General features: G+C 43.9%; 3 long non-coding RNA genes across 4 annotated transcripts; 2 read left to right on the top strand and 1 right to left on the bottom strand.

The window, feature by feature from the left end:
- The first annotated feature begins 16,564 nt into the window (after positions 1–16,564).
- On the top strand, positions 16,565–21,529 carry LOC118888998. The gene is made up of 2 exons (XR_005018397.1): positions 16,565–16,837; positions 20,850–21,529. It is a non-coding gene; the product is annotated as an uncharacterized LOC118888998 (long non-coding RNA).
- Positions 21,530–23,247: 1,718 nt separating this feature from the next.
- Positions 23,248–34,785, bottom strand: LOC118889244. 2 transcript variants are annotated; one of them, XR_005018446.1, is made up of 5 exons: positions 34,203–34,785; positions 33,695–33,905; positions 28,667–28,932; positions 25,727–25,926; positions 23,248–23,949 (listed from the first exon to the last, which is right to left on the bottom strand). It is a non-coding gene; the product is annotated as an uncharacterized LOC118889244 (long non-coding RNA). The 2 variants fall into 2 exon arrangements; XR_005018447.1 differs by lacking the exon at positions 25,727–25,926.
- A 1,576-nt stretch (positions 34,786–36,361) lies between these two features.
- Positions 36,362–38,353, top strand: LOC118888859. The gene is made up of 3 exons (XR_005018376.1): positions 36,362–36,416; positions 36,792–36,973; positions 38,073–38,353. It is a non-coding gene; the product is annotated as an uncharacterized LOC118888859 (long non-coding RNA).
- The last annotated feature ends 28,551 nt before the right edge of the window (positions 38,354–66,904 follow it).

Raw genomic sequence — 66,904 nt, 5'->3', positions numbered from 1 at the left:
CCCTGGGTATCAGGAAGACCGCGGCCCTCATGGTGTATAGCATTCCTCCCTCTCATCACCCCCAACACGACGTCCTGTCCTCCAGCTCCCTCGCTCTAGTGCTCCTGCGTTGATAGCCCCAACCTCCTGGAAACCGCCAGCTCACCGACCACACATCCTTCCACACCATCCGCCAGGCCCCTCCTTACTCCGCTGACCCAGGGCTGGAAACTGTCCCCCACAAACACACCTCCTGTGCTCCTTGCACCCTCCTCCCCACTCACCCCCTGCCTGTATCTGAGCACCTCAGCATTGAGGACGAAACTTTGAAACTTCACGGAATTGTTTTATCTTAAATCCATGACCAGGGGAGAATTGCTTTTCATTTTCACTCTCACCTACAATACTACATTACACACTGGCAACCCTCCCCCATGCTAATGACCACCAGTCTCCCCCCCGCCCCCACCCCCAATGATTCGTGGAGAAGACTGAAGCAATCCCGTGGGATTTCTCAAACTTCCCAAACTGCCTGTTTCTGCCCTGTCACTCTGCTGCCCCTCGGCACACGTGCTCCTTGACTGCACACAGCCCCTCACCTCTGCCCAGGATCCCATGCCTTGCACCTTCTCAGGGACTTTGCGCCTGCAATTACCACCCCTCTCTCCTGAATCAGCACCTGCTCCCTCTACATCGGGGCATTCCACAGCAAAGGGGGAAACCCGCCCTCTGCCACCACCCCATTCTGCAGCTACTGGCACATTACTGGTTGCCCTTCAAAGCAAAACTGCTTCAAATTCTGCTGAGATATTCTCTCCTCACCCCCTTCAATGGAGCTTTTGTCCCAACCACTCCACTGTAATTGGCCTTGTCAAGACCACCATTAATATCCATACTTCCTGATCCCACAGACACTCTTCAGTGCTCATCCTAGACAACATCTCAGGCACCTTTGGCATATCTGACCCTTGTCTTCTTTATCACTCTTTTTATATTTGCCGGGGGGGGGGGAGAGGGCTTCTGTGACAACATATTCTCCTAATTGTACTCGACAAGGTACACATTCTACAGTATGCCTCTTTTGACCTGTATATTGTATGGGAAGTCTTGGGTCAAATGAAAGACAAGCCAAAGAAAAGAGTGTCCCAGTCACAGGGGGGGAACAGCCCACAGAGGCAGTGGCAGGCAGAGGTAAGACAGCTCAGACAAGGGAGGTGTGTCAAGAAATGAAGAGGAGCAGCGAGGACAGGAGGATTTCACCCCATTCACACTTGGAACTCACAGGGGCACACTCTGTACAATGACCCAACAGTGTCTTTGGGCAGAGGGGTAGCTGGAGTTTAGGAGTTTAATTTTCTGGAGCTGATCTTGGTTCCTGCTGTGGTGCAGGTGAGATCCAAGGGAGGGATCTGCATCCCCTGAGGGAAGAAGGTAGAAAGTGAGTGAATCCAGAGGAAGCCTAAGCAGGCAATGGGCTAGGTGACCTTGCAGCTGAGGCTGTGGAGGGGACAGCCCTGCCCAGGGGTGGGATGGAGGATGAGACCCAGATTCAGAGGGGTCTGCAGATGCCAGCAGAGTGAGCTGAGGCTGAGTCAGCCAGGGAGCACCGGCTCCCCACCAAGAAGAGAGAGACAAAAATGCAAGTTTCACCAGCCCCACCCATGGGCGGTGCAGGTCAGCATCGCCAGCTGGACCTGGGAGAGGAGAGCCGTCCTTCCCTCAGGGACCACCCAGGCCACTGTGAGCAACACAGGTGTGTCCTGTCGTAGATACCCTTCCCACATTACTGCCAGATGTACGACAAACATACCCTTTCCCCATCTTGGAAAGAAGAGAGGTGGGGTGGAAATGGTGAGACTGAGCATTTTCACCAAAACAGACTGAGCGTTTGTATATGGGGACCATTCACTTCATTGCATCCAACCACACTTTCCAGATTAGAAGTAAATTCAGTCAGTGGGTTTCCCCTCCCACCCCCTTACTAACCAGTTTGGAGGGTGGACACTCGTGATGAAGATCAGATCAGCCAGGGAGAATAAATACACCAAAGCGCCCGTGGAGTCTGAGGAGCATGAATGAGTCTGTGATCTCAGCAACCCCTCCCCACCAGCTCCTCTTGTGACCATGGGTCGCAGAGGCAAGAGTGGGGCCTGGAGGGGGAGGATGGAAGTCTTCCTGCAACTCCACTGCTGCTTTGAGACCACCACTCCCCGCTCCTCGACTTGAAGAATCACCTGTGAGGATCATCCCAATTCTCGACTCTGTCATCTATTCAACAGTCCTGATGATTCTTAGGAATTTTTGGAACCTGCATCCTGGTCTTCTTGGTTTGGGGAACAGAAAATTACATACCTTGCAAGCACACAGCCCTCTGCTTCTACTACCCTGCGTCTTTGATTCCTTTCAAGCCAAGCTTCTTGAAAGTGTAGGCTCCAGGAGCATCCTTATCTGGTTACCTCTCGATGATTCCTCCTCCATGTGCCCCATCCACGGGACATCCCCTTGCTAACATCTCCCAGGAGCTCCATGTGCCAAACCGTAGTACCCGGTGCTGTATTGGCCACAGAGACATTCCGTTTTTAAAAACGCTTTCCTGTGTCAGAGTCTGTGACAGCAGCTCGTCCTGGCTTTCCTCCTACCTCTCAGTCCGTTACTTCTGAGTCTCATTGTCTGTCCATTTACTTTGATCCCCTCCTAAATCTTGGTTTTCTTTTCCTCTGGTTTCCAACCTCTGCCCCATGCTCCTCCATTCTATACATGATCTTTGGGTGACCACATCACCCCCCCACCCAGAGCTTTTACCCATCTGACTTGTTTTCATCTGTATCCCCCTGTATGCTGATGGCTTTGCCCATCGCCAAGTCTACCTAAGGAATCTCAGCTGGGCCCCAGAGTCCCCACAGGCCGAGACCTACGGGACATCTGCACTCAGACCTCCCACAAGCCCTGCAAATCTGCTGCTGGCCCCAAACCAATGTTCCCCATCTCATGGATGGGCACTGCCATCTACCCAATTCCTTAAACCAAAATCCCGGGGACGCTGCTGGGTGTGATCTCCACCGCGCCATGACTCCCCTGGACCTGCTTTGGAAAAGGCTAACCCGTGACCTTCATGTTGCCACAGATGTGGATTGTTTCCTCTGTGAGGCCTCGTTCTTGGCAGACACACTCTGAGCGGGTCCTGAGCACAGGCCTACGCCCTGTTTTGGATCTCCGAGGAGAACCTGGGCACTGTAACACGCCTAATAGATTGAAAGCCTTGTCTTTAGCAAGACGATGAGTCAGGACATAGCAGTGTAAGCCCATCATTTGGGAATGTGCAGATAAATATCCAGAAGAGATCCCTGAAAGAGAACGTTTGTGCAGGTGGGTGTTCATGGGTGTGCATGGAACAAGGGATTGCTCAGTTGTGCTTTTCACAATAAACATCCTGGTCCTATTTGGTCTTTATCTGAGCACGGGAGTTAATTTGATAACATAAATTATACTAAAAAGTTTAAAAATGCAACTCAGCACACTCAGCAGATAAGCCGACAGCTGATCCTTCTGCATCAACGGCTACAATTCTCAGCCATCTTTAATTTTCAAAGAACTATTCTGATCTGTCGCATGAAGTTAGCTCCACAATGTTTCAGAAATGTTTTCAAGTAACTAAGCACAAGGGATCCTGACAAGAACTAAAAGGTACTAAGTTTCATTAGCAAAAGCAGGATTTTAACTGTAAAATTTTGGATTCAGGAACATGGAGCAGAGCAAGTACAAGGTCAGTTTTAAAACAAGCGTTGGGCGTGTTGTCCCTTTCCTCAGCCTAAGATATCTGCGAAGCATAGCGGGTCATGGTGAAAACCTGCTTTCCTTGTAGAGAGGAGTCTCAAATTTCAAATCTAAAATGATTTCCTCCTGTAAGGATGGTTCTGTTCCCACAGCTGCAATCTCGGCTTTCATAAGAGAAGTTTTCAGATAATGCTCATGCTGGGGCCACGTTCCAGACCTACTACTTAAGACTCTCTGGGGATGTCCTGCTTTTAAAGCCTCTCCAGGGGAGATCTGATGCACAACTTAGGTTGAGAAGCATAATTGCATGATGCTTCACCTGTCCTGGTTTTAAATAGAATCTTGAGCTTCAGAGCCATGTTTGTTATTAATGAAATTTAAAAAAAATTTTATAATGTGTCTTATGAGATCTATTATTTTTAATGTTTGTTTATTTATTTGGCCGCGTCGGGTCTTAGTTGCGGCACGTGGGATCTTCGTTGCCGCACACGGGATCTTTTGTTGCGGCGTGCGGGCTCTTTGTTGTGGCGCGCCGGCTTAGTTGTCCCGCGGCATGTGGGATCTTAGTTCCACGACCAGGGATCAAACCCACGTCCCCTGCATTGGAAGGCGGATTCTTAACCACCGGGCCACCACGGACGTCCCCTGAGAGCTATTTTTGACATATTTATTTCACAGCCATATTTAGAACAATTTCAATGACTCGGTTGTGTGTCATGCCCCCAAGTCCCCTTCCTTATCAGACACTCAGGCAGGTGGAGGGGAGGGAACGGACCTCAGTCCTGGGGGCAGAAGGAGGCTGGATGGGGTTCCGTTGTCTTGGTTACCACTCTGCTGAGCATCCCCCCTGGGTTGCTGAGCTCAGGCAGGGGGCCTCATGCCCAGGCTACAGGTATTCCTGTGACCCGAAGTTGGAGCTAAGGGCTGAGATCTGTTACCAGAGAAACGCAAGCTGGGTCCATGGGATTCGAGAAGAATGGAAAAACAGCTAAGTAGAATTTCAGACGCAGGATGGATTATGGGAGCCTGCCCAGAGCCATTGACTTGTGGTCACACAAAGGGTGCCTGTGCATGAACACACAGAGGCACGCTAGACATGTGTGCTCACTAGCAATTCTGTCCTGACGTGCACAGTGGCTGTTTCTGGAGGGAGCATCTAGCACATATGGAGGAGGCCGGACCCAGAACATGGAAGGGGGGGATTCCTCACTGTGACAAAAGCAGTGGCATATCTTTTCCCGCATGACTTACTTGGACGTCTGCATTACATTTCCTAAACTGCTTTATTGAGGTATAATATACATACCACAAATCACACCCATTTAATGCACCCAATGCAGTGACTTTTAGTGAATTTACGCAGTTGTGCAACCATCACCATAATCCAGTTGTGGCACATTGCCAGAACCACAAAGAGATTCCGTGTACCCATCAGCAGTCAATCCCCAATAGTACCTCCAGGCCCAGGCATCCTCTAATCTAATTTCTATCTCTGTAGATTTGCCCTTTCTGAGCATTTCATATAAACTGACTCCTGCAGGAAGGGGCCGTTTGTGTCTGAGTTCTTTCACTTAGCATAATGCTTTGGAGGCTCACCCATGCTGTAGCAGAAAGCAGAAGTTCATGTTTTGCACGATGCACGGGCTAGAACCTTCAGTCAGTGTGGGAGAGAAGTGGCTGAAGCAGACATCCTTGCCTTGGTCTGGATCTCAAGAGGAAAGCATTCATTCTAACACCACTAAATATGACAGGACGAGAGCTGGATGTTTCTCGGGGATGTCCTTCAGCACAATGAGGACGATCCCTTGTATCCCGAGTTGGTTGACCGTTTTTTATCATGAATGGGTCTTGAATTGTGTCAAATGCTTTTTCTTTGTCTACCAAGATGACAGGTGGTTTCTGTCCTTCATTATATTAACATGGTGCTTGCCTTAACTGAAGTTGAATGTTAAACCAATATTGCAATCCTGGGATAAATCCTGCATAGCCCTTTGCAAATGTTGCTGGATTTGGTTTGCTAATATTTTGTTGAGGATGTATGTATCACTATTCATGATAGATGTTGGTCTATAGCTTTCTTGTGATGTCAAGTCTGGCTTTGGTAGTGGGGTAATACTGTTCTCACAGGATGAGTTAGGAAATGCTCCCTCCTCCCTCCTGTCTATTCAGGAAGAGTCTGTGAAGGATGGATATTATTTCTTCTTTAAACATTTGATAGAATTCACCAATGAAACCAGGAGGCCCAGGGCTTCCCTTTGTGGGAAGGTTTTTAAATTAATGATGCGATATCTTTACTTGCTATAGGTACATACATTCCAATCTGTTATTTGGCCATTGCGGCTTGTTTTTTCTTTTTTTAAATAGACCTTTATTGGAGTATAATTGCTTCACAATACTGTGTTAGTTTCTGTTGTACACCAAAGTGAATCAGCCATATGCATACATATGTCCCCATATCCCCTCCCTCTTGAGCCTCCCTCCCACCCTCCCTATCCCGCCCCTCTAGGTCATCGCAAAGCACCGGCCATTGCGTTTTAAGCCAACTCCCATCCAATATTTTCTGGCCTCTTGGTGCCTGTGGCTCGGTCTCTGGCCTAGAATTTGACATGCTGGACACCTCTGGACATCACGGGATTCTGGCTCCTACTCTGTAACTTGGGAGAGTATGCTGTCTCAGATGGGACCCCCAGACCACGTACACCCAATACACAGGTTGGGGATACAGACACTTTGAGGTGGGGATGGGGTGGCGCTGCTGATTCCCTCATTTACACCCGCCCATCCATCCTCCAGGCGCCCTCATGCAGGCTGTGGGTAATTCTGCAGTTGGGACTGGCCTCGGCAAGTACCCAGCATACCCTGCTCCGCTCCCCCCACCCCCGCCGCCATGTCCACTTCATCCCACCCTGATCCTTGTCACTCCTCTCGTCTCCTAGCAACCCAGCCTCACAGGGGATCAATGATGCACTTGCCACCACATCTATGGGTGTCAGATCTCTCTCTGATTAATGACTCAACTCCCGAGGGCAGGGACTGGCTCTGCAATTCCTCCTCACCTCCCCGTCTCAACAGCCAGCCTGGCGTGGAGTGGGGGGATGTAACGGATACAGTGAAAACCTTCATGATTGGCTAAATGGTTGATTGTGGTTGGCAGGATTGACCTGGGTTGGCTGCTGGAGTGAGCCCGTGACATCACCACCCTGGTGAACTCGTGCCAGGTGGGGATGGTTATCCCCGCCCCAGTGCATTGTGGGCAGGATCAATGATGTATCTTACCCAGACTTGGTGCCACCAGCTGTGAACGGACACTGAAGTCACCAGCTCTTCCCACTTCTCCCCAGCCTTTACGGAGGGTACGGTTGGGGATGCTTAAGAGTGTGGGCTCTGACAGAAATAAACCCCTATGACAAAGGAGCCAAGAATATACATTAGGGAAAAGGCTGCCTCTTCAATAAATGGTTCTGGGAAAACTGGGCCACCTTCTTACACAACATACAAAAATAAACAAAAAATGGATTAAAGCCTAAATTGTAAGACCTAAAACCATAAAACTCCTAGAAGAAAACGTAGCCAAGTATGCTCTTTGACACTGGTCTTGGCAGTAATTTTTTGGATATGTCTCCTCAGGCAAGGGCAACAAAAGCAAAAATGGACAAATGGGAGTACATCAAACTAAAAAGCTTTTACACAGCAAGGGAAACCGTCAACAAAACAAAAAGGCAACCTGCTGAATGGGAGAAGATATTAGCAAGTGATATATCCGAAAAGAGGTAGATATCCAAAACATCTAAAGGACTCATAGAGCTCATTATCAAAACAAAACAAAACAAAAAACAAACCAGGAGCCCGATTAAAAAGTGGGGCAAAACACTGAATAGACATTTTTCCAAAGAAGATAATGCAGATGGCCAACAGGCATATGAAAAGATGCTCAACATCACTAATCATCAGGGATTACAAATTCAAGACCACAGTGAGGTGCTTCCTCATACCTGTCAAGTGGCTATTATCAAAAAGACAACAACAAGTAAGAAATGCGGGCGAGGATGTGGAGAAAAGGAAACCCTCATGCACTGTTGGTGGGAATGTAAATTGGTGCAGCCACTATGGAAACAGTGAGGGTTTCCTCAAAAACCTAAAACTAGGGGCTTCCCTGGTGGCGCAGTGGTTAAGAATCCGCCTGCCAAAGCAGGGGACACGGGTTCGAACCCTGGTCCGGGAAGATCCCACATGCTGCGGAGCAACTGAGCCCGTGCGCCACAGCTACTGAGCCTGCGCTCTTAGAGCCTGCGAGCCACAACTACTAAGACCGCGAGCCTAGAGCCCATGCTCTGCAACAAGAGAAGGCACTGCAATGAGAAGCCCACGCACTGCAATGAAGAGTAGCCCCCGCTCGCCACAACTAGAGAAAGCACCCGCACAGCAATGAAGACCAAACGCAGCCAAAAATAAATAAATAAAATAAATTAAAAAAAAACAAACCCCAGAACTAGAACTACCATATGATCCAGCAATTCCACTTTTTGGTATTTATCTGAAGAAAACAAAAAACACTAATCACAGAAGCTGTATGTACCCCTCTGTTCACTGCAGCATTATTTACCCTAGCCAAGATATGGAAGTGCCCATCGATAGATGGATCAATAAAGAAGAAGTGGTATACATATACACAATGGAATATTACTCAGCAATAAAAAAGAATGAAATCTTGCCATTTTCGACAACATGGATGGACCTAGAGGGTATTATGCTAACTGAAATAAGGCAGACAGGGAAAGACAAATACCACATGGTTTTATTTGTATGTGGAGCCTCAAAAAGAAAACAAGTGAGCACAGGGAACAGAACAGAAACAGAGTTAGAGACACAGAGAACAAACTGGTGGTTGCCAGAGGGGGAGCAGGTGGGGAGTTGTGTAAAAGAGGTGAAGGGATTAGGAGATACACACTTCCAGTTATAAAATAAATAAGTCACGGGGATGGAATGTACATATACGGAATATAGTCAATAATATTGTAATAAGTCTGTATGGTGACAGATGGTAACCAAACTTATCGTGGTATTCATTTCCTAATGTTTAAAAATGTGGAATCACTTTGTTGTGCGCCTGAAACTAATACAATATGGTATGTCGATTTTAATTAAAAAAATAAAGAGTGTGGGCTCTGAATCGAGTATGCCTAGGTTTGTGGGTCACTCCTCCTCTGACGGCCTGTGTGACCCTGAGCAGCTCCCCTAACTTCTCTGTAGTCTGCTTTCCCACCTCATCAACTAGGATTTTTTTTTAATTTATTTATTTTATTTATTTATTTTTGGCTGCGCTGGGTCTTCGTTGCTGCGCACGGGCTTTCTCTAGTTGCAGCGAGCGGGGGCTACTCCTCGTTGCGCGCTTCTCATTGCGGTGGCTTCTCTTGTTGCGGAGCCCGGGCTCTAGGCACGCGGGCTTCAGTAGTTGTGGCGTGCGGGCTCAGCAGTTGTGGCTCACGGGCTCTAGAGCGCAGGCTCAGTAGTTGTGGCGCACGGGCTTAGCTGCTCCACGGCATGTGGGATCTTCCCGGACCGGGGCTCGAACCCGTGTCCCCTGCATTGGCAGGCGGATTCTTAACCACTGCGCCACCAGGGAAGTCCCATCATCAATTAGGATTGATATCTTGCAAAATGATGGGTCTGCGAGAGATTAAATGAGGTGATAGAAATACACTGAATATTGTCTGATACCTGGGAAAGGATCAACAAACGTGAAATGCCATTTTACCCGTGCTAAACACACCCCCAGTGACTGTCTGAATTCAGGCCTTTGAGTTTCAAGAAGAAAAGCCCTGCTTGACTTACCTTCTCCCTTGGAGCTGGGAGACAAGCCTGGCAGGATGGTTGAGCTCCCAAGCTCTCTGATGAGATCACGAGTTCAGAATCCAATCAACTTACCTGCTCTCAAGCGCCTCTGTCTGCAGAAGACTCGTAGATTTCTGCAGAAATACAGCTCAGAGGACTAGCTAAAAGCACAGACTGACAGGGAGCAGAATTCATTTTCAGTTCAGAAGAATCTCATGGGCACTCGCGTGGTATACAACATTGGACTCCGGGTGTGGGGAGAAAAAGTAGATTTCATCGCTCATGCCTCCTGAATGAAAAGGGAAGCTATTTATTAGGAGAAAAATGTTTGCGAATCACAGATCTGACAAAGGGCTTATATTCAGGATATGTAAGGAATTTTTAAAAGTCAACAGTAAGAAAACAAACAACCCAATTAGGAAGTGGGATAGGGACTCAACATAAGCGCGTAATACAGTGTTGAACATCATAAACCTTTAGGGAACTTCAAATTAATACCAAGATGAGATACCGAATCTCGTATTGGAAAGGCTAAAATCAAAAGTCCTGGCAACACCCGGCGCTGGTGAGGGTGGAACTCTCACACTTTTAGCAGGTGGGAATGCAAAACAGCACAGTCACTTTGAAAAACAGTTTGGTAGTTTCTTAGAAACTTAGACATACATTTACTTATGACCCAGCAATCCCACTCCTGGGTATCTACCCTAGAGAAAGGAAAAGCCTGAACATGCATGCTTAGAGCTGTTCTATTCACAACTTCCCCAAAATGGAGACAGTGCAAATGTCCTTGTGTGGATGAATGGATAAACAAATGGTATCCCATGCAATGGCCACCTGCTCTGCACTGAAAAAGCACAGACTGTCGATAGGTGCCTGTCAGCTTCATGCAAGATGGTGCACTGTGCTACATGCGAGAAGCCCATCTCAGAAGGCTACAGGCTGCGTCTTTCCCTTTACAGGACACCCTGCCAAGGACAAACTACAGTGAAGGAGGACAGATCCTTTCTGTCAGGGATTGGGAAACATCCCAAAGGAAGGGGAAACAACAAAGGGGCAGCACCTGGGCGTTTTCGGGGGTGATGGACTTGGCCTGTGCCCTGGTCACGGTGGTGGTCACCTGAATCTCTCCATGTGTTAGAGCTCATAGAACTGTACACCAAAAGAAAACCAGGCTGGGGGCTTCCCTGGTGGCACAGTGGTTAAGAATCCGCCAGCCAATGCAGGGGACACAGGTTCGAGCCCCGGTCCGGGAAGATCCCACATGCCGCGGAGCAGCTAAGCCCGTGCGCCACAACTACTGAGCCTGCGCTCTAGAGCCAGTGAGACACAACTGCTGAGCCCACGTGCCACAACTACTGAAGCCCGCGCGCCTAGAGCCCGTGCTCCGCAACAAGAGAAGCCACCGCAATGAGAAGCCCGCGCACCGCAACAAAGAGTAGCCCCCGCTCGCTGCAACTAGAGAGAGCTCGTGCGTAGCGACAAAGACCCAACGCAGCCAAAATTAAATAAATAAAATAAATACATTTATAAGAAACAACAACAACAACAACAACAAAAAGAAAACCAGGCTGATCTTACTGTATGCTAATTTGAATAATCCAGTGGTAGATTTTGAAGTAGGTGCATCTCTCTATATTCTTTGAATAAATATATCTTGGGTGAAGCTAACAAAAATTACATCAAATGCTATATTAGAACTTTAGATCAGCTGCTCAGGCACTGCTCTTTTCTAGAGAGCTAGTTTTCTCAGAGAACTGTTACTTACGAACTTTAGTAACCAAACAGCGGCTCCCAGCACATTCAAGGGCAGGAAACAAAAGGACACTACTGAGACATGGTCAGAATCCTATGACTTGCCTGTGTACACAGGCTAAGATGATCACACCTCCCAGAAAGAGTCTCTTCACATTTCAGTCACTGAGATCTGTATTTCAACCAGTTAGTTCAGTTCTTCTGGGCCATCGCCATCCTGTTACACAAACATTTGGTGTCAAACATTTGGAAAATGATCTTAACCCAGTTAACTCCCAGCCAATTTCCACGTGTCACAAGGAGTCTCTCAAGATGATATTTCTTCACGTAGAAAGTCAATTCTCAAATAAAGAAAAGATTTCACACACACACACACACACACACACACACACACACACACACCCCTTGTAAAAAAATACTGAGACTTTAGAAACTGACTCACAACTAACCCACGTTTGATCATTCTTTTCTCTCTTCTTCTCCCTCCATCCACTCTGTGAAATGAATATTTGGCCATGCTATCTGTACGTGCCCCACGAGCTTCTCAAACCACACACATGACGTGACTCGTGAGCCTCTACACAAGGCATTAACCCCAGCCAGCCCTGTTGAAGTCGGCTACCTGGGGGCAGGGGGGTGGCTGGGGCAATGAATTCATCATCTCACCCCATTTCATTCCTTCCACAGTCACTTGCCCCACATGAATAAGGATCTTGCACCAACTCTCTGCTTAAATCACCGCTGCCTCGAGTCTCCATCATCATCTCACGTGGCTTCTGAGGACAGGGAACAGATTTTAGTTGAGATGAGTGAAGCCAGAGAGACAGCCCACTGGTCAGAGCTTCAGTTTGGGAGGTGATGTCTCTCGATGTACTGCTTCCCCACTACGATGAATAATTTAAAAGTCAGCTTGGCTTGGCTCTGGTGCCCCGTTGTTCAGATGTTAGCAACTAGATGGTGCTGTATGAAGGTATCTGTGGCTGTGATCGACACTGCGACAATCAGTAGACTTTAAGTGAAGCAGGTTACCCTCCATAATGGGGCGGGGGGGGGGGACGACGCTTCTTCCAATCAGCTGAAAACCTTAAGGGCAGGGATTGAGGCTTCCTGAGGATGAAACAATTTAGCCTCAAGACTGCAGCCGAGAAACCCTGCGTGAGACTCAAAGTTGCTGGCCTGCCCTGCGGATTTCGGACTCCAGACTGCAACCTGATTTCCAGCCAGCCGACCTGCCCTATAGATATCAGAACTGCCAGCACCCACAATCCCATGATCCAGTTCCCTAAAATAAATCTCTATCGGTTGTGTTTCTCTGGAGACGCCTGACTAATACGCCCCCAATATGTCACATCTTTCTCAGTCCAACCCAAAGACATTGCCTGAGTCACCATATTATCCCGCGCCAGGTGCTGTGGATTAAAGAAGTGTGATGGGGGATGCTGCTGCTTTTTTAGTGCCTTCCACGTGTCCGCTCATGGGCGCTATAGGTGTTTTACATCCGTTATCTCCCTCAGGTCTCCCAACAAACCTCACCAGCAGGCAGAGTTATTGCCATTTTACAGATGAGGAATCTGAGGCTGAAGGAGAGTGACTGGGCTGGCAGGGGCTGCACTGGAACCCAGCTTGAGTGTAAACTGTGAATTCTGGGGTGGAGGGAGATGACTTTGGGGAGAGGAGTTTGGGAACAGGTCCCAGAGAGTTTCCAGTGCCACGGGGGAGCAGCAAAACATCACACCCTTTGCTACCAGCCCTGGGCACCCTCCCGCAATGGAAGCAGCCCCAACCCATCTGAGGACAGAACTGGCATGAACTGAAGGACGCACACAACAGAAGATGATGTCCGTCTGTGGCTTCCAGTTGGGAAGACGCCCCAAGGAAGAGCCAGGCTTCTGGTGAGGGGTCATCCAGGTGTGAGGGAAAAGCTCGAGGAGCGTGGCAGAGAAAGAAAGAGCCTCTAGGGCTGGACACAGATGTCTAATGTGATCTTGAAGTTCTTCCTGGAGCTCCTGCAGGGCAAGGCCTGACCTACAACCTGCCCCGTGGCAGCGTCAGTAGTTGTTATGACAGGGAACGTGCCAGCACATTTCTACGCGTGCCTCATTCCATACTCACAAGTACAACCCTCCTCAGTTCGTATCGTTATTAAGAATAATTAACCCATTTTCAGGTGGGGACAGTAAGGCACAGGGGGCCAAGTAAATTTCTCAAGATGATATGATAGCAAGTGGCAGAACTGGGCTGAAAGGAAGGTTGTCTAGAATCAGAGCTAGTGCCCTTACCCACGACACCATACTGTTCCCTCAGAAAAGGAAAAAAGGAAGGAAAAAGAAAAAAGGAAACCCACGATGCTCACTATATCAGGAAGTCTGCTTTGGGCTGTGAGTAAAGAGAAAACTCCTCAAACCGGCCTAATCGGAAAGGTAACGCACAACCACGCGGCATGAAGCCAGGAGACAGGGCAAGCTCAGGCGCAGTGTACATATACACAGAGAGCAGTGGGAGCACAAAGGAGGGCACGGGGGGAGGATAAGGCGCAGGAGTGGCTACAGAAGCAAGGGGAAGACGAGCAGAGCAGAGGGACAGAGCTCCCGGGGACCTGCCCCAGGACACCGGTCAGCGGGTTCACACCGTCCCTCCTGCTGATGGGAGCCCGAGTGACAGCTACACCTCTCACCCACGAAACAAAGCAGCCTGGCTGTCCGGGCTGTATTCATCCAACAAATACTCACCCAGGGCCCACCTGGTCATCAATGCCCTCAGCAAAGTGCCCAAAGCAGCCACAACCTAGGACAGACCTCAGTCTCAGGAGGCTCAAGATTATCCAAGATACCAAATCAAGGGGAAGCAAAGTGGGGAAGAGACGACACCAGACAATCCCAACAGAGTCGGGATAGAAGACGGGATGCTCCTCACCCGCTCCAAGGAACAGAAATTTGAGCCGAGGATTTTCAGTGTTCGCTCATTGACAGTACGCGTTTTCAGCTGAGAAACGGCTGCTATAATAGTTATGCACCAGGAAGGGGAAACGTGGGTGTTACTCCGGTACAATAGGGTTCTGGACAATGTGGGGATAAAAGACACAAACAGCCCCTGGACCAACGGAAAACTGAGCAGAGAGATTTGCTCTAGCCCCTCATTTCGGATATACTGTTTGCAACAAACAAATTGACAGCATAACAACAGCTAACACTGCTCTGGGCGTGTACCTCACGTCATCATCACTCGCAAGACGGTAAACATGTTCTGAGCACCTGCGGGGCACCAGGCTCCAGGACCTGTGCTTTCGCAGACTTTGTGCCCACGGGAACATTTCACGCAGGAAAACGGTCCTCAAGGAGCTCACAGTGTGGCGGGCAGGGAGCCAGACTGAAGACAGTGGCGAAACAAGCGTGAGGAGAGCCTTGGCCGCCGGAGCCACAGGATGCTGGGATCAGGTGGTGAGGAATGGCTTCGCCCGGGGGTGGGATAATATATAATAGTATTGTCCCCATTTGCAGATGAGGGAACTGAGGATCAGAGAGGGTAAGCATCTCGCTCAAGGTCACACTGCTAGGTAGTGGTCCTGACCGGTTTTCACCTACGTCTGTTAACATGCAAAGGTCTCTGCACTATTCATTATACCAATCTCTCTCTCTCTCTGAATGTTGTCACCTATTTTAATTCACCATCACCACCTTAAACAGTCCCTTGGCTCTACTTACTCCTTTAATACATAAATAATCTGCTGAACAAAGTACAGATTTCCTTTGAGCACATCCAGCCTCTCTCCACTTTATAAACAAAATTTCCTTGCCGGGCACGTCGGCCCCGCCCAAACCGGAGGTTTACATTGAGTCTGTATCGCACTCACAAGCTGGGTAAAGAAAATGGGTCACTGAGATCTGCAGTTTTACTCACCTATTTCACACAGTCTCAAGTACAATTTTAAATGTAGCCAATATTCAAGGAAAAACAGTAGAACCACTGCTTCCCTAAAACAGCCACTCACAAAACATTTCATTGAATGCCAACGCCTTCTAGGTAGGAGACCCAGCCCCTCTCATAAGGAGTTGTGGAAATTCTTTTCCTTAAAATATGGAAATCCTTTCTTTTTATCCATTTTCTCTGTTGCTGGTGCCCTGAGAGACTCAGGCAAGCAAAGCCACTTCACTTTTCTATTTCTGACAAAACAAACAAGCAAAACAACCCTAACCCACAGGCACACAGACACATCTAAGACACCCAATAGAGGTATGTCAAATATAAGGAAATGGCTATTGGAAATACAAACGGAGACCCCCTAACTAATCATAGATCCAACTTTCTGACCACAGTAGAGGTCTACTGCCCAGGATCAGCTGTACTCCAGAAAACCAGACCACCAAAGACACCTTCCTTTTCTAATTATTATACACTGCTGCTTGTCGATTCATGTGGTAAAAGTTTTCAAAATCATTCCACACCAACACAGGAATCAAAGAGCCTGTTAAGAGTATGTGCCTATTCCTAGTCGTGTCACATCACGACCCAATTCTCTCACACACTCTCGAGGAAGAATTCCTCTGATGCGTTCAATACAGGAAACGCATTTGCCTTGAAAACACTTCAATTATTTTGTCTCATTTTGTGAGGTGGGACATGAGGTGGGGAGGGAGGTGATGCCAAGGAAACAGACAAACTATTTCTGAACCTGTTGAACACTGATTCTAGCCCAGTTATCCCGGGGGTCGACCAAGGCCCACTGGAAGTTTCAACATCGTCTCTTTTGGCTTAAAAAATGGCAATCCCCAACCAGAGAAAGAGAAATAAGCCATACACAGACTGTCCAACAGGAATTCTGATACTCAAGAGGTAGGGCATCTGCGGAAAGCAACTGTTCTCTCAGAGAGAGCACCGATCCCAACTGGCTAAAGAGAAGGATTCTGGTCCTGTGACACCAACGCACACCTGGTCGGTCCTAGGGAGACGTCTCCCTCTGTCTGCGTGTCTGTCCCTGTCTCCATCCCTCACTCTCGCACCTTCTTTCCCGGGATCAGGTTTCCGCCATCAGGACGCCAGTGCACCGCCTCCCATCCTCAGACCTGGCGGGAAGGCGGGAGTGGCGGGGGTGCGGGCCGCGCCGGGAATAGAAGGGTTAAGACCACCGAGGGGAGGAGTCCTCCGGCGTCCTATAGAGGCTACCCGCCCTCCACGGGAGGAGGAGTCTGCGGGTCTGCGTCTGAAGTCATAGGGATGCGACATTCCCCGCCCCTTATAGAAGTAGGGTCCCCTTAGGCCTTCCCTGGGTTTTAGTGGGCCGGGAGGGAGCCGGGAGTGGCCTGAAGGAGAGTAGGTTCCTCCCCGGGGACGGCGGCAGTAGGGCTGGGGGATTCGGAGAAGAGAAGGCAGTGCCCGCCCCTCCCGGCCGCGCACCGGAGCGCCTCTCCCAGGAGCTTGGAGAGTAGAAGGGGCGATCGCTTCTGGAGTCGCAGGAAGAGTTTCCGGCCGCTGGAGATGACCTCGCAGACGACGCATGGTCGTGGTGGGCTATTGGGGTTGGAAGGGGGGTGGGGGCGGGCTTCTCCCTGACTGCCTGGTAATTTGTGTTGTTGCGTGCCTGCGTGAGAAGCAGCTCCTGTTACTTGATCTTTTTCTTACCTAGTTCTTACCAGTCACACCCCGTGTGATACATCACACTGGGAAAGACAAAACACAAACTAATAAAGAGACTGACTTTATTCTACCAATTGCAATTGGGAGAGCACCCCAGATCTGAAGATCAGACTGTCAGCAGGGTGGTTTTGCACTGTACTTCATTTCATAGAGAGTAGTAGACAAGTTACAGTGGGGACGTTTGCAGGTGGGAAAACCGTTCAGGGGAAGTCTCAGTCAACTGAACAGGAAATGATTATCTTTGTGACTAGCTACTTTCAGGAGGACTGACTTTTAATCTCAGTTACTAGTCATGAGACAAAAAACAAGGAGCTGGAGGGTCTGTATCTGCCCTTTAAGGAAAAGGAGGAAGGTCTGTATTTGGCCTTGTAGCAGGTAAACCCAGGAGTCACCTGAGACTTATGAGAAGCCTTATCTTGAGTCATAAGGGGAAGGGTGGTCCTTTGCAGTAAGCCATTTCGGGAACACAAAAGTCTGCGGAGATTTCTTTACTGTGGCTTTTTTCAGGGCTCAGGTGAAGTTCAACCTTGTCAACACGGTAAACATGAGCCAGGCATCTTTCATGCCTGTCCAAGTAGATAAGTCTATAAGCAGAGAGCTTCCCTTTTTGCCCTGGAAGTAATCGCCGCTCGAACAGCACTGTATAGTTATCAAAAGGTTATATGTTTGTGATCTACATGAAGGAAGCAAAAAGGAGTTATTATCCCAGAGTAGGACCATCATCCTCTTCTTACAGTTGAGGAAACTGAGCCACGGAGAGGTTAAGTAACCTGCCCAAAGTCACAGAAGGAGTAAGTGGTGGGGCCTCGATTCAAATCTAGGTATCTGTGGCTTCATCACCTCCCTGCTAGGCAGCCACACACCGATGGTTTCCAGTTCCACCTATCAGGCTCAATCCTCTCTCCTAAACTACAGACTTCCCTGGTCAACTGACAGGTCCACAGGGAGACTGCACTCAACAAGTGCTAGGCAACTTCTGGGACACTGGAGATGACTTCACAGCGAAGAGAAGTGTTAGACAAACTTGGTCCCAAAGGCCCTGTGCCCACTCCCTGGAGGGAGTGAGGGGCTAGAGGAGGAAGAATTGGAGGGTCTGAAGGGGGGGCTATTTCTCTGAGAGACAGGCTGATGGACTGCCATTCTGCATGCATGTGACAAACACTTGTTACTTTGAATGGATTTATTTTTCTTTTACAGTTGGCAATGCATGGTACATGGTGAAAATACACCAAGCAGATATGTAAAACCAAGCAGATATATGGAGGGAAGATACATTCCCATTGTACCTAGGGAGTACCTGACAGTAAAACAGCGTGCTGCTGTGTAAAAGGAGGACACTCTCATAGACTACATAAATGAAACGCCAGCCCCTGTAGGCCAGCTGTTGTACCGTACTACTGTACTTTTCAAGGCACTGTGCTGTAAGATTAAAAAACGTTTTCTTTAATAAATAAATAAATGAAACAGAAATTAGTCTTTTTCTTAATTATTAGTCTCATTCCCCTATCACTGTTGAGGCATCTTGGGCACAGAGTGGTTAGGTCAGCTCCCCCAAGTCATTCAGGTAATACGTGTTTGAGCCCCAAAGGCAAGGAATACTCAACAAGTCCAAACTGAACCCATCCACAACCCCTCCCCACATAGCTGCACCTCCTCCACTGTTGCCTAACTCAGGGCAAGGCAGCCTTCTCCCCAGCTGCTTAGGCCAGAGATCCTTAAAGCCATCCTTGCCTGCTGCCTCTCAATCATCAAGCCCCACCTTTCTGCCTCCTAAGTCTTTCTAAGTAAGATCCTGACACTTCTCTCCATCGGCACAGTGAGTTCCCTAGTCCACGTCACCCTCATCTCTCTCCCTGACCACCACCAGCAATCCTGATGCTTTCCAACGCTTTGTCTATCCTACTGCCTGAGGAAGCTTTCTTAAGTCCTAACCTGGGCATGACACCCCTGCTCAAAACTCTGCAGGGGCTGCCCGCTGCTCTTAGGATAATGTCCAGCCTCCTGGACTAAGCACAGCAGGCCTTGCCTGCCCCCAAACGCCTGATCTTCACCAGAACCCCTCCTTCTGCTCCAAGCCCCACTTGATATTCCAGCGCACCGAGACCTCTTTCTGTTCATCAGATGGCCGGTGTGCTCACACTCGTCCTCCCTCGCCACCCCTGCTCGCCGCCCCCCCCGGCCCCCACCACCCACAGATTTCACAACCTCACACGTGCAGTTCCCTCCATCTTACATGCCCTCCCTCCCTCCTCATCTATCTGATTCCTTCTTAGGTTCAGCTGTCGGGCTGGGTAGAGCAATTTCCATTTTTCCTGGGGAGTACCTGGATGAAAAGCCACAGTTACCAGATTTGATATTTTTACCGAATGGAAGGTGATGGAGATTTCATTATGAATTCCCCACATGGACACACGTTTTCCTGTGGTTCACAACGAGCTGATTTGAAATGCAATCTGATGGCTGAGTTTTTCTGGGAAAGGCTTCCTTGCTAAGAACAGGATACAGACAGAAAAGCTCTCGCCTTATGTTATACGGGCCCACTGTTGCCTTTGAATATGACCTTTGGAATTTGGCCACAGTTTTGGAAGCATAGAGGGATCCAGGGTGACCACCTGCTTCACAGTGAGGAGGGATAAGCTGAACAATGGGGAAAAAATCTGTCACTTTATAGTATCTGTGACCCAGTAAATTGAACAGGCTTTGAACTGCCCTACCCATGGACTTTGTTTTGATGAGATTTTCACTATAGTTTATAGTCCGAGTTTCTGTTAGGACAGGAGAAAGTATATATATATATATATATATTTTTTTTAATTTATTTATTTATTTTTGACTGTGTTGGGTCTTCGTTTCTGTGCGAGGGCTTTCTCTAGTTGCGGCAAGCGGGGGCCACTCTTCATCGCGGTGCGCGGGCCTCTCACTCTCGCGGCCTCTCTTGTTGTGGAGCACGGGCTCCAGACGCGCAGGCTCAGTAGTTGTGGCTCACGGGCCTAGTTGCTCCGCGGCATGTGGGATCTTCCCGGACCAGGGCTCGAACCCGTGTCCCCTGCATTAGCAGGCAGATTCTCAACCACTGCGCCACCAGGGAAGCCCCAGGAGAAAGTATATTAACGGGTCCTCCCTGTGCAAGGTTTGATTTACTAGTCCCCTGTGGTCATCAGGGAGGCAAGGATCAGCTGCGCGCTCAGTATGGGGACCCTCTTAGGGAATCTGACAGCACCTTCCTGCAACTCCTTAGGTGTCCCCACTGCTGGTTCTGCCTGCTACAGACCCAACTGTGAGGACTGACTTCATTCAGTACAACTCCTCTGAGCAGAGCACACCTAAGTATGAAATGAAGTGTGTGCCTTTGATATGTAAAGACAATTAAAGAGATGGAAATGGCACCAGTTCCACCACCACTACCCCAACCCCCACCCCAGCCAGAGGGTGGAGTAGATGCCCAGAGGTCCCCGGCATGCTTACCTCCACACTGATGTGTCCCTAACACAGGGCGCAGTGTAAAATGGTTCACCCGGAGCCTAGTTACTGAGCTAATAATGGGAGCCAGGCATATGCGGTTTTATTTCCCATAGATCCAGAGAAGTATCAACCCCTGCCTTCCACAGACAAGGAAACAAGCTCAAAGAGGTTAGGTCACTGATACAGTAAAGGCTGGATCTGGGAGTCAAGCCCCAGTTCTGCCCGACTGCAAAGCCCGTCTTCTTTGCGGTCACGACAACCCACTTGGCTTGTGATTCAGGTGCCGAGATGCAGATGTTGTTCCGTGACAGGAAAGTCATGACTGTCCCAGTACCATGTCCACCTGTGAAATGCAGGCACCCAGTAGGGCAAAGCCACCCTGAAAGGTTCTAAGACCCTCTCTGTGTTTGCCTTCGCAGGAGCTGCCTTGCAGCCAAGAAACTGGAGTCCACCGGCACAAAAGGACTGCCTCAGAGCCAACGGCCGGGCAGGACTTCAGCCTCCCCTGTGGGGAGGCACTCTGCCATATCAGAGAGGCTTTGCAATCAACCCTCCCCCAGTTATGTCTCCACCAGTCTCACTCTATTTGTCAGATGTAAGGAACTGAGAGGCAAGCAGAGGCAGAGGAAGTGTTTTTAGTGGCTGCATGACAGCTCTGGAGCTGACCCAGCTGCCATGGTGGTCTGGAGCCAACAGACTGAGAATGGAAATCTGGCTCCACCCGTGTTCATGTCTCTGCTCTTCAGCTTGTGTCTGTCAACTGTGGATGATCCAAGTGCCACCTGAAGAACCTCCCCACCCCGAGAAGTGTGTCCTGACCAAACACCCACACACCACACACCCCCGCACACTATGGCAGGGGTCAGAGGCTCTCTTCTGTGTTCCTAGGGTTCTATGATTTAAATCCTGCCATGGCTTTTCTCACACAACAGGGGGCAGTCATCTGCTTGCAGGTTGCAGCCTCCATCATCCCTGCATCCCCAAAACTGACCCCAGTAGCGGAGACCTAGTGTCTGGTCGGTGCTTCGAACTTGTTTCCTCAATGAATGAAGGACCTCGACTCAATGTACTTGGTCAATAAAGGGTAGCTCTTCCTGGACCAGTTATTTCTGTGTTAAAACTGACACAGGAGAATGGAGTAAACAGGGCATATCTCGAGTCAGATTCTCTTCCCTTTGGTGGGGGGAGGAGCATTGCATCTTTCATACGATCCCTAATTCCGGAAACTCCTAATCAAAGAGGCTGCAACGTTCATTACACACGTGTGGGTCACTCTGTTGCCCCATCAGCCACAGTTCTGGCCTCACAGCGGAACCTGGGTCAAGATCCTTAGAGCACCGAATGTTCACTGAATGTCTCCCAAGTACCAAGTGGCTGGTGCCCAGTGTAGGCCCCGCAACTACGCGTCCAATCGATGGACTGTTGAATGAACGCAGGCTGCTAGTGGAGTCTGTGACGCTGTGCCCAGAGCACAGGTGTCCATGGAGTCAGGGACATGAGCACAGTTAGGAAGGGCATGTCAAGTCCAGGTGAGGCCATCAGCCTCACTCGGAGCTGCCCCTCACGCGGTCCTCCTAGTTCCTTGCTTGCTCCACCTCGACTCTCTCTGCTGTTCCCCCACGTCCTGCCTCTCACTCCTTCTAAGGCCTGGCACAGGCTTGTCATTCAGTATCTGTGATCCCTCCTTGTCCTTGTCAGTCAGCTGACTGAGCAGATACCCAGCTGACCAATTTATGTATCCCCAGCCATCCAGCACAGTGCCTTGACCACAGTTGGAGCTTGGTGAACGATTCAATGAATAGTCACTGTCACACACACACACCACACACACACACACACACACACACACACACACACACACGCACACACACGCACACACAGTTACCATCAGACTTATCCAGGTCAGTGCACAGTGCCTGGGCAGCCACCCTGACCTGGATTAGGACATAAGGAGCACTGGTAGTTTTGCTAGAGGGCAACTTTGAGCTTCCCTCAGGTGCCACAGCACCACTCTCAGCAGGGCTAAGAAGCTGTCTGTGTCTGTTAGGGGTAAAGACTGAGACTTCCTGCCTTCACACACTCAGCGCCCCCTGGTTAGGGTTGATGGCGGTTCCTCAGGACGCTCATCACTAAAGTGCCGTGACGCCCTCCCAGAGCTCAGACCAGGAAGCCTTCTCCCAACAATAATGGAGTACCCTACCCTGTTACAGAAATGGGAATTATAGCTGTTTACCCCTCTTAATGTGGTTTCTCCCCTTTGCATTCACGTCCACATTTCTTCCCTGAGTCACCCAATCCAACTCTCCTAATTCCCAACGGGTTACTGCACCAAGCTGCACCTGCATCTCACTTGCTGTGCACAGCTCTATCTGGGAGGGTCGGATCTACCTACTGAGCTATGTATTTTCTGTCTCCCTTCCCTTCTGAATCTGGAGGCTCCCAGGCATCAAGAAAAGTGCTCCAGTTGGCCCACAAAAGGGGCGGTGCTGCAGGGGAGGCTGCGACTCTCATCCACAGCCTGGGTCAAAGCAGGACTGCGTTATAAGCGCCACACGCTGCCCCACTGCGCCACGGAAGCCAAAAGAGCAAAGGTCTAAGAAGTCCTAGTACAGACACTTATGTGGATAGAACACCAGCCTCTTCCTAGGGACCTGTGAGCTGTTGTTTGGTTTGGGCTTATATCGTCCATGGCCTTTTTCACAACGCTTGCAGACTTAGCTAACCTTCCATCAGGACCTCTCTGCTCCCCCCAACCCCCCCCCCACCCCCACCACTGTACCAAAGATCATACTCCTCACTTAAGTGTGCTGACTGGGTTTTCACTTTGCAAGGATACCAAAACAATTTTTTTTAATCCTGAAACGTCAAGATACCTAAGAGAACAGGTCTTCAGAAAAACTATTTTAAAATTATAATAGAAAAACTGGCTATGTAACAATGAAGATACAGCACATTAAAAGGTTATTTGGGCATTATCTAGAATTTCACACTCAAGAGAAAAACACTTAATACGTGGTCTACTGCCTTCCAGTTCTTTTTCTCTGCAGTTTTAAAAATTAGGACATGGGGGGAGGTAATGTCTTCATACTTTTCTATCTGTTGTTCTGTTTATCATTATAGTATGGTTATGCTACTTCCCGTAATGATGAGGATGAGGATGCTGATACTGACGTCGGTAGGAGCAAACACATGTATAGAGCTTGATATGGACCAGGAACTGTTCTCTGTGACGTGTGCATATTGACACGACACCCCGTGGTCTTTCATGCACTTTGGAGACATCATGTTCAATCCATACACAGATCCCTGGTAATCTGATTCATGCCGATGGACATGCTCACTTGCCTTTTGATCCAGAGGACGCTGGGCACTGCAGTGTATTCCAGATTCGGGGGTCAGATACCACACCTCTCTGTTTCTTTCAGGCCTGGGTAGCAATCTGACTCAGCTCTTGCCGGCCAGGTGACTTTGGGCAAGGTCCTTCACCCGTTAACCTCTATGTGTCTCAAGCTTCCTCATCTGCAAAAAGGGACGATAACGTTAAAAATGCTTACCTCATAATGTTGCTGTGAGTACTCAGAGACCTTATTATACTTATACACATAGAGAGCTAAACACGGTCCAGAAGGGTGAGCTTTTATTCTTGTGTCTCTTCACTTCGGTTTCTGCTTGTAGCCATATCCCTCTCTCCCTGCCCCCATGCTTTCTCCTCCCCCACTGCTGCTGCACTCTCTCTCCCCCTTGCCCCCTCCCTCAGACTCTCTATCCAAAAACACTGTTTACCATCTCCTCAGGATGTAACTCAGAAAATATTCATACCATCACCCTTTGGTTAAAAAAACGTGAATATTAGTGGAAGAAATAAGAAACACCATAAAACCGGCAATGTGAAAACTTCACAAGAAATAAAGTCCTACTGATGAAAGTTTGAGTATTAATACTTTTGTATCTTCATCAGATTCAGATATTCAGAATTTGATACAGGAGAATTAGACTTGATAAAAATAATGGCCCCCCAGAAGGGCTATATGATGAGGTTCTTGGGCCTTTAAATTTCCCTCTGGAATGCTTTTGAAAATGTATATACGCGTGTTCTACAATCGTCCAGCGATCACTTACTTTCCCGTCATTATACAAATCATACGAAGAGGTCATTAGACTTCTAATTTCCTAGAGAATAGGCACTAAACTTTTCCATACGAGCGCCTGATGAAACCCCAGCATTGCATTTAGGCTTCACAATATCCCCATAAGGAGAGTTAAATACTCATCATGCTAAAAAAAAAATATACCCACACCCATGCCCCATACATTCAGTTCTTGAGTCCCTGAGGGGCTGAAGTGATAGTGCAAAGTCCATGTGGTGAGTCAAAGGTGGTCTTGACATTGTCTCTCTGGAACACTCTCCAGGGAAATGTGGGAACGGTAACAATATTAACAACAGTAATGGCAACAGCTAGAATTCACCAGGAACTTGTCACATGCCGAGCACTGTCCTGACAACTTCCCATGTCTTAACACGGTCAGTGCTCTAAACTGCCCCAAGAAGTAGTTACATTTACTCCTAACTAGTGTTTCCACGTTACTAATGGAAGAATTGAGGCACAGAGACGCTAAGTAGCCTGCTCAGGGTCACCCAGCATAAGGGCTGGAGCCACAGGTCTGTGGAGGCATTGTGGAAAACTCAGTGTGTTCTGTATTTACTCAGTCAAGGGCAAGATCCGATATGGCTACTGCAAAATATGTAGAAAAGCAGCTAACACATAACACAAATTGACCTTACAGCATGGAGCTGCACACTAAATAGAAATCTGGTTTCTTCAGAAATCTTTTAGATGGAGGCTTGACAGGATTGGAATCAGGATGTTTTGTGGAAACAATGATCTGAGAGCCTCCTTAGAACAGCAGACAGCATGTCAGCCTCCTAGCCTGAAGGTCTTGGGTTTGTGCATCAGAGAAGGCAGCAAACCTCTGTCACCTCCACACGCTCCCGATGGAGAGAGAAACCTGGCAGTAGGGAAAATAAGACCGTTCCTCTGCTCTGGTAGTGCCCAGACAAGTTGTCCATGTCAGTCAGAACTGAGGAATTATGAAAAAACAAACAAACAAAAAGTGCAGATTCCATGATCCGCACTCAGTGAATCTCATTTAGTGTGGCTACAACGGTGCCCTAGAATCTTTGATTTTTCACTCTGCCTGGGAAACTCTCAGGAACGTTATTAAACTCCTTTGGTAGCGAGACTGTCTCCAATGTACTGACTCTTCCCAGGACAAACACACAGTTGGGAAGACCAACCTGAGAGCACAGGAGACAGAAGGCAAAGGACACAGCGTGAGAGTCAAACCAAGGGCAGGGCAGTGGATCTTCTGAGAAGACATCACCACCCCACTGGCCTGTCTCTCTGAGGCTTCAGTTTATCTCAGATCCATTCTCTTCATGGCCAGTGGGTGGAGGTGGTGAGAGGAGATGACCTTTGAGATCCCACATGGCCTGGGCTTTTCTCGGGGGCCATGGGACACAGACAATATGAGGTTATATGACCTATTCTCCCCACCTCCAGTCAGCCTCTGCTTCTCTCTTGCACCCTCACCCCCTCCATGCCACACAAGCCCAGAGCAACCAGAATTTAGGAAAAATGTCTTCCCTTCACCCATCAGACACCTGCCCCTGACCTGAGGAGATCTTCTCCCCTCTTCTCCTCTCAGCTCTCCTCCTCTGACCTCATCTGCCGTGCCAAAGCAGACAGCCTTCCCTAGTAGCTTAAAGTCCTCGCCTGGCCCGTGACTCTGGTGACCTAGCCTGGAGAGGGCTCGTCCTCTCTGAGAAGGACCCCAGACCTGGGAGCCAAGAGCCATGACGACCACAGAACCATCCTAAACATTGATGCCTACGGCAGTGATTGACCTTGGAAACGAAGCCTTACCTCACACCCCATCTGTCCCTGAACCGTTATCTTGTCACAGAAAGCAAGACAGACGAGGAAGGTGCCTGGAATCCTTCCTGGGGAGTCCTGTGTCCTACTCCATGCTGCCATGCTATTTCCCCAGACCAGACCCTGACATGGACCATAACATTCCTATCCTTTGGATGTGAATAAGAGGTCTGGGGATACCTTCATAAAATCCTATTCTTGTGGTTGATAACCAGTATGTTATGTGGTTTACTACCACAGTGATGCATCTGGTAAGTAAGTGGAAGCTGACACGAAGTTTCAGAGGGTAGGCTTGGGTGTTGAAATGATTGGGAGGAGCTACCAGCATCTGTGGGCTGAGGGTTACAGGGAGGCAAACACTTTCTAGCAGAGAGTTAAATAAAGTGGATTTTCCATAATTGTAATTTCCCTGTGAATTAAGGGAAGCTTAAATGTTGCTTTCTCTGGAAACTTACAAAGAATCCTTGAGTGTTTTAGAGAACACATACTGAAGGCCATCCTGTTACTGGCTTTGAGCTTGACGCAACACACCAGTATCGCTTGATAGCTGAGGTTGCACACGCCTAGAGGAATGAGGGGAATCCAACTGTGCTGACTAGACGGATCTTCAGGATATGCTGTCAATGGACGGGAAAAATTACGTGGGAAATGTTCATAGTGTGATCTGCCATGAGTTGCTGAACAAAGCCAGATAAGCCCATTGTCTTTGAGGCACTGAGGTCTTGTTTCCATGTCTGTCTCCCTCACCAGACTTTTAACTCCTTCTCAGAAGGCTGGAAACACACCCCGTTCATCCTGGTGTCCTCGGGGCAGAGGACCTGACACACGGTAGAAAGTCAGTCCACACTTGTGGAGCTGACGTAACGGGTGAAGGACTGGACCCAGTGTCTTAATGACGAGAGAGAAGGATGTCAGTCTGCAGAGGGAGGGAGGGGAATGCCACAGGTCTTAGGACCCAGGCAGCACAGTGACACCAGCCTACACTGCAGTACTGACGTCAGTTACATCCCTTAGGGTTCCAGGACTCAGCCATTTAAATACAGATGTCATTAACCATGAAGGTCTAACTTAGAAAGCCAGGAACCTTACGGCTTAGTTTTTTGTATGAACCTTTTCTAGCTGAGGCACCTGAGGCACCAATTCAGGCACAGCATACTCTGGTCACTACTCGTCCAGGCTGAGGCCGTGTAGGGATATTCAGGGCTCACACACAAGGAGGGTAATTCCGAGGCATACATGTATCCCTAGAAACAAAGGGTTCACGACTGCTAGGTTGCCCCGAGCAGGACATACATCAGGCAGGCAGGACAGCTCCCTGGGGCCCCAGTGTGGCCTCCCACCCAGGAACCTGCCCCCCTAGGACTCCCTGTCCAGTTTGAATAATCCATCGGAGGGAGGTCTTAGTTTCAGAGGCACTGCCTGGAGGCAGCCCGTTCCAAACAGTTCTGTCTGTCCAGGACCCCAGCGCATCCTCTTTCCAAGGGTGAGTGACACCTGGAGGTGCTCTGCATGCAACGTCCAGGGGCTGGGGCCACTCCCGCGGTCCCACAGTCAGAGCTCCCTCAGGTGTGACTGGAGCCTCAGCAGACAGTTTGCATTCAAAGTGCTCACTGGATTGGGATTGACATATATACACTAATATGTATAAAATAGATAACTAATAAGAACCTGCTGTATAAAAAAATAAATAAAATAAAATTCAAAAAAAAAAAAAGTGCTCACAGCAGCTCTGAAGGCTGCACGGGGAGTATTCCTTTAGGAAACACAGAAAATTCCCAGGAACAGTTTGGACAGACAAGATCATTAATGCCCTCGCTCCCTCGCTACGCTTCCCCGTCAGGTGCCAGGGGTGGTGTGTTCTCCATTGTTATACAATCACTGTGTACAATCCTGAAATCAAAACTTTACATTTCTTTCATTATCTCCTAATGTCCCCCAAGCCTTTTGTATGGAAGGGCTGTAGGCAAGAAAGGCAAAAGTACTTTCATAGCAAAACATGTTTTATAATCTAACTGTAAAGACATTATGTTTCGCAACTGGCCAGGACAAAATCCTGAATGTTAAAAAATTTTCAAAATGGGTTGACACAACCTCCTGTCCTTTTGTCTCTCTCACTGATCCCGTGAGGAGGCTGGAAAAGCTCATTCTCTTGCACTGAAGAGTCATATGCCTAACGTCTCGTCTCAGTTGTCTCAAACATCCGGATGCAACAGCCACAACGTACAAAGCCATTTTTAAAATTCCCCCTTTTCCCTCTCTCAGGGACGCTTTACTCACACCCCTAGCAGTAAACTGACACTCACCAGGGTACCGCACAGCGGCCGGGGAGCTCGGGCGCGAGTGCCGGGAGGGGCTGGGGCTGCAGCAGCAGCAGCAGCCGCCAAGTTGAAGAAAAGCCTGCAGAGCTTTTTCCCCTTCTTGCCTCTAGTTTATCTGAAGCTTTCTCCAGCCCAGAACCTGATTGTATTTGCTTTCTTCCGCTTGTAGGAGAGAGCAAGTCAAACTTTCAACATTTTTTGGCCGACCCAGAGTCCACCTTTTGTAAGGTTCGCATCCTTTTGCCCCAGGCCTGGAGGAAATAACAAACACCAAAGTCAGGAGCTGCCTGCACTCTCCCCGCCCCACCCCACCCCCAACATCGGGCAGCACAGCAGAAGCAGCCGAGGATGCAGTGCGCTAACTCTCCTGGATCTGGATCTTTTGTTTTCAAATTCTGTAAGTAACACCTATCACAACAGTCAGTGGCTCAGCTGCTGTTTCATAGCACGGGTACATCCACAGTCACCAAGCACAAAAGGATCGTCATCCCTACTGCTTCATCCTCCCTTTACTCAAACAAGGCTTTCACCGTATTTCAGCGAGTCACAGTCTCGCTAGTGAATCCACAGCTGCCACCACTGTTTCAGATGCCCCAAGACCACCCTTGCTTTTGATGAGTTCCTAGGAGGACTCCAAGGACCTAGCACATAGTCATCCTCATGGCTAAGATTTACTGCAGCAAAAGGATACAAAGCCAAATCATCCAGGGGGAGAGGTGCACTGGGCAACATCCGGAGGAAACCAGCGCAAGCTTCCAAGAGTCCTTTCCTAGTAGAATCACGCAATTTGTCCCTCCGGCAACGGATCATGACAACGCGTGTGAAATGCTGTCCACCAGGGAAGCTCCTGAGAAACCCGGGGCCTAGCACATATCAAGATTTCAGGTTCCCAGGAGGAAAGCAGGTGTTTAGCATAAAACATACTGTTTGGACAGATGGAGGAGTAACCTACACTTCTGAAGGAGGCAACGGTGGGAAACCTCTTGAAATCCAAGTTCTCAGATGCGACGTGAGGGCCCACAAGCCAGCCCTTCTAAGGATTATAGTCCCAGGCCTGCTATGTTAACTCTATTCTGCACAGTACTCAAGAGCAAAGCTTCAAAATACATGACCAAGTCAGAACTGGAAGAACTGAAACAAACAAATCTACAAGAACAGCTGGAGAGTTCAACAATCTCAGTAATACACAGAACGGAGAGAAAGCAAATTAGAATGCATGGGTGAACCGAATGTTCTCACAGGTATAGAACCCTCCACATAACAACAGCCGAATATACCACATTCTTTTCAAGTGCATACGGAAGTTTCACCAAGGTAGACTATATCCTGGGTTATAAAACAAATATGACCAATTGCAAGATAATTGCAATCATACAAAGAATGTTATCTGACCAAAAGAGAGAAACCCGCAATAAGTAAGCCAAAGTTAGGAGGAAAATCTCCAAACACAATGAAATTAAATCACATACTTCTAAGTAATCCATGGACCAAAGAGCAAGGATCAAGGAACGTTACAAATTAATTTAAACAAAATGAAAATGAAAAAACAACCTACCAAAATCTGCAGGATGCAGGTACAGCAGTGCTTAGCCGTAAATGTACAGCATCAAATGCTTGTATTAGAAAGAAAAAAGAACCCAAATCAATAATGAAAGCTTCCACCTTAAGAAACTAGAAAAAGAAAATCCAAATAAATTCAAAGCAAGCAAATAAGGGAAATAGAGATTGGAACAGTTATCAGAAAAATAATAGAGTTAATCAACGAAACCCAAAGCTGGTTCTTTCAAAAGGTCAATACAAATGAATAAACTTCTACCCAGACAGACAAAAAAAAAAAAAAAAAAAAGCAAGATAACTGAAGACACAACTTACCAACATCAGGAATGAAACAGGTTACAGATCCCACAGAAATTAAAAGGAGTCTATGAATAATTCTACATAACTACTTTTGGCAATTTAGGCGAAATGGAACACACTATCAAAGCTCAGCCGAAAAGAAACAGATCACCTATTTTTAAAATCGAGTCTGTAGTTGAAAAACTTACAGAAAAGGCATCTCCAGGGCCAGATGGTATCCCTGGAAAATCCTACCAAACATTTAAGAAGTAATAACAGCAATTCTACGCAATCTCTTCAAGGAAACAGAAGAGAGGGAACACTTGTTGAATTATTTTTTCAGATTAGCATTACCCTGATACCAAAGTCAAACAAAGACAGTAGTAGCAAATCAAATTCAATATATAAAAAGAATAATACACCATGACCAAGTGACGTTTATCCCCGAACTGCAAAGCTGGTGCAGCATTAAAAAAATCAATCAATCAAGCCACCATAGTAGCATACCAAAGATAAAGAACCACATGATCGTTACCTGTTGACGCAGAAAAAGTATCTGACAAAATTCAACAGTCGTTCATGATGAAAAACATTCAGCTAACCAGAAGGAGAAGGGAGCTTTCTTAACCTGATACGGAGCATCTACAAAAATACCTGCCCCTCCATCCTACTTGATGGAGAAAGACTAAACGCTTTCTCCCTAAGATCAGGAACCAGGCCAGGAGGATAGCCAGTCTTACTCCTGCTATAAGTCAACATTGTACTGGAAGTCCTAGCCACTCCAGTAAGAAAAGAAAAAGGAATAAATGGTTTAGAGATTGGGAAGGAGGAAATCAAACTGCTCCCACCCACTGATGACATGATTATCTACCTAGAAAATCCCATGAAATCTATTAACAAAAACTCCTATAACTAAGAAGGGAGTTTAACAATGTCGCAGGATACAAGCTCAACACAAAAAAAAATCAGGCATATTTGCCTGTACTAGCAATGAACAATTAGGAAATTTAAAAAAAAAAAAGACTTGTGCATACCATTTATAATAGCTTCCCCCAAAACCTAGCGAAACATAAGCAGGATCTGTATGCTCAAAACTACAAAATGCTGAGGAAAGAAATATAAGAAGACCTAACAAAATGGAGACACATACTGCGTTCATGTGTTGAGAAATTCAATATAATTAGGATGTCAATAGTCCCCAAATAGATCCATCAATTTCATACAATTCCAATCACAAATCCAGGCAAGGATTTTTTTGTACATATAGACTAACTGATGGTAAAATTTCTGGGGTAAGGCAAAGGAACTAGAATAGCCAAATAATTTTGAAAAACAAAGTTGGAGGACTAACACCGACGTTACAATTTACAATGCAGCTTCAACCAAGATATGTAAGCAACTAAGTGGCTATGGAGGGGATGAATGGACATAGAAAATGTGGTGACATATACAACGGAATATTATTCAGCCACAGAAACGAAGAAAATCCTGCCTTTCGCAACAACATGAATGAACCTGGAAGGCTTTATGCTAAGTGAAGTAAGTGAAAGAGAGAAAGACATATTGTATGTTCTACTTATATGTAGAATCTAAAAAAGTCAAACTCACAGAAACAGAGTTTAGAATGGTGGTTGCCAGGGGCTGGGGGAAATGTTGGTCAAACGGTACAAACTTCCAGCTATAAGATGAATAAGTTATGGGGATCTAATGTACAGCACGCTGAGTATAATGAACAAAACTGTATCATATATTGAAAGCTAAGAGGGTAGATCTGAAATGTTATCACCACAATTTTTAAAAAGGTAATTCTGTGAGGGGATAGAGTGCTAACTAACCTTATTGTGGTAATCGTTTTACCCTATCTACGTGTATCAAATCATCACACTGTGCACCTTACACTTACATGCTATATGTCAATAATACCTCAAAGAAGCTGGAAAAGATAAAAGAGTCCCCAGTTTTTCCAGTGGGAGAGCCCTCCAGCTATATTCTGTGTCCCCCTGACATCTCCCCACCATTCTTTAACTTTCCCTTATTACTGACATGACAAGTTGAGCCTGGCTCATTAATCCTATCTCTCCTCAGCCTGGGAACCCATCATTTAGTGGAGAATGGTATTCAGAAGCTAGGATCTAGCGGTAGGTGTACTTATTGTCATTGGGATGTTGCTGTTTTCAGGAAGTTTGGAATATATGTGTGAACACAATCACACACACACACACACACACACACACATATATTTCCATATTTCTATATCAGTCTATCCACATATGCACACATATCTATTGAAAACCAGGAGTTCTCACGGAGACCTTTAGTTCCAGTAGAACTCCTCAGAAGTTGTTCCAGTTTACCTCCTTTCCATATTGGAAATTCCCTCTTCCAAAAGTGACAGACGTGGCTCCCACCATCCTTATATATTCACTGAGTTGACAAATCCCAATGCATATAAGCCATCCCTCCTCCACAAAGAGGTCCTCCCCACGTGCTATGCTGAACCATCCCCTGCCCTTGACTTCCACACCTCACTCAAGCCTGAATCCCTGAGCCAGTTAGCCTCCTCCCCACAGAACCCCCAGGGACATCCTCCTTACCGCCTTGGGCTCTGACCTCCCAAATTGGGATGCCCCTACGCGCATATACTTGCCTTGCCCAGCAACACCTAATGGCTTTAGGACTGAACTGCTCAGGCACAAAAGAGAAGAGCAGGGAAGGGAAAGAAAGGGTAGGGACAGGGGAAAAGTGAATATATCTTAGTACAATCAGTTAATCAAGGTGAACTGGGCCAAATCCAAGCAATATGATGAAGCCAGTGGGTTTTTTTCTCACTGTCCTCCAGCTTCCCCTTCCTGCCTCTCTCCTTTGCCCCAGTTCCTTTCTCATTCTTAAGTCCTGCCCTCCATCAAGAGTAGCAATGTTATGAGGGGCATGATTCCCACATTATAACTGATCTCCGCTGGTTGGCTGACATTCAGTGTGGATGGTGTCCTCCCCGCAGCTCTTACACTCAAGCCCTCTGTCTCTCATGATGGACTAGAAGGTTTCACCCCTCTTCAGTAATTTCAGGTGTAAGCAGGAGAGAAGGTGCAGGGCACATCTTGGAGCCTCGGGTCCTTCATCTGTGAAATGGGGATGACCACAGATTGTGGGACAAACACAGAGAGCAGCACCGGACACCTTTCAATGAGTGCGACGTGCCAAACCCAGTGCAACACAGGACTCCTTGATATCCAGGAGCACGCCAAGTAAACGGCCCTGCCAGGACCGTGGCACCTGCTGTTCCTTCTGCCTGGAATGCTCTTCCTTCAGGTAATCCCATGGCGTGCTCCCTCACTTCCTCCAGGTCTCTGCTCATTCGTCATCCTTCAGGGAGACTTTCCCTGATTACCTTGAATAAAATAATAACATCATCTCCACATACCCTTTCCCCTGATCCAGCCCTATCTTTCTTCATACATAGCACCTGCCACCCTTGATGTATTTATTGACCAACTCCATGAAATGAGAGACTTTGTCAGTTTTGTCCTGTCACAAACTCCTCGAATAGTACTCAGGTACATGGCAGGTGCTCAGAAAACATTTTCTGAACCATAGCTGGGAGCCAGGCCCTTTACACACACTGCTAACATGCACAGGTACCCTCCAAGGTGGGCACTGGCCCCATTTTATTAATTATGATACGTACTGAGACTCCAGGAGACAAGTGACACCCTCAAAAACACACCATCAGCACGTCGGGTTCCAGGCTTCGGAATCATATCTGCCGGGTTTCCAACTCCCTCAGTTCCTGGACAGAGACCTCACAGCCAAAATGGTAAGAGATTTTACTACTGACACACAGACCCCAAACAGCTCAGATACTTTACACCTTTAGACAAACCCCTTCCTAAAGCAGCTCAGAGGCATCACACCTTGGGACCCAGAATCACAACAGTTCAGAGGCCTCACACTCTGGGGTTCAGACTTCTACATTAGGGTCTAACACCCAGTGACTCTAATGCCCAAAAGCTCAGAAAATGCACACCCAGGTCTACAAGGACACAAAGCCCTACAGACTTTGTACCATGGCTCACAAAATCCACTCAGATAAAATATCCCATTCACCAAAATCTCCCCAAAATGCTCAGAGACGTCAAATGTACTCAAACAGCACCTGGCATGTCAGACGTAGCGATACACATCTCCAAACTGCATGACACATGTTACTTCCCAGGGAGAGACACCAAAAAAGTTTAGTGACCTCTCCTTGGGCTTAATTATATGAATCTGCGCGACTGACCCTGCGGTACCACACGCCCCAGACTGAGTGAAGGCTAAACAAGACTGTAAGAGCTCGCGGAAAGACACCACCATCGTCACCCTGCACAGCCAGCGACTGCGCCGAACCTCGCCACCGACCCGGGCAGCTAATCAGCCCCTTACGGATAGCCAGTCTTGGAGTAGTCAAACTCGGAGAAAAATGTAGACTCTGAAAATGCCCGCGCGCACACACGCACACGCACACGCACACGCACACCTTTCACCCTGAGCGCCAACTCGGCGACCACTGTGCCTGTCCCAGACAGACAGCCAATGGGAACTGGGCAGGTGAGGAGGGCGGGGCAGGAATAGCGGGATTTCCGGCGCCGCTTGACGCCCCGGAAGAGTTTATTCCGGCAATCTCGCGGCGACCAATCACCGCCCAGAACGCCTTCTCGATTTCGACCCCGCCCCCCACACGCATCCCGGAGCCAATCTCTGGCTCCGTTGCTGTCCCCACCTGGATGTGACCATGCAGAAACGAAGGGGTGAACCTGGAGTAGATAGAGAAGAAGGCTGCAGGCTGAGACCCGGTGTCCAATCGGCCTCGAATGTGCCGGGAAGATGGAGCCGTTACAATGGGGATGGACCCAGCGGCGCCCTGAGTGCCTCCGCTGGGACCCATGGTTGATGCCCGACGCGGTGTAAGGGGACCCTCAGTGTTGTCACAGCGCTCAGTGGATTATTCCAGAACGGACGCCCCCTCCCCAATGGTTCCTTCCCGACTCGAAGGTCTTCCCTCTGCCCCTCAGTGGTACGTTCCACGACAGAACCGTTTCATCTCGCGCGCCCCTTGGTGGTGGGATCGGGGAACAAAGGATGTAGATGCCCGCGGACCATTGCTGGCCGGTTCCCAAAGGGAGGGAGGGCACAGTTAGGATGAAACCCTCGCAATTCTCTGGAGTCTTGGATCTGGGAAAAAGTCTTCGTACGTGGAAAGTTACCTCCCTGCAGTGACACCACTATAACAGGGAGCATTACAAGAAGTTTTCTCTGTGCTGGGCCTTGTGATTGCTTGTGCCTCCCTGGGTAATACAGAATAGGCCTAGTGGGGCAAGCCAGCCACAGCCCCCCAACGGGCAGGAGGGATAAAGCTCCAGACTGGGATCAGAAGGCCTGGTGAGGGGCAGGCCTCTGTCCTTGACTGTAATCGGTGGAAAGGACAACCGTGCCGTCGGTTCCGTTAGGAAAGGGGACATCTCCCAGGGGTCCCAAAGACACTGACTACATGAGATAAAGACCATGGGCTCTGTCACCATTCTGTTACCCCGTACATGTACCCTAGCGGAATCCTCGCCCTTTCTAGCTATGCCTGTCGGGACAGCCAGTTCTGGAGTAGTACAACTCAGAAAAATGTACATTCTGAAAATGCCCGCGCGCACACGAACACGCTCTCGCCCTGAACTCCAACTCGGCTACCACCTTGCGCGGGGAGGGGGAGGGGGAGGGAATAGCGGGATTTCCGGCTCCGCTTTCCGTACCGGAAGAGCTTATTCCGGCAATCTCGCGGCGACCAATCACCGCCCAGAACGCTTTCCGGCCCCCGCAATCCCGGAGCCAATCCCTCGCCCCGTTGCCATCTCCACCTGAATGTGACCAGGTAGAAACGAAGGGGTGAACCGGACACCCCCAGGAGGTGATACGCAGGGCGGTGGGGGGGGGTGCTGTCTCTCACTTCAGTCCTATCCTCCCACTTTATTCTGTGGGTCTAATGTGAATGTGAAACTTTAGCATGCATCGCAGTCACCTGGAGGGCTTGTTAAAACACTGATTGCTGCCCCCCATCCCCGAGTTTCTAATTCAGTGGGTCCTTGGTGGGGCCCGAGAATTTGCATTTGTAACCAGGCTCAGCGTCCCTCCTACACAACTAAGTGGTGGACTCTAGTATTCCTACCTCCCTCCACCACGTTATTTGTGAACTGTTCCTTCCCTTCTCTCCCCCCCTCCTTACCCCCCAACACATCCAAACGTACAGTCTCATCGCCAGACCCTGAAGATCTTGAAGGGAGCAAAGGTCTAAGCATCCTGTTCACTGCAGCAGAGCGTCTGCCCCAAGAATGATGTGAGGAGCCCATAAACAAGCTTTACTTCTCCTGCACCACCGATGGACAGCATCGTGGCAGCATGTACCAAAGTGAAAAATCCTTACAATGCTAGGTCGGTGAGGGTAGAGACTTTTTTTTTGTCTAGTACGGCCAGTCTCCCCAGTGCCCAGCACATAGTAGGCGCTCAGTGGATGATTGGTGAATGACTGAGTTTTGACCCAGCAGCTCCACTTTAAAACTGTATAATCAACATACACATTCACAGAGTTGTGTGTAGAAGGAAGGTAGTAGCAAACAATTGTGTAAAACCTCTTTATGTCCATTAAGAGTCGATGATGGTTGGATTGTAAACAAACGGTGAGGGGTTCATGTTATACCATGGAGCACACACTGGCCATGGAACAGCATGAGGGGACCAGTGTGTACTGATCAGAGGGATCTTCTTCAGGACATGCTGTTAATATTAGGTGGGAGGGGAAGCAAATGGGAGATGCTCATAGTGGGGCCTGCTCTGTGTGTGTGTGTGTGTGTGTGTGTGTGTGTGTGTGTGTGTGTGTGGTTTAAATACAGGGAAATATTTTTGAAAGGAACAAGGAAGCACCTATAAGTAGCCCCACTGTTTGGCCCAGGAAGTAGAGAATGTGGAGGAATGTGATGACCTGTGTAGTCCATGTACTGATGTACTAATGGAATCTTTCACAGCAGCCACTTATTCACGTATTATTTGAATAACTCTGTCTAAAGCAAAGTCATGTGGTGAAAGCAATACCTGTACCACAGAGCATTTGTGTGTGAGGGTATCTGGAGGGTCTCCAGCAACAGGGTTCTCAAACTTACATGCCCCAGGGCCAGGCAGTTATTGTGCATTAGGGAACGCAGCTCATGTGAGGGTAGGGAAGGGCAGCACATGGGTATGGTAAATGTTCCCTGCCAACCTGCTTCCGGTGTGGGTACAATAGAGAAGATGGGGCTGACACAGACCCCAGACCCTCACAACAACCTCCTCAGCATCATAAATAGTGGTAATTGTCAGGATAGCAACAGTTGTTACATCTTTACACTGATGTAAACTCCTTGGGAGCATCCCTCAACCTCTTCATCACAGGACACACACACGTCAGATGAGTAAGATAACCGATCCTCTGAACACAGCATTCAAGGACTAATTAAGACTGACTTAGGAATTGGTTCTGCCCATGTTGAATTAACAGGTTTGGATTATCCTCCCACTTTAAGTAACTAAAAATTTGCAAGTGATGGTCTTCAGATGCACTACAACAGGCATGCAGGATGCTGATACCTGAGAGAAGGGGGAAAATGAGGTGAGCACTACAGTTTCCCCCAGCTTACTTCCTGGAGAGGATTTCCAGGCATCAGTGCAGGGAGCGGGATCCCAGACAGAGGCCAGCGTGTGGGTACGATAGAGAAGATTGGGCTGGCGCAGACCCCAGACCCTCACCCTGTCTGAGGGGGCATCCACAATGCTGCTATCGCCTACTATCTTTGTGCAGGAATGAGACCCCTGCATGGGCAGGGCTTGTGATTTTCCCAGAGAAGCTGGAGGTCTGGGTTCTTGTCATATTCTGCTTTTTTTTTTTAAATGATAGAAATTAAAGTGAAAAAAATTGTGGTTCAATCTATCTCTGTGTAAGTCATGTAGAACAATATGTCTGGGAGCAGGATTGAGTCTGAGCGCTCCTTTTTGGAGCCCTTTCAGAAGACAGCAGGAGCTCAGGAAATGGTTTGTGAAGTAATGAATGAGTGAATGAATGAACGAACAAATTCAGGAGTTAACATTAACATCCAGAAGGGTCCTTGTTCTCAGCCAGTGATGTTCCCTCTGATTCCCATACAGTCCTCTTTCTCCTCCGTTCCTAGGGTCCTCAGTCGACACTGCAATCCTCCGCATCGGTAGGCATCATCACTGCCCTTCAACCCCTTCGTCCACTCGGTGTATCTTCCCAGTACTCACTGCCCACAGCAGCCCACTCTGATTCCTTCTTCCACTTTTCAGCCCCAGCAGAGCCCCATCTGGAATAGATGTCTCCACGGCCTAGCCCGAACACTGGCACTGGTTCTGGCATTGGGTTCTGACATTTCCCTGAGTGTTGATCTCAGCTTGTCCTCTTCATATCAGCTGTGTGACTGGTTCATTCCCTTTCTCTCCCTGTTCCTCCGTCTTCTCCACTGTGAAATAGTATCAATCCTCACAAGCTTTTACGAAGTGTAAATGAGATGATCCCAATAAGAGTTTTCGCAGGGCCTGGCACAGAATAAATGTGAGATAAATATTAGCCAGTATTGTTAATGTTTTTGTCATTATTATTGTTTCCAGAGATGCTCTATTTTAACCATCAGTTATCTCCTTCTAACATCCTTGGGAGGTGGTTATTATTATTAATCACTATTTTACAGATGAGTAAACTGATGTACTGTGCATCAGCTCACTAACTTACTCAAGCTCACCAGAGGGGGAAACACCATACTCATACCCAGGTCTGTCTGGTCACAGAGCTCCTGCCCATTACCCCTGTCTGTGCCTTATTCCACATCAATATCAGTGACAGCAGTAGCCACTGATATCAGAAAGACAGTCAAAGCCAATCAAGACCGCACCTGCATAATCCCGGAAAGAAATGTGGTCCCCACCACATGAATTGGAAAGACCAGATATTCGGAGTACTCTCAGTCTCCGTGACCACTCCTCTCTGTGCATGTCCTGTGGGCTGGAGAATCCATCCTGTGGGTCTTGTCCTCCAGAGACCTCTTAGTCACCTGCAGGATCATGTCCAATGCTGAACCCACCTCTCCCTGTTGCTGGGCAAGGCATTCTGAGGCCCCACGTTCTAGGAACCCTCTGCCCCTTGCCCCAGCTGACCCTTCACAACCTCCTTCCTGGCACTCCCTCCTTTGAGTGGCTGCAACAGGCCACATTCACCCCTGATTCTGCTAATAGACCAATGGGCAAGGAGACTGAGGTATCAAAGAGTTAGACAGCTTGCCCAGGGTCTCTCCACTAGTTCATGGCAAAGCCTGGATTCACACACTGCACTCTCTGACTCTGTGTCCTGACATAAAACAACATTCTCTTCTGCCTCTAGTATAGCAGGTGCTCTTTAAATCGTGCTCAGCTGCCACATGCTTTACACATGATGCCTTCTCATCATCATCAACAGTGGTAATTGTCAGGATAGCAACAGCAGTTACATCTTTACACTGACAGAACCTCAGGAGTTTCCCTCAACCTCTTCATCACAGCACGCACACACGTCATATGAGGAAGATAACTGATCCTCTGAACAGAGCATTCAAGGGCTAATTAAGACTGAACTAGGAATTGGTTTTGGCCATGATGGAGTAACAGGGTCTGGATTTATCCTCCCACTTTAAATAACTAAAAAATTGGAAGTGACAGTTTTCGGATGTGGTACAACAGGCATGCAGGATGTTGATACCTGAGAGATGGGGAAAAATGAGGTGAGCACTACAATTTCCCCCAGCTTACTTCCTGGAGAGGCTTTCCAGGCTTCGGTTCAGAAAGAGGGAACCCAGACAGGGGCCAGCATTCTATCAGAGCTGAGGAAACAGAGTTCAGCACTCAGGGAGGCCAAGGCATCTAGAATTCCTAGAGCACAGGACCAGATAAAAGGGAGTTGCATGGAGGGGGAGGACTGCAGCGAGAGAGAGAGAGAGAAAGAGAGCGCTCTCTGGAGATCTGCACAGGGTTCCCTGGGTGTCTCCTGCTGAATTCTGATCAGCACGTGTGTGTGAAGAAACTACCTATGGCTGGGAAAAGAACCACCAAAAAGGAGTGGGCGGAACAACCCCAGAGATCACAGAGGGATGGAAATAGCTCATCTTTGCCTACCAGAGGGAAGAAAAGTCTCATATTATGTAGATATGTATTATGTAGATTACTTAGCAAGATATTACCTCAGTAGTGGGGCAAATTAGCACTAGATTAGTGACTGCTCTTGTCCCATCTAACAGTGCTTGAAAGCAAGCCTGAAAATGGTAAAGTTGTTTCTATTAAAATAGAAATTAGCTGTGGCAAGATAGCTGGAAAATCACAAGCTATTTGTAAATTAAACAACACTTCAAATTAATACAAGGAGAAATAGAAAATAACAACATATCAAAATTTATGAGGTGATGCCAAAGCTTCATAGAGGGAAATTTATAGCATTAAATGTTTGTATTAGAAAAGGTAAAAGGCCAATGATCATTCAAAGATCAATAATCTTCCTTAAGAAACTAGAAAAATAAAATCAAATTTAACCCAAAGCCAGGAGAAGAAAAGGATAGCAAACATATGAGCTGGAATCAATTAAATAGAATCCAGAAAATCAGTACCAAAAAAATAAACGAAACCAATGGTTGATACTTTGAATAGATTAATAAAATAATAAACCTTTAGCCAGATTGATAAAAAAAGAGAAAAAGAAGGAGTGACACAAATTACCAAGTTCAGTAATGCCATAGGGCAGGGGTCCCCAACCTTTGGGCCACGGAACTGTACCGCACAGCAGGAGGTGAGCAGGCGGGCGAGCGAACGAAGCTTCATCTGCCGCTCCCCATCACTCCCCATCACTCACGTTACCGCCTGAACCATCACTCGCATTACTGCCTGATCTATCACTTGCATTACTGCCTGAACCATCCTTCCCCCCTCCCCCCCATCCGTGGAAAAATGGTCTTCCACAAAACCAGTCCCTGGTGCCAAAAAGATTGGGGACCACTGCCATAGGGGACATCAATACAGAGCTTTCAGATATTAAATGCACAATAAGGGAAGATTTAAAAAATATTTTTCAAAATTTGTTGAGAGTATATCTAACGTTAAGTGCTCTCACTACACACACACAACCTAACAAAAAACAAAAATAAAGGGACACAAGGAAATTTTAGGAGGTGTTGAATATGTCTATTACCTTGATAGTGGTGATGGTATTATCAGTGTTTGCATATGTCCAAACTCATCAAATTGTACACATTAAATATAAACAATTTGTTGTATATCAATTATACCTCGATAAAGCTGTTTAAAAAAGGACAGTAGAAAGAACGTTATCTAAAAAAATTTGATACTTAAATAAAATGAGAACATTCCTTGATAAATGCTGAGTAGCAAAGGCCACTCAAAAAGAAATAAAGATGAATAACACTATATCTATTAAGGAATTTAATTCCTTTGCCTAATTTTATGAGGCCATTGTTACCCTGATACCAAACTAGACAAAGACAACACAAGAAAAGAAAACCATAGACCAATATTTTTATGAATATAGACACAAAAATCCTTAATAAAATACTAGCAAACCAAATTATACAGCATGAGCAAGTGGGTTTTATTCCAGAAATGCAACATTGATTTAATATTAGGACTCAATTAAGTTAAATATACCACATCAATAGAATAAAGGACAAAAACCACATTATCATCTCAGTAGCTGCATAAAAAGCATTGGGCAAAATTCAGCATCCCTTCATGATAAAAACACTCAAACTAGAAATAGAAAGAGACATCTTCAACCTGATATAAGACATCTACGAAAAACCCACAGCTAACACAATACTTAATGGTGAAAGACAGAAATGCTTCCCCCTAAAATCAGGAACAATGCAAGGATGTCATCTCTCACCACTTCTATTCTACATTGTTCTGGAGGTTCTGGACAGGACTATTAGGCAAGGGAAAGAAATAAAATGAATCTACATTGGAAAAGAAGTAAAACTTTTCTATTTGCAGATGACATAATCCTGTGTGTAGAAAATCCTAAAGAACCCCACCCCCCTGCACAAAACTATTAGACCTAATACAGGGGCTCAACAAGGTTACAATACAAGATCATATACAAAAATCAATTGTATTTCTATACACTTACAATGAATAATTCAAAAATGAAATTAAGAAAACAGTTCCATTTACAATAGCATCAGAAGGATAATATACTTAGGAATAAATTTAACAAATGACATACAAGACTTGTACACTGAAAACTACACAAAACATTGTTGAGTGAAATTAAAGAAGATCTAAATAAGTGGAAAGGCACCTCACATTCACGGATTGGAAGACTTAGTGTTAAGATGGCAATACTCCCCTAGTAGACCTACTGATTCAATAAAATCCCTATCAAAATTTGAACTGCTCTTTCCCCCCAGAAATTAACAATCTGATCCTAGAATTCTAACAATAGCAAATAAAAGGGTCCCTGAATGGATGAAACAGTCTTGAAAAAGAAGAACAAAGTTCAAGTACTTACACTTCCCAGTTTCAAAACCCACTACAAAGCTACTATAATCAAGACAGTATTGTACTGACATAAGGATAGTATATAGACAGATAATGGAATGGAATGGAGAGTCCAGAAACAAACCCATATCTCTGTGGTCAATTGATTATTGTCAGGGGTGCCAAGGCCATTCAATGGCAAAGAATAATGTTTCAACAAATGGTCTTGGGATAACTGGATGTTCACATGCAAAAGAATGAATTTAGACCTATACCTCACACTGTATACAACAATTAACTAAAAATTGATCAAAAAGCTAAATGTAAGAGCTAAAACTATAAAACACTCAGAAGAAAACGTAGATGTAAATGTTAATAATCTTGGATTAGGCAATGATTTCCTAGGTATGATACAAAAAGAACGAGCAAGAGAATAAACAAAAATAGGTAATTTGGAATCATCAAAATTAAAACTTTTATCCTTTAAAGGACACTATCAAGAAAGTGAAAAGACAACCCATAGTATGGGAGAAATTGCTTGCAAATCATATACATTATATGGGACTTGTACCCAGAATATACAAAGAAATCTTACAACTCAATACAAAAGACAAACCACACAGTTAAAAAATGGGCAAAGGATTTGAATAGAAATTTCTCCAAAGAAGATATACAAATAGCCCATGAGCACATGAGAAGGTGCTCAACATCATTAGCTTCAGGAAAACAAAAATCAAAGGCACAATGAGATACCACTTCACACGCACTGGGATAGCTACAATAAAACAGACAGATAATAAGTGTGAAGAAATTGGAAGCCTCATACAGTGCTGGTTGAAGTGTAAAATGGTACAGCTGCTTTGGAAAACAATATGGCAGGTCCTCAAAAGTTAAATATAGAGTTACCATATGACCCAGCAATTCCTCTCCTAGGTATATACCACAAAGAAATAAAAACTTATGTATACTCAAAAAAACTTGTATATGATGTTCATAGTAGCATTATTCATAATTGCCAAAAAGTACAAACAATAGAAATATCCATGAACTGACAACTGGATAAATAAATATGGTACACTTTTACAATGGAATGTTATTCAAAAATAATAAGAAATGAAGTACATGATGGATGAGCCTTAAAAACATTTTGTTAAATCACAAGAAGCCAGTCATAAAGAACAATATATTGTATGCTTCCATTTATGTGAAATGCTCAGAACAGGCAGACAGACAAAAAGTACATTGGTAGATGCCTAGGGTTAGCGTTTCTCGTTGGGGTGATTAAAATGTTCTTAAGTTGTGGTGATGGTTGCACAATTTTGTGAACATACTAGATATCACTGACTTGTTCACATTAAAGGAATACTTTGTGTGATATGTGAATTATATTCCAATAAAGCTGTTAAAATTGATATAAGTAAATAAATTAATTAAATAACACTTCAGTCCATGTCAGATATTCCAATAATCCCAAAGCTTCTCTGGAAATGACTGAGTCCTGCAATTGCTGGCATGTCATGTGGTGGATGATAACTGTATTACTTGTTGTGTGATAACAAAGGAAAGCAAGTCAAAGTTCTATTCCTGCAACAACTTGCAGCTCAGTACAGGAGGTTGTCCAACACTTGGTACACACAAGTTATAGATTAGTGACTTCACAGATATCTCCTCCGTACTGACTCAAGGATTGAGGGAGTGTTCTTCCAGTCAGGAGCATAAAGACTATTCAAGTCAATAAATATTCAGTAAGTTCACAATGTTTCAGGCAGTATCTTGAATCAACATCCCACATTGTATGTTCCAGCCAATCTGAACCTGTTTCTGTTCATCACATTCCCCATGCTGTCTCTGATTTCCACAACCTCATACATGCTGTTGTAAACAACTTCATACATCCTCTGTCAGGGATGGTTTCCTCCATCTTCATCTGGTCAATTCCTGCTTACCTTCAGCTCTCAGGTTACACTTATCTTTCTCTAGGGGGCTTTATCTGTCCCTCTGAAATTAGGTTATTTCCTGCTATGTGCAGACAAATCCATATAATTACCTTCTCTCTGATAGAAAGCACTTATCCCAGTTCCTTGTCAGTGCTTGTTTTATCGAATGTCTCCCAACAGACTAGGAGTCCTTGAGGGTAGAGATTGTACATGTCTTTTCCTCCCTTGAACCCCAGAACCTACCATAATCTGGGAGACACAGTGTTACATATTCATTGCTTACACAGCATCCAGGCTTCAGAAGGCACTGATATACTTCATCTTACAAAACAGATTGGAAGGAAATATACCAAAATATTGAATAATCTCTAGATCATGGGGTTATAAGTGATTTTAATTTTCTTATTTATCCTTTTGTTTTCAAATTATCCATAAAAACCAAGTCTAGTTTTTATAATGAGAAATAAAAAAATCAAATTTATTAACTGAAGTCTTCCATTCAGATTTAACCTTTGTTGGATGAACAGGAATTTGATGTATGATTTCATATTTGATTATTTCCCCATTCTAACATCTGATATTGAACTAAAACAATGAATATGTAACACCGTGTCTCTCAGATTATGTTAGGTTCTGGGGTTCAAGGGAGGAAAAGACATGTACAATCTCTACCCTCAAGGACTCCTAGTCTGTTGGGAGACATTCGATAAAACAAGCACTGACAAGGAACTGGGATAAGTGCTTTCTATCAGAGAGAAGGTAATTATATGGATTTGTCTGCACATAGCAGGAAATAACCTAATTTCAGAGGGACAGATAAAGCCCCCTAGAGAAAGATAAGTGTAACCTGAGAGCTGAAGGTAAGCAGGAATTGACCAGATGAAGATGGAGGGAACCATCCCTGACAGAGGATGTATGAGGCAGCTGCATGAATAGCCCAGGAATTCAAATTATCTTGACTTTTCTTGACTATCAGGGTTTGATCAGGAGACAGAAGTCACACTAGTGATTTGAACAGAAAGAATTTAATATAAAGAATTGTTACCTACATATAAAGTTATTCACTAGTAACTAAACATGTAAAAAAAGGGATCACAGAGGTAGCAACTGCAGGAAGCAGCTTCCCATTCCTAGGATGAAAGGAACCAATGGAAGAGGTTTAATTATTAAAACTTAGAAGATAAGAGGATATTCAGCCATAAAAAGGAATGAAGCACAGATACATGCTACAACTTCGATGAACTGTGAAAACATTGCTCTAAGTGAAAGAAATCAGTCACACTAGACCACATATTGCATGATTCCATTCATGTCAAAGTCCAAAACAGAGAAATCTACAGAGACAGAAGATAGTTTAGAGGCTGCCAGTGGCTGGGAGGGTGGGGATAGGGAGTATAGGAAATATGGGGGGGGGATGTGATAGCTACAGGGTACAGGTTTTTTTTTTAAATTGTGGTAAAATATGCATAACATAAAATATACTATTTTAACCATTTTTAAGTACACAGTTTAGTGACATTAAGTACATTTGCACTGATGTGCAACCATCACCACCACCCATCTCCAGAACATTATTCATCTTTCCAAATTGAATCTCTCTACCCAGTCAACTCCCCACTCCCCTCCCCCCATCCCTGGCAGCCACCATTCCCTGCTTTCTTCCTTTTTTAAAAAAATATATTATTTTATTTATTTTTTTATACAGCAGGTTCTTATTAGTCATCAATTTTATACACATCAGTGTATACATGTGAATCCCAATCGCCCAATTCAGCACACCACCATCCCCACCCCCCCGCGGTTTTCCCCCCTTGGTGTCCATACGTTTGTTCTCTACATCTGTGTCTCAACTTCTGCCCTGCAAACCGGTTCATCTGTACCATTTTTCTAGGTTCCGCATACATGCGTTAATATACGATATTTGTTTTTCTCTTTCTGACTTACTTCACTCTGTATGACAGTCTCTAGATCCATCCACGTCTCAACAAATGACTCAATTTCGTTCCTTTTTATGGCTGAGTAATATTCCATTGTATATATGTACTACAACTTCTTTATCCATTCGTCTGTTGATGGGCATTTAAGTTGCTTCCATGACCTGGCTAGTGTAAATAGTGCTGCAATGAACACTGGGGTGCATGTGTCTTTTTGAATTATGGTTTTCGCAGGGTATATGCCCAGTAGTGGGATTGCTGGGTCGTATGGTAGTTCTATTTTTAGTTTTTTTTTTTTTTTTTTTAATTAATTAATTTATTTATTATTTATTTTTGGCTGTGTTGGGTCTTCGTTTCTGTGCGAGGGCTTTCTCCAGTTGCGGCGAGTGGGGGCCACTCTTCATCGCGGTGCGCGGGCCTCTCACTGTCGCGGCCTCTCTTGTTGCGGAGCACAGGCTCCAGACGCGCAGGCTCAGTAGTTGTGGCTCACGGGCCCAGTTGCTCCGCGGCATGTGGGATCCTCCCAGACCAGGGCTCGAACCCGTGTCCCCTGCATTAGCAGGCAGATTCTCAACCACTGTGCCACCAGGGAAGCCCCTATTTTTAGTTTTTTAAGGAACCTCCACACTATTCTCCATAGTGGCTGTATCAATTTACATTCCCACCAACAGTGCAAGAGGGTTCCCTTTTCTTCACACCCTCTCCAGCATTTGTTGTTTGTAGATTTTCTCATGATGCCCATTCTAACTGGTGTGAGGTAATACCTCATTGTAGTTTTGATTTGCATTCCTCTAATAATTAGTGATGTTGAGCAGCTTTTCATGTGCTTCTTGGCCATCTGTATGTCTTCTTTGGAGAAATGTCTATTTAGGTCTTCTGCCCATTTTTGGATTGGGTTGTTTGTTTCTTTAATATTGAGCTGCATGAGCTGTTTATATATTTTGGAGATTAATCCTTTGTCCATTGATTCATTTGCAAATATTATCTCCCATTCTGAAGGTTGTCTTTTCGTCTTGTTTATGGTTTCCTTTGCTGTGCAAAAGCTTTTAAGTTTCATTAGGTCCCATTGGTTTATTTTTGTTTTTATTTCCATTACTCTAAGAGGTGGATCAAAAAAGATCTTGCTGTGATTTATGTCAAAGAGTGTTTTTCCTATGTTTTCCTCTAAGAGTTTGATAGTGTCCAGTCTTAAATTTAGGTCTCAAATCCATTTTGAGTTTATTTTTGTGTATGGTGTTAGGGAGTGTTCTAATTTCATTCTTTTACATGTAGCTGTCCAGTTTTCCCAGCACCACTTATTGAAGAGACTGTCTTTTCTCCACTGTATATCCTTGCCTCCTTTGTCATAGATTAGTTGACCATAGGTGCGTGGGTTTATCTCTGGGCTTTGTATCCTGTTCCATTGATCTATATTTATGTTTTTGTGCCAGTACTATATTGTCTTGATTACTGTAGCTTTGTAGTATAGTCTGAAGTCAAGGAGTCTGATTCCTCCAGCTCCGTTTTTTTCCCTCAAGACTGCTTTGGCTATTCAGGGTCTTTTGTGTCTGCATATAAATTTTAAGATTTTTTGCTCTATTTCTGCAAAAAATGCCATTGGTAATTTGATAGGGATTGCATTGAATCTGTAGATTGCTTTGGGTAGTATAGTCATTTTCACAATGTTGATTCTTCCAATCCAAGAACATGGTACATCTCTCTATCTGTTGGTATCATCTTTAATTTCTTTCATCAGTGTTTTATAGTTTTCTGCATACAGGTCTTTTGTCTCCCTAGGTAAGTTTATTCCTAGGTATTTTATTCTTTTTGTTGCAATGGTAAACGGGAGCAAATTTAATCAGAGAAGTGAGAAAATGCAGAAACAGAGGAAAACAGTCAAAGAAGACAAAATACTATTAGTTTAGTCATAAAACAAAGTCAAGGACCTTTAGTTCTTCCTCAAGAGCTATAGGTAATATTCTGAGCCATGTCCTTGAGTTGCTTTGCGGATACTAAAACCCCCACCAGGTGGAGGAAGTTAACTGCATGCTGACCACCAGCACATAGACCCCAGACTGGTTGGAACCAGAAGATTGATGACTGAGATTCCCAGAACATCCTGTTACCTCACCTTCAACCAACCAGAGAATTGAGCATGAACTGATCATGCACCCCACGACCCTCTCTTTCATCTTGCCTTTAAAAACTCTTCCCTGAAAGCCTTCTGGGAGTTCAGGTCTTTTAAGCATGAACTGCATGTCCTCTTGCTTGGACCCATGTTGATCACCTTAGAGTAAATGTTGTACTTTCCTTCACCACGAATCGTTGTCAGTAGTTTGGCTTTACAACAGTTGGGTGAATGGGCCCAAGTTTGGTTTGGTAGCATTTCAAAAACAGTGGCAAAAGAAAGTCTTTTTCAGACACACAAAATCTAAGAGCCTCCATCACCAGCAGCCCCATCCTACAAGAAATGTTAAGGGAAGTCCTTCAGGAGGAAGGAAAATGATAGCAAATGGAAACATAGATCTACACAAAGGAGTGGAGAACACCTGAAATAGTAACTGCATGGGCAAAGGTATGAGAATTTTTCCTACTATTTAAACTTTTTCACAGATATTTACTGTTTATGAAAAACCACAATGCAGTGTAGGGATTTAAACATACTATGTGAAAGTAAAATGTATGAAAATACCTCGCAAATGTTGACTGCAGAGAAATGGACTATTACTGTAATATTCTCATAGTATAATCTAGCTAAATAAAAATACTTTTATCTTACAGCAATAGACTTTTAAGTAATAAAAGTATATGTGATAAGTTCAAGATCAAACACTAACAAAACAAAATTTATTGCTAATAAGCCTACAAAGGGGAAAAATGAACCACACACACACACACAAAGTACCAAAAAAGGAAGAAAAAAAGCACAAAGGGAACAAAGGGCAGGTGGAACAGAAACAAAATCAGCCTCCCAGGAACAGTCCTGACTTACTATTTCTGTCACATTCAGTTATAGGCTGAGAGCAGCCTGTGGGAAGTGTAGTCTAGTAAAAATGTGGAGATGGATTTCAGAATGCAGCAGCTGGTGCCCTCAGACAATTAAATTCCCTGCCCTCAGATTCCTGAGACGCACTTCCTAATGGCACTCACACTGTCTAGAAAACTCTTCCCCCCATCCTAGGTAACTTCTCCTATTCCTTCTGTTCTGAGGTTCCTGGCACCTCAGGCAAGCTCCTCTGACTTCCTTAAAAAGGCAAATAAATGCTGACAAAATCCCCTTCATTCCCTCTAAACCAGGTAGTACTTGCAAGTTTGTTGTAATTGTTCGTAGAATTGTCCGTCTCTCCCAAGCCCACGGGAGTGTGATTTCAGCATTGTAACTCCAATGCCCAGCTCAGTGTTCTGGAATTCACAGCACACCCACCCCCTCTTCAGAGGAGTGCAGGGTTGTTCCAAATGCCTGTAGCTTTGTTCCTCTAGATATCCCTGTGTCCTGGTCCCTCACCATCTTCAAGTATCTGGTCAAATGTCTCCTTCTCAATGAGGCTGACCCTGAACACCCATTTAAACCTGCATACCCAGCGATCAGCACTGCCAGGCCTCCTTTCCTTCACTACTTTTCTAATAACACATACCACACTGCATCATTTGTTGATTTATTAAATTCATTGTTTATTGCTGTCTCCCCCACTAGAATATAAACTCAACAAGGGCAGATTTTAGATTGCTTAGTGCCCTGGTGCATCCTCGGCTCCTACAACACTGCCAGGCACATAGATGATCCTCAATAAACGTCAGTTCCTGGAATGAATGAAGTGCCTGGTGCAGAGTAGGTGCTCAGTGAATGGCAGCCTTTATTATTGTTGTTTTCCCAGTTGAGCGATGCTGAAGTGGAGACAGTCAATGAGAGAACAGTGCAAATTGCTGGACATAGAAGAAGGAGGAAGTTATTGGATGTGGTCACCACCCACCTAGTTTCCCAGACCAGAGCCCTGGCAGTTGTTCCCAACTGAGTAGGTGCTTCTCACTCCCGCAGAGTAGGGGCCATCCCCATTAGTCAGCCTGTCCATACCCAGCACAGAGAGGGGCACTGAGGCAGAAAGCAGGAGCTGGATCCTTTGTACTTTCCTCTATGACCACTCATCAAACCTCATGTTTACTTTTTAAGTGTTTCAAACTCCCAGTCACCCTGTGTTTGATTGTAAATATTAAAAATGGATATCTTACCATGAAAAATATGAATGTTTTCACTGCAATCTGATCTCTTCCTTCTGCTAAAGAACAATCAAGTGTAATAACCATGATTATTTCTGCCAATCACCATGGGCTGAAGACATAAAACTCTAATAGGAATGATTAGGCCCATTTAAGTGAAGAGGAAACTGAGGCCTAGCAAAGGAAATAACTGGACCAAGGTTAATACAATCAATAAGAGACAAAGCTCTGATTTAGCACCTCAACCTGTGAACTTTCTATCACACGTGTCCTGGAAAATATTCACACTTCTGGGAAAAACTATTATAATTTAAACTCAAATAATGGGAGTGGACTCATAAGCAGATATGAATACTTGGCCAATTTTCTGTACAACAAACAGAGGTTAAAACTGCTTAAGAATTCACAAGTGAAATAATAAAGTTTTGCTGGATAGAAAATGATGAAGGCTCATTAAAACACCCTGAATGAAAAAAGGTCTAATTTTGGCTCATTTAAAAGTAATTATAAATGTAATTTTTACATGGTTGATATATACAACCTAAGAGACAACACATGAATCTTTAATTTTCTGCCAGATAATAGGTATCATATTATATAAAACATTTTATTTTGTTTGAGCTGTCTTTAATGTTTTTTCATTGGTCTTTTTTTTTAAAATGTAGAATACTTAAAAAGTCATGTAACTCCAACGATACAGAAAAAGGAAATAGCCCCCACACAAACACTATTAACATTTTTGCATATCACCGTACAGGCATTTTTGTCTCTCTATGTGTGAGTATGGGTATACATATACATAATTTACAACATTTAAAATATACTTTATATACAATTTTTGCCCAGCATGTTTTGTTAAAGTGTTTTATTGTTAAATTTATGTATTTTCCTTTAAAATGCAGTACATTTAAAAGCAAATATGGAACCCTGAACATGTAGCAAAAGAGAACAGTAAGGGAAAAATCTGAGATAATATAAATCTTACATTAAAATCTAGGTGAAATACTGAGTCAGTACTTGATTGAAATGACATGATTTTTGTGTATCAACATTATATGTCCAGAAAAGCAAAAGAATCAGTTAGAAAATATCTTAGAATAAAATACTGAGAAAATCCAAAATGAAATCTGTAGTTCTTCATAGACGAAAACAATGAAATTTTACTTACCACTCTAAAAGAGAATTTAAATGAATTAAGAGACTCTCAAGATAGTTTGGTGGTGAGGTTGTTGGTTGGCTGGGGTTGAGATGAGGGGTGACAGTCACCATGGCCCTCCACAGTTGTGGATCCTCCAGGACGCAGTGATGTCATGGTACTACTTCACAATTATAAGATTTTTTTAAAAAATAAATTTATTTATTTAGTTTTGGCTGTGTTGGGTCTTCATTTCTGTGCGAGGGCTTTCTCCAGTTGCGGCGAGCGGGGGCCATTCTTCATCGCGGTGCGCAGGCCTCTCACTGTCGCGGCCTCTCCCGTTGCGGAGCACAGGCTCCAGACGCGCAGGCTCAGTAGTTGTGGCTCAAGGGCTTAGTTGCTCCGTGGCATGTGGGATCTTCCCAGACCAGGGCTCGAACCCGTGTCCCCTGCATTGGCAGGCAGATTCTTAACCACTGTGCCACCAGGGAAGCCCACAATTATAAGATTTTGTTGCTATGGCTCACTTAGTGTGCTATTTATGGGAGTTATTAATCAGCATCACATGAGTTCATATGTCTTCAATCTTAATGTCTCTGCTTTGTCTATATCCAATGGAGGGGTGGGGAATAAAAATATTATACTATGTGACACGGAGCTGTGGTGTACTCAAGTCCCAAATGCTATTGACAGATATCAGGCATGTACCTTGATCAGATGATCTGTAAGTTATTAATATTATGCTCACCCATCAGTGATCCTGAAGGAATATAATCTTTTGTGGGACAGGGATATTTGTCTGTTTTGTGAAATGCTGTACCCCATACATCCAGAACATTGTCTGGCACATAGTAGGCACTTAATAAATTGATGTAGATTGAACAGATTGCTCTGGCTCCCCATGAAACTAAGAGAACTTCCAGGTCAAGGGCTCTAGATTTTGGAAGTCTGTTCCCCAGGACACAGCTAGAATCCTGCTTAACATCACTGAATGTTGACTCAATGAATGAAATAGTTTCCAGAGTTAAGTCATTAAGTATCTCCCTCAGAGTTGTTACTTTCTTGGCAGTCCATCTGAACTATGACTTGATACTTTTATTTAAATAAAAAATTCCATTTGGCAAAAAACTAAACACACTCAACTAATTAAAATTAAATACAGCAAAACAAAATAAGACTATAAACTTTTAAAATATAACGTTCAGACTAGGTATAAGTAATAATAAAAATTGCATAATTCTACATATTCATAGAGACAAAATAGAATGGTAGTTCCCAGGGTCTGGATGGAAGGGGGAATGAGGTGTTGTTTTCTAACTGATATAGAGTTTCAGTTTTGCAAAATGAAAAGGGTTCTAGAGATTGGCTGCACAGCAGTGTGAATGTACTTAACACTACTGAACTGTACACTTAAAAATGCTTAAGATGGTATATCAAAACCAGCCTTCACACCAAAGACATTAGACACACACAGTCTACACAGGGACACTCCCACATAAAAACACCTCTTCAAGACAGTAGATAGCTGTTTCTCCTAAATTCATAGAAACAGAGAAAGTTAAATAAAATGAAAAGGCAGAGTAACTACTTCCAGTCGAAAGACCAAGAGAAATCCCCTGAAAGAACGAATAATGAAATAGACCTCACCAGTCTACCCAGACCCCGAGTTAAAAAAAGTAGTAATAGGGCTTCCCTGGTGGTGCAGTGGTTGAGAATCTGCCTGCTAATGCAGGGGACATGGGTTCGAGCCCTGGTCTGGGAAGATTCCCACATGCCGCAGAGCAGCTAGGCCCGTGAGCCACAATTACTGAGCCTGCGCGTCTGGAGCCTGTGCTCCACAACAAGAGAGGCCGCGATAGTGAGAGGCCCGCACACTGCGATGAAGAGTGGCTCCTGCTTGCCACAACTAGAGAAAGCCCTCACACAGAAACGAAGACCCAACACAGCCATAAATAAATAAATTAATTAAAAACAAACAAACAAACAAAAAACACTTGTCTCTCTTCTAAAAAAAAAGTAGTAATAAAAATAACTGAATTAAGAAAGATTACCAGTAGAAACACAGATCACTGTAACAAGGAACTAGAAAATGTAAAGATGAAGTAATCAAAAATGGATAATTCAATTGCTGAGATAAAAAGCAATGTAGAAGCAATGAATAGCAAATTAAATGACACAGGAGAACAAACAAATGATCTGGAAGATAGAATAATGGGAATCACCAAATCAGAACAGCAGACAGAAAGAGAAATTAAAAAAAGAAAGCAGCATACAAAATCTATGGGATAATAGAAAATGTGCCAATCTATGCACAATAGGGGTTCTAGAAGGAGAAGAGGGAGAAAAGGAGCTCGAACATGTATTTGAAGAAATTATGACTGAAAACTTCCCAAACCTAAAGAAAGAAACTGATATCCAGGTACAGGAAGCACAGAGTCCCAAACAAGATGAACCCCAACAGACCCACACCAAGACGTCATAATTAAAATGGCAAAAGTTAGAGATAAAGAGAGGATTCTAAAAGCAGCAAGAGAAAAACAAAGAGTCAGTTACAATGGAACCCCCATTAGGCTATAAGCTGATTTTTCTGCAGACACTTTGCAGGCCAAAGGTAGTGGCATGATATATTCAAAGTCCTGAAAGGGAAAAACCTGCAACCTAGGATACTCTCCTAGCAAGATTATCATTTAGAATAGAAGGAGAGAAAGAATTTCTCAGACAAGCAAAAACTAAAAGAATTCAGCAATACTAAACCTATCCTAAAAGAAATATTGAAGGGTCTTCTCTAAAGAGAAAAGAAGGAATAATCTATAGGAAAGGGAAAATCACAATAGGAAAGGGAAATACATAAAAGGATTAAAGATAACTTAAATAAGCCAGTACATATATTAAAAAACAATGAAAAAATTGTAAAAGTGATTATAACTACAGTTAACAGTAAAAGGATAAACATGGAGATGTAAAATAAGACATCAAAATCACAAAATGGTAGGGAGGAGAGTATAAAAATGTAGATCGTTTAGAATGTGTTTGAACTTGAATGAATATCAGTTAAAAGTAAGTAGATATAGTTATGGGCCAACATACTTGAACTCCATGGTAATCACAAATTGAAAACATGCAATAGATTCATAAATACCAAAAAGAAAGGAACTCAAGCATACCACAAAAGAAAATCATCAAACCACAAAAGTAAAAACAAAATGAAGAAGAGATGAATAAAGAAGAACTACAAAAACAACTGGAAAACAGAATTAAAATGGCAATAAGTACATATTTATCAATTATTACTTTAAATGTCAATGGACTAAATGCTCTGATCAGAAGGCATAGAGTGGCAGATTGGATAAAAATAGAAGAACTTGCAATATTCTGGTTACAGGAGACTCACTTCAGGGTGAAAGACACACATAGACTGAAATTGAGGGGATAGAAAAAGATACTTGATGCAAATGGAAACGACAAGAAAGCAGGGTAGCAATATTCATATCAGACAAAATAGACTTTAAAACAAAGGCCACAAAGAAAGACAAAGAAAGGCAGTATATAATGATAGAGTGATAATACAATAAGAGCATATTACAATCATTAACATATATGCACTCAATATAGGAACACCTAAATATATAAAACAAATACTAACAGACATAAAGGGAGAAATTGACAATAATATAATAATAGTAAGGAGGCTTTATCACCCCACTGACATCAATGAACAGATCATCTAGACAGAAAATCTATAAGATGACAGAGGTCCTAAATCACACAATAGATCTGTTGGACAGAATTGATATCTATAAAACACTACATTTAACAAAGACAGAAATACACATTCTTTTCAAGCACTCATGGAATGTTCTGTAGTATAAGCCACATACAAGGTCACAAAACAAGCCTCAACAAATTTAAGAGGATAGAAATTATTTCAAGCATCTTTTTTGACCGCAATGGTATGAAAGTAGAAATCAACCATTGAAAGAAAAACAGGAAAAGAATGAACAAATGGAGACCAAGTCACATGCTACTAAAAAAAAAAAAACGTGAACCAATCGGTCAATGATGTAATCAAAGACGAAATCAGAAAAACGTCCAGACAAATGAAAGTGAAAACACAAGTTTACAGAATTTGTGGGATGCAGCAAAAGCAGTTCTAAGTGGGAAGTTCATAGCAATACAGGCCTTCGTCAAGAAACAAGAAAAATCTCATATAAACAACCTAATCTAACACCTAAAATAATTAGAAAAAGAAGAACAAACAAAACCCAAAATCAGCAGAAGGAAGGAAATAAGAAAGTCAGAGAGGAAATAAATAAAACAGAGATCGAAAAAACGATAGAAGAGATAAGTAAAACCAAGAGCTGCTTTTTTAAAAACGATAAACAAAATTGACAAGCTTCTAGCCAGGGTCATCAAGAAGACAAGAGAGGAGGCCCAAATAAACAAAATAAGAAATGAAAGAGAAGAAATACCAAGCGATACCACAGAAATACAAATCATAAGAGAATACTATGAACAGTTATGTGCCAACAAATTGAGCAGCCTAGAAGAAATGGACACATTTCTATTAACATTCAGCCAGCTAAAGCTGAGTCAAGAAAAAACAGCTAATTTGAACAGACCAATCACTAGAAGTGAAATAGAATCTGTAATAAAACAACTTCCTGCAAACAGAAGTCCAGGACCAGACAGCTTCACTGAGAAATTCTACCAAACATACAAAGAAGAACTTATACCTATGCTTCTCAAACTATTCCAAAACATCGAAGAGGAAGGAATGCTTTCAAGCTCATTCTAGGAGGACAACATCACTTTAATACCAAAACCAGACAAAGACTCCACAAAAAAGATAATTACAGGCCAATATCATTGATGAACTTAGATGCAAAAATCTTCAACAAAATATTAGCAAACTGAATTCAACAATACATTAAAAGGATCATATTCCATGATCAAGTTGGATTTATCCTAAGGATGCAAGGATGGGTCAATATCCACAAATGAATCAATGTGAACACTCCCAAAGTCATTCTATGAGGCCACCGTCACCTTGATACCAAAACTAGAAAAAGAAAAGTACAGGCCAATATTTTTGATGAATATAGATGCAAAAATCCTCAACAAAATATTAGCAAACCAAATCCAACAATACATAAAAGGATTGTACACCATGGTCAAGTTGGATTCATCCCAGGGTCACAAGGATGGTTCAACATATGCAAATCAATCAATGTGATACACCACTTTAACAAAAGGAAAGACAAAAACCATGATCTTCTATGTTTTTTCCTATGGATCCTCTATGATCATCTCAATAGAGAAAAATCATTTGCAAAAATTCAACGTCTTTTCATGATAAAAACTCTCACCAAAGTGGATATAGAGGGAACATATCTCAACATAATAAAGGCCATTTGTGAAAACCCACAGCCAACATAATGCTCAACAGTGAAAAGCTGAAAACCTTCCCTGCTAAATTGAGGAACAAGACAAGGATGTCCCCTCTCACCACTTCTATTCAACATTGTATTGGAAGTCCTAGCCACAGCAATCAGACAAGAAAAAGAAATAAAAGGTGTCCAAATTGGAAGGGAAGAGATAAAACTGTTACTATTTGCATATGACATGATACTCTATGTAGAGAACCCTAAAGTCTCCACACAAAAGCTATTAGAACTAGTAAATGAATTCAGCAAGGTAGCAGGATACAAGATTAATATACAGAAATCTGTTGCTTTTCTTTACACTAATAATGGAATATCAGATAAAGAAAGTAAAAATAAATCCCATTTAAAGTCAAGTAAAAAAAAAAAACCCTAGGAATAAACTTAACCAAGGAGGTGAAATACCTATACGCTGAAAACTATAAAACTGTAATAAAGGAAACTGAAGATAATTCAAAGAAATGGAAAACTACCCTGTGCTCTTGGATTGGAAGAATTAATATTGTTAAAATGGACATACTACCCAAAGCAATCTACAGATTTAATGCAATCCCTATCAAAATACCCAGGAAATTTTTCACAGAACTAGAACAAATAATCCTAAAATTTATATGGAATAACAAAAGACCCAGAATTGTCAAAGCAATCCTGAGAAAAACGAACAAAACTGGAGGTATAAGCCCTCCAGATTTCAGACTATACTACAAAGCTACAGTAATCAAAACAGTGTGATATTGGCACAGAAACAGACTAATAGATGAAAGGAACAGAATAGAAAGCCCAGAAATAAACTCACGCACCTACGGTCAATTAACCTATGACAAAGGAGGCAAGAATATGTAATGGAGAAAAGACAGTCTCTTCAACAGGTGGTGTTGGGAAAGCTGGACAGCTACATGTAAATCAATGAAATTATAATACTCCCTCACTCCATACACAAAAATAAACTCAAAATGATTTAAAGACCTAAATATAAGACATGACACCATAAAATTCCTAGAAGGGAACATAGACAAAACTTTCATGACATAAATCGTAGCCATATTTCTTAGATCAGTCTCCCAAGGCAAAAGAAATAAAAACAAAAATAAACAAATGGGACCTAATTAAACTTAAAACCTTTTGTACAGCAAAGGAAACCATCAGGAAAATGAAAAGACAACCTATGGAATGGGAGAAAATATTTGCAAATGACGCAACCAACAAGGAGTTAATAGACAAAATATCCAAAAAGCTCATACAACTCAGTAGCAAAAAAACAAAGAACCCAATCAAAAAATGGGCAGAAGACCTAAATAGACATTTTTCAGACATACAGATAGCCAATGGGCACGTGAAAAGTTGCTCAACATCACTAATTATTAGAAAAATGCAAATCACAACCACAATGAGGTTTCACCTCACACCTGTCAGAATGGCCATCATCAAAAAGTCTACAAATAATAACTGCTAGAGAGAATGTGCACAGAAGGGAACCCTCTTGCACTGTTGGTGGGAATGTAAATTGGCGCAGCCACTATGGAGAACAGTATGGAAGTTTCTTAAAAAACCAAAAATAGAGTTACCATAAGATCCAGCAATCTCACTCCTAGGTATATATTCGGAAAAAATGAAAACTCTAAGTCAAAAAGATACATGCACCCCAATGTTCATAGCAGCACTATTTATAGTAGCCAAGACAGGGAAGCAGCCCAAGTGACCATCAACAGATGATTGGCTTAAGAAGATGTGATATATACATATATTGCTCAGCCATAACAAATAATGACATATTGCCATTTGCAGCAACATAGATGGATCTAAAGAATGTTATACTTAGTGAAATAAGTCAGAGAAAGACAAATACTATATGATATCACTTATATGTGGAATCTAAAAAAATAGATACAAATGAATCTATGCACAAAACAAAAAGAGACTCACAGACATAGGAAAAACACTTATGGTTACCAAAGGGAAAAGGGAGGGGAGGAGGGACAAATTGCTAGTATGGGATTAACAGATACAAACTACTATACATAAAATGGATAAGCAACAAAGATTTACTGTATAGCACAGGGAATTATATCCAATATCTTGTAATAACTTATAATGGAATATAATCTCCAAAAAAAGGTTAGATGGTAAATTTTATGTTATATGTATTTTGCCATAATTAAAAAATTTAAATAAATGATTAAATAAATAATTTCAGAAGAAAAAATGTATAATTCTGTGCATTTCTTGTATCTCTTCTTCTTTGATCCTCAAAGTTCTTCAAAGAATACATAGGTAGTTCTATTGCCGTAGATGAGACTACTCTAATCCAAGTTTATCTGATGCTAAAGCCCACATGGAGTGCACTGTAGGCAGTCCCCAACTGTATTGTTTCCAAATGATTCTCTTTGATTCCCTTCCCCTTTTTCTCACTGATCCAGACTTCCCTGGTTTTCAGGCCAGCTCCTCTTCACACTTTCAGCAGCTCCTCATCCCACAGGCCACTCTCCAGATTTTCTGGCCCACTGCCTATACAGTCAACACTGAGACTTGCTAGAAGAGAGGAAAATAGATACTTTAAAGTCTTCTGAGAGCATAAAACAATTGTTATTTACACCTACCTGAGGACTACTAAGGAGTGAGCATTCTAAGTAGGGGTTTTAGTTGCAGAGCTGTTTTCTGGGAGTAAGAATTCAGATAGGGGCCTCAGAGAGAGAGAGATGGAAATTGTCCTTTTTGGGCAAAGTGCTGAGCAGGAGATAGAGTCTGGAGGATCTAGAGGCTGCTGTGGAGGGCAGAAAGGAGAGAGGGAAGGTGAGCTGTTGGTCTGTAGGAAATATAGAAGACAAGAGAGGGCAAAGGACCCAGTTCATGGTGGGCATCTAGTAAATGTCCTTAGGATCTAGCTAGAAGGAGATGTGGTAAATTGTGGGAATCCATGAAACAAGGAAATTGCCTTCCAGACTGAAGCTGTGACCAGAAACTATTCCTGTGGGTTCACAAAAATTTCCCCCCTGTTCTCAGAAGCTAATCAGGTGAAGGAAGCTTGTGGCAGGAGTGATTTAGGCAGAGATTTGGTCCATGGAATAATGGGTCTGGGTTGGGCTCGTAGCTGAAGCCAAGGGATAGAATATGCAATAAGTGGAAGTAGGAAGGGAACTATGTTGCTTATTGGTGACCTTCCTCCACCATGTCAGGTAATTTATGTATATTACTCCATGAAATCTTCAGAGCCAATCTGCAAGGCAGGTGTTCTCCCCACATGACAGATGAGGAAATAGGCTCAGAGTGATTGAATATCTTGTTAAAGGTCACAGAGATTGAAAATGTCAGAGCTCAGGGTGTTACCTCTAGTTGTTTGTGCCCCAAAGAAAAGTTTATGAGGACTCCTGGATTCTAGAGTAGGAACGTGTGTTTGATAAAGCCCTCTCTATTCCCTTGGCAGAGAGAGGTCTCGTTCACTGGAACAGACCCTAGAGTAACCACAGGACTGAGCCAGGATGTGCCCAGGTTCCTTAGATTCACATAATCATGGTCCAAGCCACAGCTTCCAAACCTGGTGAAGCTGAAGAAACTCTGTGAGTGAGTGGACCATGGAAAGAACATGTGTCTTTACAATTATTCTTCAATCAAACTCACAGCTGGGTGAGAGGTAAGACCAGTAATGCATCACTTTTCAGAATTATCTTCTGTCATACAACCTTCTGAAAAGTGGAAGATTTTGGGAAAAGCCTGACTTGAGTCAAGACCATGTGTCAGAGCAGGCAAGACAGTCTTTGGATTTAGTGAGATTACACTATGTGATTGAAGACAAATCACTTAACATCTCTGAGCCTCAGTTTTGTAAAATGTGGATGCTCTTATTTACTGCCAGGATCTTGTAGGGAATGGAGATATTGGACAAGTATCTTCAACTTGAAGAACTTTCTTTGCTTTACTTCAGTGTACCTTGTAAATAAGTGTGAGAATCTGCATGCAAAATAACTCATACAACACCAAAAAGCAAGTAATAGTCATCTTGGGCATCATCTTTGTCTCTTGAAAAATACACCTAATATGGTATTTAAAAATCTTGATCAGGTGATATGATTCTTGGCAGCAACTATGGTTAATGAGATAAGAAGTCATCATTGCCTAGCATCTCCACAAGCTCTGTAAGAAGTCCCTTACCCCTGCCTTAAACTTGTATTTTTAATTGTTTTATTAGGTTTTTAATAACATCCCAAGAAAGAGGGGATTGGCCAGTTGTATATTGTCAAGATTCTTCTCAAAGGACATTGTTGTGGTAAGAGTTGGCAAATTAGTGGTTCCAACCATCTTCCATAGAATGTACAGTCTGGAATTTTCTACAGTAGTAGCAATAGCGATATTAATGACCAAAATTATTGTGTTTTGTTAAGTTGTGCAAGCAACTGGGCTAAGTGCCTCACATATGTGATTTTATTTCATTCACACAGACACAGGTATGTCGAACTCACACAAAAAAAGACAATGTATAGTCTAACTAATCCCATTTTATAGATGAGTAAACTGAGGCTCATAAAAGGGTAAAGCACCAACACAATATCATTTTGACAGAACCTGGACAATCTAGGATTGACATTCAATTTGGGGCAAATCAACCTCTCAGCCCCTTGGTTTCCTCCCTGTAAGATACAAAACGAATATCTACATGCTTGGAATGTTTTAAAGTTTTACTGGGATAGCACATGTTCAAGTGCCCAACCCAGTGCCTGGCACACATGTGCTCAATGAACATTTAGACTAACAGTGATTTTGAGGATTAGGGTTGCTGTGTATATAGCATCTATGATGAAACACAATCCCAGTACTGAAATCTACTTTCATCAATGAACTCCCAAATTGCACTTACTCTACAAAAGCAATGACAACTGTTTTCATATTGTTTTTCATTAGATATTGCAATGTGAATCTAGTTCTTCTAAAAAATTTTTTTTTAAAGATTGTTTTTTGATGTGGACCATTTTAAAAGTTTTTATTGAATTTGTTACAATATTGCTTCTGTTTTATGTTTTGGGTTTTTTTTCAATTTATTTTATTGAAGTATAGTTAATTTACAATGTTATGTTAATTTCTGCTGTACAGCAAAGTGATTTGGTTATATATCTATATATCTATCTACATATATACATATATATATTCTTTTTCATATTCTTTTCCATTATAGTTTATCACAGGATATTGAATATAGTTCCTTGTGCTATACACAAGGATATACACAAGGTCCTTGTTGTTTATTCTTTTTTGTTATTGGAGTATAATTACAATAGCCAGGACATGGAAACAACCTAAATGTCCATGGACAGATGAATGGATAAAGAAGATGTGGTACATATATATAATGGAATATTACTCAGCCATAAAAAGAGAGAGGGGATATATGTATACATATAGCTGATTCACTTCACTGTACAGCAGAGACTAACACAACATTGTAAAGCAATTATACTCCAATAAAAACAAAAGTTTGGGCTCACTGAGATTATCCCTTAGATATGCATCTTAACTATCTGAGACATTCAATTAGTAATGTGAGTAAAGATAGTGCTAAAATAAAACTAACAATAATACTGTTATGGGTTAGATTTCATCCTCATAACAAGCATATGTTGAAGTTCTAACCCCTGGTACCTCAGAATGTGATTGTATTTGAGATAGGGTTTTAAAAGAGGTCAATAAGTTAACTTGAAGTCATTAGTGTGGGCCTTAACCCAACATAACTGGTGTCCTTATAAAAAGAGGGAAGTAGAACACAGACATGTACAGAGGGAAGACCATGTGAGGACACAAGGAGAGGTCAGCCATTCATAAGCCAAGGAGAGAGGCCTTAGGAGAAATCAACTCTATTGACACATTGATCTTGGATTTCTAGCCTTCAGATTTGTAGAAAAATAAATTTCTGTTGTTTAAGTCACTCAGTCTCTGGTACTTTGTTATGGAAGCCTGAGCAAACGAAGACACATACTTTTTGTGCCTTTGAGGATGCGAGTGTTATTATATTTATTTTATATGCTATTACTCCTAGTACAAATAATAATAAAGTGACCGTATTATAATGACTATCTGAGCAACCAAGAAATGATGAGAAAACCTTAAAAACCACACTGAATTATATATCTTAAATTCATGACCATGAAAGAATTGCTTCTTTTATTTTCATCCTACCTACACTACTACATTACTCCTCCACAATCACTAGCGAACTTCCTCCATTCTAATTACCCCCCTGCAATAATTCATGGAAAAGGTGGAAGTAATCAGGTTAGACTTCTCAGAGCTTTCCAAGCCTAATCTACCTGTCTTTGCCCTGGCATTCTCTGCCACCCCTCTGCATACATGCTCCTGATAGCACCCAGCCCCTCACCTCTGTTCAGATCCCATGCCTTCTACCTTCTCAGGGACTTTGCTCCTGCAATTATCACTCCTCTCCATTGAACCATCAACTACTCCTTCTATATTTGAGCATTCTCCAATCTGGGGTGGGGGGGCAGAAATCCACCCTCTTCCCACATGTCCTTCTGCAGATACTGGCACTTTTATGTGTTGTCCTTCAAAGCAGATTACCTCAACTTACCCTGAGACCATTCTGTTTTCAACCTATTTCAATAAATATGATTATCAAAATTATATAGAAAAGCATATTAGCTAGAATACTTAAAACAATTCTGAAGAAGAATTATGTTGGAGTACCCACTCTACCTGATTTCAAGACTTACTATAAAACCATAGTAATCAAGACAGTGTGATATTGACCAAAAAAAAATCAAGAGTCTAGTAATAGACTCATACATATATGATTAATTGATTTTCAACAAAGGTACAAAGGCAATTCAAGGCAGAAGACAATCTTTTCAACAAATAGTTTTGGAGTAATTGGATTCGATAAGAACAAAAATAAACATTTACCTATAACTATCATCACATACAAAAATTAACCCAATATGGATCATAGAACTAAATGTGACACCCAAAGTTATAAAACTCCTAGACGAAACATAGAAGAAAATATTTATGGCCTTTAGTTAGTGTAGTGAGTTGAATAGTGTGTCTTCAAAATTTATGTTCACCTAGAATATCAGAATGTGACTTTATTTGGAAATAGGGTCTTTGCAGATGTAGTTAGTTATGTTAAGATGAGGTCATACTAGATTAAGGTGGGTCCTAAATCCAAAGAGTGGTGCTCTTATAAGAAGAGGACAGGACACACAGAAGCACAAGTGGAGGGGAAAATACCATGTGAAAACGAAGGCGAAGACTGAAGTGATGCATCTGTAATCCAAGCAACATCAGGGCTTGCCACCAGAAGCTAGGAGAGAGGCATGGAACGGATTCTCCCTTAGAGCATCCAAAAGGAAACAACTTGATTTTGGACTTCTGGCCTCTGGAACTGTAGAGAATAAATTTCTGTTGTTTTAAGCCACCAAATTTGTGGTAATTTGTTATGGCAGCCCTAGGAAACTAATATAGTTAGGCAAAGATTTCTTAGATCAGACATTACAAGCACAGTCCATACAAGAAAAATTGATACATTGGACTTCAAGTTTTGCTCTTAGAAAGACATGGTTAAAAGAAAGAAAGACAAGTCACATACAGGGAGAAAATATTTATGAAACACCTATGTGATAAAATACTTGTTTCCAGAATATACAAAAAAACACTCAAATCTCAATAATAAGAAAATAAACAAACTAATTACAAAGTGGGCCAAAGATTTGAACAAATACTTCACCAAAGATGTATGGATGGCAAATACATACATGAAAAGATATCAATATCATAAATCATGAGGGAAATGCAAATCAAAACCACAATGAGATACCTCCACATACCTATTCTAATAGCTAAAATGAGAAGAAAAAACTCTGACAGTATCAGTTGCTGGTTAGGATATAGTGCAACTGGAACTCTCATATTGCTGGTGGGGATGCAAAATGATAGTGCCATTTTGGAAAATAGTTTCACAGTTTCTCGTGAAGTTAAACATATACTTACTACATGACCCAGTGATTCCACACCTAGATATTTATCCAAGAGAAATGAAAACTTATGTTCACAGAAAACCTGTAGGTGGTTATTTATGGTGGCTTTATTCATAATCACCAAAATCACCAAAATCACCCTGTAGGTGGTTATTTATGGTGGCTTTTCATAATAATAAAACCTGTAGGTGGTTATTTATGGTGGCTTTATTCATAATCACCAAAACTGAAAACAACATAATCACCCAAATCACCAAAACTGAAAACCTGTAGGTGGTTATTTATGGTGGCTTTATTCATAATCACCAAAATCACCAAAAACTGAAAACAACTCAAACGTCCTTCAACTGGTGAATGGATAAGCAAACTATATTCGATCCATACAGGAAAATACTACTCAGCAATAAAAAGGAACCAACTACTTCCATATGCAACAGCATGGATGAATCTCAAACACATTATGCAAAGTGAAAAAAGCCAGACTCGGGCTTCCCTGGTGGCGCAGTGGTTGAGAATCTGCCTGCCAATGCAGGAGACATGGGTTCGAGCCCTGGTCTGGGAAGATCCCACATGCCGCAGAGCAGCTGGGCCCATGAGCCACAACTACTGAGCCTGTGCGTCTGGAGCCTGTGCTCTGCAACAAGGAGAGGCCGCGACGGTGAGAGGCCCACGCACCGTGATGAGGAGTGGCCCCCACTTGCCACTGGAGAAAGCCCTCATGCAGAAACGAAGACCCAACACAGCCAAAAATAAATAAATAAATAAATAAATTTATAAAAAAAAAAAGAAAAGAAAAAAGCCAGACTCAAAAGGTTATATACTTTATGTTTTCATATCTATGACATTCTGCAAAAGGCAATACTGTACAGGTTGAGAATAGATTGGTGATCTCTAGGGGCTGGAGTTCAGGAGGGGGTTTGACTAAAAAAGGCAGGAGACAATTTTTTCTGGTGATGGAACTATTCCGTATCTTGATTGTGGTAGTGGTTACATACTGTATGCATTTGTCAGAACCCATAAAACTGGAAACCAGAAAGAGTGAAGTTTTCTGTTTTTGAATTATGCTTCTATACTAAAAATAAGAAGACATAGAATAAATCGAGGTACTACAGAGTGACTCAGGAGCGACCCAGCTGATTGAACTTACACTTCCAAAGGATCTATGTCAACATACCCAAGTTGTGCTCAGAG

This window comes from Balaenoptera musculus, chromosome X (assembly GCF_009873245.2).
Source record: "Balaenoptera musculus isolate JJ_BM4_2016_0621 chromosome X, mBalMus1.pri.v3, whole genome shotgun sequence".
Classification (NCBI taxonomy): domain Eukaryota; kingdom Metazoa; phylum Chordata; class Mammalia; order Artiodactyla; family Balaenopteridae; genus Balaenoptera; species Balaenoptera musculus.
Note: the sequence above shows the minus strand (reverse complement) of the source record. Positions and strands in the feature narration are given on the sequence as shown.